The sequence below is a fragment of the Herpailurus yagouaroundi genome, unplaced genomic scaffold, assembly GCF_014898765.1.
Source record: "Herpailurus yagouaroundi ecotype Mexico unplaced genomic scaffold, PumYag 182, whole genome shotgun sequence".
NCBI classification, from domain to species: domain Eukaryota; kingdom Metazoa; phylum Chordata; class Mammalia; order Carnivora; family Felidae; genus Herpailurus; species Herpailurus yagouaroundi.
The window spans coordinates 31,030,877-31,102,965 of NW_024412413.1; the positions used below are offsets into that span (position 1 = coordinate 31,030,877).

At 38.4% G+C, this 72,089-nt stretch overlaps 3 long non-coding RNA genes across 3 annotated transcripts in view; all 3 read left to right on the plus strand.

Moving 5' to 3' along the window:
- Nucleotides 1-2,874, plus strand: part of LOC121041059 (uncharacterized) — a 6,548-nt gene extending 3,674 nt beyond the window's left edge. Inside the window, exon 2 of the long non-coding RNA XR_005795547.1 lies at nucleotides 2,523-2,874. This is a non-coding gene — a long non-coding RNA (uncharacterized LOC121041059). The remainder of the gene's footprint in view (nucleotides 1-2,522) is intronic.
- Nucleotides 2,875-22,919: 20,045 nt separating this feature from the next.
- Nucleotides 22,920-55,721, plus strand: LOC121041060 (uncharacterized). Its single transcript, XR_005795548.1, has 3 exons — nucleotides 22,920-23,025; nucleotides 50,330-50,385; nucleotides 55,514-55,721. It is a non-coding gene; the product is annotated as an uncharacterized LOC121041060 (long non-coding RNA).
- A 3,160-nt stretch (nucleotides 55,722-58,881) lies between these two features.
- Nucleotides 58,882-66,019, plus strand: LOC121041061 (uncharacterized). Its single transcript, XR_005795549.1, has 3 exons — nucleotides 58,882-58,945; nucleotides 61,360-61,486; nucleotides 65,480-66,019. It is a non-coding gene; the product is annotated as an uncharacterized LOC121041061 (long non-coding RNA).
- Nucleotides 66,020-72,089: the final 6,070 nt, after the last annotated feature.

The following is a 72,089-nucleotide window of genomic DNA, read 5'->3' on the forward strand; positions in this document are numbered from 1 at the left end:
CAAACATTTACCTCACTCATAGACAAACCCACTATTCATTAAGCATTCTTACCCTGTTACCCCTTCCCTACAGTCCTTGGAAACCTCCAGCCTGAATTCTGTCCTACGGATTTGTCTGTTTTGGATATTTCATATACATGGAATCATAGAAGATGTGATATTTTGTGTTTGGCTTCTTTTGTGCAGCATAATGTTTTGGAGGTTCATCCATGCCCCAGTGTGTATCATTACTTTATTCCTTTCCACGTGTATATACCACTAGTTGTTTATCCATCATCTATTGATGGACATTGGGGCTCTTTCGACCTTTTGGCAATTGTGAATCATGCTGCTGTGAACACGAGTGTCCATGTACTTGAATACTCACTCTTAATTCTTTGGGGTAAACACCTCATTAGCCTTGTCATTAGCCAAGTCATTAGCCTTGACTTTAAGATGAAGACGTGTATGAGAGTACCTGACAGTGGAGCGAACACTGTTATTTAATGCAAAATGAAACAAATTATTTCAACAGGAGGAAAAAAAATGATGAATACATCCAAGAATGGACATTTTATTATGTTTGTCTTTCAGAAGCCTTGCCCACCAGAGTGATTAATTAAAAAGGGTCAGAATGACCTGAGGTGCTTGTTTTAAATTTTTTTTTAACGTTTATTTATTTTTGAGACAGAGAGAGACAGAGCATGAACAGGGGAGGGGCAGAGAGGGAGGGAGACACAGAATCAGAAGCAGGCTCCGGGCTCTGAGCCATCAGCCCAGAGCCCAACGCGCGACTCGAACTCACAGACCGCGAGATCGTGACCTGGCTGAAGTCGGACGCTTAACCGACTGCGCCACCCAGGCGCCCCAAGGTGCTTGTTTTAAAATACAGCCTCTGCTTCATTGTCCCCACTCTCATTTAGCACCTTTGGGTGTGGGAAGAATCTGTTCCTTTACGAAGCTCTCTGTGATGTAGTGTGAGGGTCCCTGGAACTACACACTGAGAAGCACTTTCACCACTCGCTAGCTGCATGGTTTGGGCAAATCAGTTGCCCTTAGTAAACCTCAGGTAACTTATCTTTAGTATGAGAACAATATACCTCACTTTATAGATTTATTTTGAAGGTTAAATTAGAAAGCCGTGCTTTTCATAGTGCCAACAAATGTCAAGTGCTTGATAAAGGTCAGACTTCTCTTTTGTTCCTATCAGAAAAGCTGATTCTATTCACCTGGGATTGGGTGTGCTTTCACAACAGAACAGTCCCTGAGTAACAAAGGGGAGTTGAATGGAGTGTCGATCTAAGGCGTTGCTTAGTGTGATGGCAACGTTGTACATTTTCTCCTTGGTGGCAGTGAATGAGAATTTAGTGTTTCACTCCTAAAAGAATGATTATATTTTCTGTCTCAGGAGGCACTCCCCATCACTCTGAAGGTGATCTCAGAAGCTCTTCTGAGATGATTGGTAGAAATTATTTTTAAAAGCACAAATAGGGGCACCTGAGGCGCTAGTTGGTTAAGCATCCAACTCTTGGTCTCGGCTCAGGTCATGATCTTGAGGTTTATGGGTTTGAGAGACCTGTGTCGGGCTCCGCACAGTGTCTGCTTGGATTTCTCTGTCTCCCTCTCTCTCTGTGATTCCCTCGCTCCCGCTCGTGTTCTCTCTCTCAAAAATAAATGAATAAACATGTTTTAAAAAGTACAAATATTTTTTGTCTTTTACATATCAAACTTTCAGATCCCGGTTTTTAAAAATGTAATGTTCATGTAAAGGAAACGCAAAATTGTATTCCAGATGTTTTTAGTTTTTAAATAAGCCTTTGAATTCTTGCTGTATTAGAATATCTGTGTGCCTAAAAGAAATCATATTGTCACAGCTTAGCAAATATATTCTGACCCCAGTTTGGGAAAATTGTAGTTATAAATGATTAAGGGAAAAGCTTATCTGTGACTGAACTCACTTGGTAAACATTTATTTCCAATTCCAAAGAGAATTAATTTCAGTGTTTCAAAAAAATATACATATCTGTGGTGTGTGTGTGTGTGTGTGTGTGTGTGTATGTGGTTCTCCATGTATATTTGTGCCTTAAAGATCAGTGTCTTTATAAGTGGCAAATGAGAAAAGCTAACCATTAGTTTAGAAAGAAAGAAGTATACACAAGAGGCTGTAAAGAACATAGGACAATTAAATGAAATTTGATGTATTTTTCTAGAAGGGCAGGGCAAGAGACAAGTGGTTGCCTCCAGAGATGCAACCTTGGCATATACTGGAACACGTGTACTCCACCTTGAACACTAGTCACAATGCATTGCACATTTAGTTTATGCCAGTCACTACATTCTTCACCTTCTTCAGTCAGGACACCACCTAGTCACATAGGTTAGGTTATATTATCCTTAATTTACAGATGAAGAGACTGGGGCTTCGAGAGATTAACTAGAATGCCTGAAGTCCACAGTTCTTTAGGTGAAAAAGTTGATATTATCAGAGTCATTTTGACTCTTTACCAATGTGTCTTTTTTTTTTTTTTTTTTTTTCATGTCAGGGGAAAAAGGAAACAACTGGCCAGTTCCCCTTCTGATCTGGAAAAAGAATCCTTCTTGTGGTTGTCATCTCTACTCTTCCTCCATCAAAACTTTGCTCAAGAGAATCGTAGAAGTGGAGAGAGACTTGGAAATCATAAATTCCTGACTCAATTCCTTCATGCAGTTTAAACCTTCTTTGTAAGGGATGCTGCCACTTCTTCTAATAAAGCCAGATTTGAGGAGTTGACTACTTTGTAAAGCAATGCATCACAGATTTGCAGCTGCAATTGTGAGGAAATACTTTATACAAGTCTTTAAATGACCAGTTTTGCCCAATAAAAATTCAACAATGCTTGTTAGTTGTTTCACTCATTAATTGTTCCTTTCTTTGTTTAATCATTCAAAAATATTGATTAACCCAGTTTTTGTCTTATTTAGCTTTGGAATTATAGTCCTAGATAGGCATGAATGTGTTATTTTTTTCTGAAAAATCCAATGGGGCTAGTTTATATCAAATTTGTAGGTGATTAAAATTCTTTGTCTTTCTACAATATTGTTGCTGCCAGGTCTATTACATTCTTTACCCCTGAAGTTTAACTTTTCCCTTGAGCTACAGCATTGGATTTTTTAGTTTTGACCCTCTCTGAGCGTTTAAATTCAGATTATCGCCAAAGAAATCATTCCAATTTTCTGGTGTCTAAAAAATTGCTATCTACCTTCTGTATCTTACTTTTAATATTCATTAAAAATATTGGCTAGAAGAAGACAAGTTCAAAACGCTGAGGCTCCATACAGAAATCTCCCCATGATTTTGTTACCTAATGCATTACTTAATGTTTTTTGGGTGAATTTATTCAATAAAAACAAGCCCAAATATGCATCCCTAGCCCACAAGTCTTAATTTTGCCTATAAGTATTCATGAGAAGTGGCTAAATGCCTTGCTGAAATTCCTGTAAAGAAGAAATCTCACCTTCTGGTGTGATAGTTTCAAGGATTTCTTGTTGGCCAAGGATCTAGCCATTAGGCCTGAGCCAAAGAGATAGGGTCAAGTTTAGCGGCTAAAAGGTACAGCATCAGGGGAGATATAAGTAGCTGTCTTCCAAATGGAAATGAAGTTCAGCTCCCATGACTTTATTTTTGATCAATCTGTACTACCTTCAGCTATCCACCATTTCATGTTTGGAATATCCACAAACCATATTTTGGGCATAATCTTCTAGAATTGTCCTTGCAATAAATTACTTTTCCCAGGGAAAATTTTGCCACGTCTTTTCTACTCCCTCTGTGCAGCTCTATGATCCTCAATTTTATTATTAATGCTAAAGCAATCACTCATAAAATGCCAGCCTCCTAGAGGCTAATTTATCTGGGTCAGAAACTTGGACAGATTTTGAAGAGCACATTGCTGTTTATTATTTTATTAGTTCTTTTGAGTTAAAATTTACTCTTTGTTTTAAGAAGTATGATAAGGATTGATTTATGGGAGCTAAGTTTGTTAATTTGTTTTATCTCAATTTTATCTTGTTTTAATTTGTTTAATCTCTGTCATTTGCAAATAAGAGGACCTTTCATTTCTTTAGAAAAGTGAAGTGCACCCAAAAAACGTTCATGTGCATTATGAAGATTACATCTCGGGAGATCCGACCTGGCTCTTCCTTGCATGAACATTTGCCATGATCAGTATATGGACATTTTTTTAATGTAAAAGGTAAAAAAAATTATTGAGGGAACTCCTTCAAAAAGTTCAAATGACATCTCATTCTACAAATGTCCATTTAGGCTTGATATTTTTTCCCATGGTAAATTACTTATTCTCAAGTGATTGATCCCTTTCCCAAAAGGGGTATTTCTTTAACTTTTATTTCCTGGTAACATCAATTCTGGTCCCTTTATCAGCTTAGTCATTTCCTCACTTTGCCTTTCATTCATTCATTTAAGAAAAACTTATTGATCAATAACTATGGCGGGTATTGTTTATGTGTTATGAATACAGTGTTGAATAAGACAAGGAGGTTTAGGCCTCAGGGAATTTACATACACCCACATATGAGCAAGCTGTGAGGGACTGATAGTGTTGTTTGGGCAAGGCACAGAGTGGGGTGATAAAGATGGACTGGGGTGAGGGTGGGACTATTTCAGATGGAGTGGTCAGGAAAGATCTCTCTGAGGAAATAAAATACAATATAAGCTGAGATCTAAAGGGTAAACCCTGGAGCCATGTGAAAATGCAACCATTTCCATCAAAAGTCAGCCTTAGCAAATGAAGGTTATCATATAAGAAGTGTTTCACTAGTGGCAAGGGTTGGCAGGCCAAGGCCCAGTTCAGACCCAGCCAGCATGTCAATATCATTAAAAAGAGACCGTTCATCAAGGAGGAAGCTATTATGATAAGCCAATGTTTTAAAGTGCCATTTCAAGTGCCAGACTCTCAAAACTGGGAATCACATGGCTCAATGAGGTTTGAAGGCACGTACTGATACATGACCAAAAACATCAAGTCCCATTTAAGTGGTGTGGTCGTTCCCAATTATTATGGGAGTATCCACAGACTAATTATGGTAGGCATGTTTGTTTTAATAACAAATGCAGCCAACCCACTATCTAGCTATTGAGTAAAATAAATTCATCCTTTTTCTTCCAAAATAACAACCTGCTTGGCTGAAATTAACTGAAACTATTGTTATTCAATTGTGTACATAATGTCCTGAAGATCATTCTGATGAACCTTTTTTAGTTTCCTCTTCTGCTGGCTAGTTCTGTTCCATGTTCATGGGGATGCACATGAAGACACAAACACACATGGCCTAAGAAAGAAGTGTAGTTGATGAGACATTTTTATGCTAGTATATATATATAACTTCAGTGTATCAATCTAGTATTTTCTCAAATAAGCATGTCACTAATATATCAGTGTTTATGCAGAGGCAAGGCTAGCAGGTGTTCTCATCTAAGTCTTATAGACCTAAAGAAAAGGTGGATTTCAGGCTCTTGGAAAGAATGTGGTGGGTGGTGAGCAGAGCTCTAGATGCTCGGGAATATCCTAAATGCAGGGCAATTTTTCTAAGTAGCAACATGAATGACTGTCTTCATGGAGGATGTTTTCCAATGTACTTTTTCTCTTATTCCCTTTCACTTTGCAATCTTGACTCTTGCCATTAAAATATAAGTTTTATATACGTTTTTATAATATGAATTTCAAGACTTGCCAGTTGTCTATATCTAATAAAAGATGAAAATTCTTACAAAAATCTGATCACATTACCCCCTGATTAGAACCTTCCAATGGTTCTCTATTGTTTTTGAGGTGAAGTCCAAGCTGATCAGAATGACCGTGTAGGTCCAGTGCAATCTGGTCTCTGCCTCTCTTCCGAGTCTACTCTATTCCTCCAGGAAAAAGTCACATGACTGAGTCCCGCTTGCTGTGCCAATAACTTTACATGGATTTTCTCATTTACTCTTCAAAACCATGTCCCGAATCACCATGCTATTCTCACACTTCCGTGTGTTTGCCCAGGTGTTCTTTCCACCTGGAATTCCCAACATGCTTTGCCTGGAAAATTGCTTCTGGTCCTTGAAATTTCTGCTTACGAATCTCCTGTCTTGAGAAGCCCTCTTTACTTCCCCAGAAAGAGCTCGTCACTGCCTCCACTGCGGTGCTCCATCAAATGAACCATGAGATCATGACCTCGCCATTACAGTTCTGCTGTAATGTCACAGCATGTACGACTGTGTATAGTATGATTCCAGTGTCATGTGTATCTTCTCCACCAGGCTGTGACTTGATTAAGGATGCTGACCAGGATTTCCATCATTGTATGATCAGCCTAGGGCAGCGCCTGGTGTGTGCTAAAGGCTCATTATTTGACTGCCGGGTAGAATTAAATTGAAATGAGGTAGAGAGATAGATAGACAGGTAGATAGATGATAGATGTGCGTGTATATATATGTGTGTGTGTGTGTGTGTGTGTATGTATATATATGTGTGTGTATATATATATATATATATATAGAGAGAGAGAGAGAGAGAGAGAAAGAGATACATGTGTATATATACACACAAATACATCTTTCTATGGATGCCAATGTTCTATAGAGCAGAGTTTTGGATCTCTAAGACTAAAGACTCTTCTGTATTGGAACACAGAATATTTGGAAGAGGTGTAGAGGGCGTTGTTCTAATATGTACACAGGAAACTGCCATGGGCAGAATAAAATGCTTCTTCAAATATCTAGTGTTTGCTTGGCACAGCTTCTGTGGGGTTTAGCTTCGCTAAATCTTCCCCAGGCTGTGTTTTCCTGGTTGCCATGGAGCCAATTCACTTCTAAAGGAAAGCTGGGGCTGAGCCTAAAGGAAACAATTGAGGAATTGAGTGACTCTGCTTGGTCTCCAGGTGGACAGAGGAGAACAGCCAGTTCAGCTTGTAACTTGGAAAACTAAAGTTTGTTTTTGGTGTGCTTCCTCCTCCCTCTGCGGTTATTTTTTCTGCTTTAACCTCTTGGAATCAGTCTTTCCCAATGTAAGTCAGAGCCCAGTGTCTCATGATGTAGCTTGGTCTGGCTTGGTTGTGTAAGAAAGTAAAAGCATCTACAATTGTTCAGGCAAACTTGTAGTCATTTATGCCCAAGGCAAGGTGTGGGAAAACCAGAAAGTCAAAGGATTAAGAATCATTTAGAATAAACTGGAATGATAAGTAAATTCTTGGGCAGGCGGTAGGGAAAGGTGTTTAAAATATAAAGTGTGAGAGAAGTGAATACATTTGCAGGATCTAGTTTAGTGGGATTTAATAAGTTTTGCAAACTTTAGAGGATATACTGGGAACACATTATATAATCCAATCTCCTGGAAATCTTTAGATATAAAGAAAAAACTATTTTTTTTAAAGTAGGTTTTCTGCCCAGTGCAGAGCTTGGTGTGGGACTTGAACTCATGACCCTGAGATCAAGGCCAGACCTGAGATCAAGAGTCAGAAGTTTAACCTACTGAGCCACCCAGACACCCCGAGGAAACTATTCCTTTTTTTCTTCTTTTAAATTTATTTATTTATCTTGAGAGAGAGAGAGAGAGAGAGAGAGAGAGAGAGAGAGAAAGAGCTCGAGGAGGGGAGGGGCAGAGAAAGAGGAAGAGAGAGAATCCCAAGCATGTTCCACATTCAGCACAGAGCCCTATGTGGGGCTCCATTTCATGAACCGTGAGATCATGACCTGAGCCATTATCAAGAGTCAGACACTTAACCAACTGAACCACCTAAGCACCCCATGAAAAAGCTATTTTTAGTAATTAGGCAAATTTAACAGAATAAGGCTGAAGCTACTGAGAAGAAACTTCTAGAAAATGCTAGAAATGTTATTTCTGCCAATAGCTCAACTGGAAGGATTCCTCATAGTGTGTGGCTACAAAAGGTTATTTTTCTTCTTAAAATTCAAATTATGTTGTTTTGAACCTTAAAGATTTCAAGACTGTTTGCCTTACATTAGTGCCACTCACAAAGAGATCTTGATTATTTCTGGGTACCCCAGATGGGTGTCTCATTTGCTCACAAGTAAGTTGGTCAACTGCAGCCACCTCATTTGCCTTTTTAATTCTTCCTATTCTGATCTGGCTCTCACTTGTCCACATCTTCTGCCCACGAAGCTGAATGGGGATAGCTTTTTAAAAGCTGCTGTATCTTAGGCACCTGGGTGGCTCAGTCAGTTAAGTGTCTGACTCTTGATTTCAGCTCAGGTCATGATCTCACAGTTGTGAGATTGAGTCTCGAGTCAGGCTCTGTACTGGGCATTGAGGCTGCTTATGATTCTCTCTCTCCTTCTCCTTCTGCCCTTCTCCTGCTCTCTCTCGTGTGCTCTCTCTCTCTTTCAAAAATAAATTAATTTATAAGGTTTCCTTAAGGGGAAAAAAACTTGCTATATCTTGATGCACCAAAATGTTTCTGTTTGAAAGAAGTTTCTGAGCATATCAACACATGCAAATAGACCTTGGGGTAAATTAAGGAAGGCAGGGAAAGAAAAAGTGAGAAAGAAATGAAGGTATTGGATATATGTACTGGCCTCTAATGCAGCAGATACTGAATGGTTGTTTTCATAATTTATTGCAATCATGACATCATACACATATTAATGTGAACACTCCTTATCCAAGAAGAAAACTGATATCATACTTCTTTCTTTTTCTCCTTCCTTCCTTCCTTCTTCTCCCATCCCCTCCTTTCCTCCCCCCCTCTTCTTTTTTCCTTCCTTCCTTCCTTCCTTCCTTCCTTCCTTCCTTCCTCCTTCCATTGTTCTTTTACACAACAAATATTTATTGAATATTGACTATGTGGCAGGCACTGTGCTAAGTGCAGGGGGGATAGTTAACAAAATAGACAGTCTTGACCCTCACAGAACCTAGAGTCTAGAGTGGCACAAAAACCATTTGTAAACAAAGAATCATAAAAAAATTAATAACAATTTTAAGTATTATAAGGAGACGCTGATGGTATTATTATTATTATTATTATGTAAGAACACTTAACATAAGATCTACCTTTGTAACACATTTTTTAACACCAAGCAATATTGTTGACTACAGGCACAATATTGTACAGCAGATATCTAGAACTCACTCATAGTTTATAACTGAAACTTTATACTTGTTGAACAGCAATTCCCCATTTATCTCCTTTAAACCCTGGAAACCAAAATTCTACTGTTTCTATTAATTTGATTATTTTTGATATCTCATATGAATAGAATTACCCAATATTTGTCTTGTACCTGGCTTATTTCACTTGGCATGATGTCTTCCAGGTTTATCCATGTTGTCGCAAATGGCAGAATCCCCCCTTTTTTTAGGCTAAATAAATATTTCATTGTATGTGCACCCCACATTTTCTGTATTCATTTATCATGGACACTTAGGTTTTTTTTACATATCTTAGCCATTGTGAATAATGCTGTAAGGAACATGAGAGTGCAGATGTCTCTTTGAGATCCTGATTTCAATTCCTTTGGCTACATATCAGAGACCCAGAAGTAGGATTAGTAGTTTATTTTTAATTTTTGAGGGACATCCATACTGTTTTGCATAGCAACGGCATCATTTGACATTCGTACCAACGGAGTACAAAAGGGTTCTCTTTTCTCTACAACCTCATCAATACTTTTTGTTTTGTGATAATAGTCATCCTAATAGGTGAGAGGTGACAGCTCATTGTAGTTTTGATTTGAATTTCCCTCATAATTAGTGGTGTTGAGCATTGCTTCATACAGCTACTGGTCATTTGTATATCTTCTTTGGAGACATGTTTATTCAAGTTCTTTGCCCATTTTTTCAATCATACTCTTAAGAGTATATAACAAGAGGGACAGACCTTATATGGAAGTATATGTAGTGTTGCCATACTGAGAAAATAATAATACAGAGCATCCAGTTAAATTTGAAATTCAGATAGACAATGAATCTTTCAGTGTAAGTGTGCCTCACAGAATATCTGGGATATACTTACACTAAAAGCTTATTTGTTGATTATCTGAAATTCAAACTTCACTGGGTTTCTATATTTTATTTGACAATCCTATGTGTGGAGTAGGGGAGAGAGTAATTAAGGAAAATTACTTTTAGGAGGTGATTTCTGAACTTAGACCTAAAGAGTAATTGATATTGTCCAGGTTCAGAGGTGTGGGGAAGAAAATAGAGGGCAAGGGTATACCAGACAGACAAAAGGAATAGCATGTGTATTGAAGTGGGAAAGATCTGGTAATTTTAGTCACTGTGGGCATAATGTAATGAATAGAGGGAGATCTGGCATTTGTTCATGCCACAAGAGACCACAAGCCAGAGAAATCAGGGAATGAGGCTAAGTATACTGAATGGTAAACACATTGGGGATGGATATTAGAAACCTGGGCTCTGGTCCTGGGGCTACACTGAATAGCCTGCCATCCTTGGGCAAGTCAGTTCACCTTTCTGGATCTCAATTTACTACTCATGGGCCAAGTACATGTTAAGCTGCTAACAAATGAAATAGTGGAGCACAGATCTGAAGGGTCTACTCAGAAAGAAAACTCAAGGTTATCTAACATCAAACCCTCAAGGCAGAGATGACTCTGAGGCCTGGGCAAGGTGTTGGCCACAACAGTGAAAGGTGCAAAGAACTCTGAGGTTAGACAGTCTGAGATTCAAAGGCCAGTTCTGTCACTTTCCTGCTCTGTGGCCTTGGGTAGGCAAGTCAACCTTGCTATGAGCCTCCACATCTCTCATATGTAGGGCAAGATTAACAACATAGTCCTTCCTAAATAGTCATTAAGACTCATGATAGCATAAATAGAATGCTTGCCACAGAGCCTTATGCATAGTAGTTACTCATCCAATCATTTTTCGCTCAGTTAGGTGGACTGTTGATAATATTAAAGAATTCTGGAAACCTTTGGTGAAGGAGAAAAGAAGCAAATTATTGCCCTAGACACACATTATGTACATTATGTATTTGCCTATGGACATTCCTGCTTTTTGGAAATAGTTAACCTGTCAATCGGGAGGCTTAGGGAATGTGGATTCAAACAACAGACTCTCAAGCTATGAAGTATCAAAGTTCAAGAGACACAGTGGGAGAAACAAAAAAAGACTATGAGTTTTAATATTTCCTTTATTTTCTATTTTCTCATCCTCAATCAATTAATTAAGCAAACATTAATGAATACCTTTCATGAAGCTATTAAGCAGCTTATAATCTATCTAGGGGAAGACGGATAAATTTAAAAAAATTGAATAGGTACATGAATACATGTTTAATGATTGTCCCAGGGGACTGGACTTTATTAGTAGGAATTTCATCTGGTTAGGAAGAAGATAGCTCTGGAGAGACCTTGGAGCATCTCTCAGAACACACAATGGAGGCTCTCCCCGTTCTCCAACAATGGGACTAAGTCCCTTCCCTTGCTCCTGCCCAAAGTGTACAGCTAGTTAAGGCTGCAGCACTTTTTTTTTTAAATCTCATTTCTCAGTTCCCTCAAACACACTGAGAACAAATGGTAGGTACTTGCTGCGGTAGGTTAGTATTTGATAAATGTTGGTTGGATTGAATTATTTACCTAATGGCCCAGTGCCAGGTAAATGGCCAAATATTTAGTAGAATCTTTCATATGTTGAAAAAGCAATGGAAGTACATGCTCATTGAGCTGTTAATTTTTTCAGCAAAGATGGATGTGTGTGAATCCATCCATAGCTGACTCTAGTCCATGCTTTTGCAAAGCAATTGGCCATATTAGGAAAGAAGCTGGTTGCTTGGAATAGACATGCTAATCCTTTAACAAAGGTGATGCTTGTGACTCTAATTCCCAAATGTAGCCTGAAAAAAAGAACCTGGAATGAACAGATTATAAGCATTTACAATTTGGGGCCATATGAAACGTTTAGTTTAAAGTGTCCAGGGTGTAATGCCTCTCGAAAGTTATTTGTGTGTGTGTGTGTGTGTGTGTGTGTGTGTGTGTGGCGCCCCCCCCCCCCCCCCCCCCGCCTTTGGAAGATAAGAAAACCATCTGGTATAAAGAATTAAGTTTAAGAAGGTCAGCCTCCCACACCTTTGGCAGTTATGGTTTGGGCAAAGGAAACTGTTGTTCCAGAGGATGTCCCTCAGGCACCAATCTTCATAATCACCAAAGAAAGGTTCAATTGTGTTCAGAATGGCTGCTTTCCTCACAGGAAAAGGAGTAGCATGTTTTAGAATTATTGCCAACTGCAACAGTTGAGACGAAAGTATTAGGACTCCTACTTAGAATAGTCAACTGATATCCAGCCCTCCAGTGATCACAGATTTGGGTGCTAGGAGCTCAGGGGCAACTAAGAAAACCATGCCTTTTAGGAGGATACAGTCTACATGAAAAGAAAGGACCAATAGTGGTAGAAAATACATAAAACCCAACTACTCAACTAGTGTGAACATGTGCATCACTTATACACAATACTTTTTTTTTTCCAACTTAACCACTGAGTTTGTGTTATTACTCCTTTGTGGGGCTACTTCTTTTTTATTTAAAAAAATTTTTTTTGCAATTTCTTTGTAAATGTGTGAGAGCCACAGTGATGCTTATCATGAGCCTTATTTTCTGACCAGTTTAAGAGTGAAATGTACTTATGACCTGCTTTTTTGGTTCACATCAAGACTTCACAACCATAAAAGTTATGAGGATTCTCTTCTGACCCACTGAAAAACTCTAGAAATCATTGTTTCTGCCTATTGGATTGAAAATAGGTTCAGTTATAATAGAAGGCTACTTTTTTCCATACTTGTGAAAATCCTGAAGCAATGGACGCTCTTTGACCCAGTCATTCCATATATAGAAATTTATCCTAGAAAAAAAAAGTGAGGTTGTTATGAAGAAAATATGTATAGTTTTCTTGAAACAAAATACGGTGACTTACTTGTCCTGACTTTCTGAGGACTTTCCTCTTTTTAGCGATAATTCCTTTACTGCTGGGCAAGTCCTGACCAACTTTCTGGTGGCTACCCTACAGCAGAACCCTCCCTTTTGCTGACTATTTTGAGATGCTGCTTGAAAAAAGAGGAGATACAGTCATCAAATTGCCTTCTAAGGCATTAGGGTTTAGTTAACTTCAAGACTTTGGTTTTCAGAATGAACATTCTAAGGTCAGGGTAGAGATGAGTTCCTTGGAGGAATTAAAAGCAATTAGGAGAGGCTAAATGAGGAGAGAATTTTTAAAAAGTAATAGACCGGTGGCCTGTGGCCAGGGAATAAAGTTAAAGAATTTGAACCAAAGAGGGATGTTTGTAAAGTTGTTTGCTATCATGTGCATTTGACCTAAAGTTTGTGTTTCTTCTTCCCATTCTGGCTGATGTTTAAATCTGATTGATGAGCTAGAGATTAGATACAGGAAAAGATAGAATAAGTCAACAGGAAAAGAGAGCTCTGCCCACTGTCCCTAAAAAACCCGCTTTAAAATGCAGGAGACAAACATCTATATATAGCAATAGATATATATATATACAGCTATAAAAATAAAAAACAAAATAAAGAGAATTAACAACATATATAACTGATCTTAGACTAGCATTCAGAAGTTTTTAAGAAGTCTTGTAAATCAGTAAGAAGTCAAGAAAAATAATGGAAGTATAGGCATAATATGGATGGGCAATCATATGAAAGGAAATGTGGATGATAGTAAACATGAATAAAATTCAACTTCATCAAGAAACTAGAAATACAGGGGCGCCTGGGTGGCGCAGTCGGTTAAGCGTCCAACTTCAGCCAGGTCACGATCTCGCGGTCCGTGAGTTCGAGCCCCGCGTCAGGCTCTGGGCTGATGGCTCAGAGCCTGGAGCCTGTTTCCGATTCTGTGTCTCCCTCTCTCTCTGCCCCTCCCCCGTTCATGCTCTGTCTCTCTCTGTCCCCCCCAAAAAAAAAAACAAAAAAAAAAAACCAAAACCTAGAAATACAAATTGTCATACTGACATATCATTTATACCTAGTACATTGGTTTTTGTGTGGTGGTGGGGGATTGTTTCTTGGTTTGGTTTTTGTTGTTATTGTTGTTCATAATATACACCTTTGGCAAAGATATAGATCAATGGGAACTTATATTCTCATAGTGGAAGTATAAACTGATTCAACCATTGTGATCAACTTAACAGCATATATTATGTAATACTATAATATAACCCAGCAAATCCTCTCCCAGGTATATTCCAAGGATACTATAGTACACATTATTTAAGAATATAGGTATAAAGATTTGCATTGCAGCATTGTTTTTAATAGTGGGAAAAAATGGGAGGCAATGCATTGTTTATTGTTAAGTTATAAACATTTATACCCTTGTGATAATGTTTTGCTCCAATGGAGCAAACATTAATTAGCACAGCCTCTCATGTTCTCTCCACAGGAAGAGAAACAAATTATTGGTGAGTCTGACGTACGGAAATGAACTTGCATGGCTTGGCTCCTTTCTCTCTCTTTCTTGGGAGTATACCTCCATGCAAAAAGTACACATTATGCTTTGCTTCCTTCCAAAAGATTTATAGTCCTGCACTGCTTGTGTCGGGTAGATTGTGCTAGGTGATTGCTGCCTATGACTTAGGTTCTGGGTTTCAGAATTAGGAAGCCCATTTACCCTCAGATATAAGCCATATTCTCCATCCAGTTCAGTTTTATCAGTAAAAAGGTGATATTCTGACCTCAATCTGCTACCTTCTTTTATTTCTTAAATGGGTCAGTATAGATGTATGGTACTTATTGGGTCCTTTGAATATCAACACTGAGAAACACGAAATATAATTTGGGAGCAAAGAACATATGAATAAAGAGGTGCTTAGATGACCAGGGTAGATGGATCTTTGCTTTGAGGATATTATGCTAGGCTGTGGCCATCGGGGATTTTCACCTTAGTAGGTTTCTTCAGCTTACAGTGGCTTTGTACATACCATGCATATGATTGTTTTTAGGAAGGCAGGACTACACACATGAGGCCTAAAGCAAACATCATCTAGCCCTGCCCTCCATTGAGTAAAAACAACTGTTCAGCAGGCTGTATGCTTCAGCAAAGACAGGCCAGGGTGACATCTTAATCAAATGATGGGGGGACTTGGAAATGCAGATTGCCAGCTTCACCTGGGCCTACACCTGGACCAGGTATCAGAGATCATGGCTCTTCTAAACCATTCTTGAATAGACCGGATAATTTTAAATTGCATTGCACATGAATTATAGAACACTAGCAGAGATTTGAGCCTTACACTTTTAGCACTAAACCTAGCTAGGTAGCCCCAGATCACTGTTTCCAATTCTATTTTGCTTCCAAGACCATAAAGAACTTCAGAGGAGCTAATATTGGATATCTTGGATTTATCTGGAGTGTTCACAGATAAAGGAGCCACCCAGTGGTGTGCTAAAGCTAGCTTATGTAACTCAAAAGAGCTGATTGTTAAATTTTCAGTAATTTTGCCAGGCAATTGATGTCAGATTGGTAGCTTGAAATTGGCCATAGTGGGAGAATTTATGCTTCTGAAATCAGTAATCCCTACATATTAGAGTTCTTCATCCCTACCCCCAGCCAATTGTTACTTTTTCCACCATGTGTTTTCATATTCACTTTGGAGTTGGAAATTACATGTGTTTGGACCTGAATTGAGACTCAATCTGTGGTAGATGCTATTATTCTTAAACAAAAGAAGGATCAGAGTACCAATTATGAAAGAATATGACATTTGGGGGGAGGATCGAAGTAGAGAACTCAATGAAATGATTGTAGACCTAATAATTAGGAAGACAACAAAAGAATACCGTGCTTGGTATAATCTGTCTTTCATAGCCTTCCATAGACTGGACTGCATAGGGATTTAAGTTACTGAAGAAGTTTGAAACACAGAGTGTAGTAAACAATAAAAACACAATGAGCAGAAAGACAGGTTGACTAAAGAGAAATTGCTTCAGGAAAATAGTGGAGACTTTAGAGAATAGGAAAACTTTTCTAAAAGGGAAATGACAATTTTAAGGGTGGAACATATAAAATATATTAAAAGAAAGCGAGGATGCATTTCAAACTAAGTTTCTTGGAGGCCATTGGAAGAGGAGGGGGAAACACCACCTTGGCTGTTGCTCTGTCAGAAGCTTTGACTGGGACCCAGGAAAGAAAGGTAACATCTTAAGGAACAAACTGGAAAGGTTGCCCCAGGGGTGGCCAGAATCCAGGGCACGGTTAAGAGGCAATTTTTTTTTTTCAACGTTTATTTATTTTTGGGACAGAGAGAGACAGAGCATGAACGGGGGAGGGGCAGAGAGAGAGGGAGACACAGAATCGGAAACAGGCTCCAGGCTCTGAGCCATCAGCCCAGAGCCCGACGCGGGGCTCGAACTCACGGACCGCGAGATCGTGACCTGGCTGAAGTCGGACGCTTAACCGACTGCGCCACCCAGGCACCCCGAGAGGCAAATTTTTAATGTTGTTTAGAAAAAGCAACTTCCTATGGTCTTGTCCCTTAGATGGAGTCATTTGAAATATTACTTTGGAAAATTTAAATATTGGATCCCCTTAAAGATTGAAACAGCTCTCTTGAGTGGTGGCAGAAAAATCTGGACAGATTTCAGAGGAGAAAGCAAGGAAGATCAGCATTATATTCAAATAACTTTTGGGAGAGTTTCAAGGGGCCAGTTTCTGCATGTGGAGACACAGGAATTGCTTGTTCTAAGAGGGAACACGTGTGAGAAAATTAGAGAATTAAAACTCTAAAGGAAGGCACAGGAAAGGTAACAGTTTAAAGAAGCAATAGGCAGGCAATGATAGGTTGACTTCAGCCCTAGTTAAAGGTTGAGCTAAAGGAGACGTCTTTCAGCTGACATTATTCAACCAAGAAAGGTGAAAGTGAACAAGGTGTTGAACAGTGGATAATTTTGACAGGCTTAGAACAAACTGATTCTATATCTCTTATTAAGAAAAAAATGCAAAAACAAACTTGGAGGAATACGTTAGAACACCGAATGTCTGGGTCAGAAATTAGACGGTAAATTTAAGGAAAGAAGACATTCAGGGCTAGCAAAATTATAGTCCTTCATGAGGTAGACCTGGAAAGGGAATAATTAAGACACCAAAGAAACTGCTTACACACCCTGTCGAATCTTCTGCAAAAATGTAGAAGGAGAGTGAAATTAAGCATTATGGGATTATCTGTCATTGCAACACTCACCCCCTCACACACCACACACACACACACACACACACACACACATGCACATGCACAGCAGAAAGAAATACTACCGACAGCTAGAACATTTAAACAGAATAGACAGTCTCTTGTGGACCACATGAGTTACTAAACCTTGCTACTTCACCAGAGGCACAGATTTCAGAATAAGCAACTGTATTCAATACAGTATTATCAACTACAGTCATAATGCTGTACATTAGATCTCTAGAATCATTCATAACTGCAACTTTGTATGCTTTAACCATCTCTTCATCTCCCCCACCTCTCTGCCCTTGGAAACCACCAATCTACTTTCTGCTTCTATGTATTCAATGTTTTTAGATTCTCTATGTAAAATCATGCAGTTTTTTTTTTCTTTCTGACATAGGTATCTTTGTTTGTGTGTGTGTGCACGTGTGATGAGAGTACTTAAAATCTATCCTTTTAGAAAATTTGCCCTTGTGTCTCATGTGCTTTATAATGATTAATAATCCATGTGAATTGAATAACTTAACTTGGTCTGTGAGGTGTTTTGTTCGATGGCCTCTAGGATAGCTCTCCTGGTGGTGTACCTGTAGTCTTACAGTGTATTAAGATAATTTACCACATGATAAAATCAATTCTCAATGGTTTCAACACTCTTTTAGAGAATGGGTGTTACTTCCTGGATTTTTACACCTAAACATCCATTAGTAAATGAATTAAAGTGTGATTTATATCTATAATGATATCTATACAATTATTACAATGACTAAAATGTATTTGTATGTAACAATAGGGATAAATATAAAAACATGCAACATTGAATGTAAAAATTTTCATTCGTTTACATAAAACAAGAAAAAATTTCATTAGGATACATACAACAGGAACAACTTAATATAAATGTTAAAACATACCAGTGACTAATTGTTACTCATGATCCAGTTTACTCTCATTTCTTCTAATGAAAGAACAGCCCCTCACCCAAGATTCAGCAGATTATATGAGCATGTGGCCACATTGCCAGATATTTTCTAGCCTCCCTTGAGGCTAGGTATAGCCATGAGCTAAATTCTGCACAATGTGATGTGAGCAGAAAATGTGCACAACATCATCGCCACATCCTTAAACACGTAAGGCTGCTGGGCTCCCACCACTACCTCTCTTTTCCCCTTCTGATGGTTGAAATGTGGAATACCAACTTCAACTATGAAGACACCTAAGACAATGATTCAGCACCAGTAGTAGGGACCTAGGTCCTGGATGACCTTATGGGTAAGACCATCTGGCCTGGGTTGTTAAGTCTATCACTGGATTCCTCACTTAAGCCATGGTATTTTTGAACCATTGCACTTTGTGGTTGCTTTGTTATGGCAGCGTAATATGTATCCTAATTATTATAACACAAAGTGATGTATTTATTTTTAAATACTTACACGATAAAATATAAAATACAGTAAAGCCTTAGTTTGCTGTCATAATTTGTTCTGGAAACACGCTTGTAATTCAAAGCACTTGTATATCAAAGCAAATTTCCCCATAAGAAATCATTGAAACTCAGATTATTTGTTCCACAACCCAAAAATGTTTATATAAAGATCATTATGATGCTGTAACGTAATACAAAATAATAAATAAAATACAAAATATAAAGAAAAATAAACAAATTATCCTGCACTTACCTCTGAAAACCTTTGCAGCTGGTGTGAGGGAGACAAGAGAGAGGAGTGTACTGTATTCCAATCACTATTGGAATCACTGCTATTTATTGGCTCAATGGAATCCTTTTTCTGCATGGGGGCCATCGTATACTCTCACACAGATGTTGACTACAGTGCAGTATTAATAAACTCTTGTCATGTACTCTATTTCATGTAACTGGCAATAAGGCAGCAGAGGAAAGAGTCTATACCTGCAGGCAGCCTGACCTAGAATGAAGCAAGGCATTCCTAAGCTTACCCTTGTATGGAAAAGCAAAGGACTGTCCATACATGGTTTGAAGTGACAAAAAATACACTAGTGCCAGCTGTGGACACCTTCCAACATTCTGAAAAGTCACTGATTTCTGCTGAACACCATGGCCTGAGATCAAGCATCCAAGCACAGGAGACAATCACCCACAATCCCGCAATGAGATAGAGAGAGAACCATTAGCTTAGTTGTTATCAAGTGACATTTGGCATTAAGTACTATTTGTATTGCAAGACATCGCTAGCTTATCAAGTTAAATTTATTAGAAATGTTTGCTCGTCTGGCAGAACACTAGCAGAACAAGTTACTCACAATCCAAGGTTTCACTGCATTCATGAGGTGACACACGTCAACTTTAGGATCATGGGGAAGCACATGGGAAGCACAGACGAGAAAGGATGGTGTAATGCAAAGGAGGTGATTTATAATTAGTAATATGAATCCACAAAGTCATAGGAATCCAGGCTCACTCTTTCTTCTTTGCTCACTCCCTATGTGTCACTTCCTTCCTCAAAGTCTCAAGATGTTTGCTGGAATCCAGACATCACATTTTTATTCCAAACAGAAAGCAGTAGAAAGGGGGAAAAGAAGAAAGAGATCCATGCCAAATTAAGCTCAAGTGATGTTAATTTATGTAAATCCCACCCAAAAACATCTGCTTACCTCTCCTTGCAGTCTTCCACCCTCTATTTTATGCTCTATGCTGTAACCAAAGTAATCCTCTACTTTATGTAACAATAACTTCCCAGCCCTTAGGATTTTGTTCAGACCTTAAATCTGCATGTGATTTCCTTCATAATCTATTATCCTCTCCAGCTCCAGCTCCTGCCCTGCTTGCAGATGCTCTAAACGAATCCAATGCTTTTAATTCCTGAAAATCGCTGTGCTCTCTTGTTCTTCTGCCTTGACAACTATACTTCCTTCTGTTTGCAGCCTTTCTTCACATAGCTAACTCCTATTTTTTTTTTCCATTAAGACTACATCCTATATGCCCCTTCAACTCTGTAAAGTATTCCTGACCTTGGGTCTGAACCAGGTATGCTATGAATAAGATTCAAAGACAATTCTATGTATATATACATAATATATAACACTTAACACATTCATTAAAATTGCTTATTTAATTTTCTATCTCTTCTAATAGGTATCTAACTCAAGAGCAGATATTTTCTCGTATCTCTAGGGCTTAGCATGCATGAGTTGCTTAATAAATACAATAATTATATAACTTGCCTTCCAACCTGGAATGCTATTCATCATTCCATTGGGACAACAGATGTAAGATGGGCAAGCTGGAACATATGATCTTCCTATTAATAAATGTTTGCTTAATATATACACACCATTGGGTTGGTATGTATACATCATCAGAGTATATATACCATTGCATTGGAACTTGTACAAATTTGGCTCCTTTATTAGACTTTCAACTTCTTAATGACTTCAGCACCCAGAATAGCTCATGGCACACTGTAAGTGTTCCATGAATGTTGAGTAAATCGATCAGGATATGCTACCACCTACCACCTTGGTCAAGCATTTACCCTTTTTGTACTAGGGATATTGGTAAAGATTGAGGATTAAAAAAGGCAAAAAGAGTGCTTTCAGTGGCATGTGCAAGAAAATGCTTCAAGAGGTAGTATGGTGTTTTCTACCACCAACCTTTACTCATTTGATTGGCTTGCATGAGGAGGATTCTTTTCCCTCTTGTCACACCTTTGTGATATCTCACAGTCCTTCCATCATAAATAGTAGCTGACCCCTGAATAAAATGGAGGTTGGGGTGCTAACCCCCCCAACACAGTTAAAAAATCTATATATAACTTTCGAGTCCCCCCAAACTTAACTACTAATATCCTATTGACCAGAAGCCTTGTTGATGACATATCAGTTGATCAACACATATTTTGTAGGTTATATGTATTATAAACTATATTCTTACAATACAGTAAGCTGGAGAAAAGAAAAAAATGTTATTGCGAAAATCATAAGGAAGAGAAAAAACACCTACAATAATGTACTGTATTTATTGAAAACAAAAATACATGTAAGTGGACCCTCACAGTTCAAACCCATACAGTTCAAGGGTAGACTTTATTCATCCCCAGAGCCCCTGTGTTTGTTGGTTATACCAGAAAAAGTGGTCACTGTGGACAGAACTGTTGAGGGTGTATACACAAGAAAATGTGAAATGTGGAACATATTTGAGTAGAAGATCAGAAATGCCATAATTACTTCATTCCCACACATTTCTTGGCTACAAATTCAGTAGCCAGTTCACTTTCAAGAGAATATTTCTTAGTTCTCCTTCCTTTTATCTTTCAGTATAGTTTTTATATTACCTACCTCTAAGAATATTTTTTTTTCCTCTTCTGTAGGGGTTTTCTGCCCACAGGACAATTTTGTGTTAAAATTAAGAAATATTTTGATTGAATGATGAAAAGCAAATGCCTAGATCATTTGCCAAGATCTTTAAGTTCTGAATTGAAAACAATTACTCTCAGACATATTCGTTACCCAGTCACTGTTCTAAGTTTCTGAAACACAATTAAATTTATCTAAAAAGTATGAACTTGTTGGTACACAGTTTTTCTGAGACACACTCAGGCAAGAGTGTCAAAACTCAGTTGACACTGAGGAATGCAGGGCTCTGGTGACTGGGTTCCTGAGATGTTTAGGTATATGGATAGAAGGAAAGGAGTTTCATTCTGTTTTAGCATCTCAAGTGTCCATCTACTTATTAAATAGTAACTCCATAAGAAAAGTTTCAATGACATAAATGGACCAATATATATACATAACACCGACCCCTTTTCAGAAGATTCAAAACCAGACAGCAACTAAGACAAATCTCTACCAAAATTCTTTAGGAAGACGAGGGTGTAAGGTTCCCAGTGCTTGAGCACACTGGTTATAGTTAGTCTTTGCACAAAGAACCAAATTCTTCTGAACGACACCAAAGGAAACTGAGCTAATTATTTTATACTTCATATCCACAGACAAAGAAAATTTGACCTAAGAGAGGCTACGTATTAGACAGAGACCTGGATCTGCCACTCGATAGACAGGACAGCCCCAGTAATTAGTTCCACTTTTCCTTTTCATGACTTCATGTTTCCTCAATGATAAACCTAAACTAAATGATCTGTAATAAATATAATTTCAAGTATTTGATTCCATGGATTCAAGGCATGAGAAATGAAGTGACGAGTACAGCTTCTCACCACTAGTCGTCCTTCTTGTGCAAACAATGAGGATGTTGGATTGAAGTGCTTTTAGTTTATTGGTCATTTATCAAAAATAGAAAACATGCCATCAAAATCCTCAGTTTTGTTTTCCTATTATCATTATGTTTCCCCTAGGTCTTTTTTTGTACATGGATGTAGAGCTCTGTGTTATGAAGAAGAGGATATTTGAGAAAAGCTAGTGGTGGGGATTCAGTATATTAACTGTTTACCTTTTTTCTCAGAGTTTTCATTAATCTCCATGTGAAAGGCTCTGAGATCTTGTAGGGATTTGACATGGGAGACTCTACAGTTTGTAAAGAGAGACGTTTTACAAAATGCTGCCTTTGCTTGGGAACACATGTGCACCCCTTACATCAAGGAGAAAGGGCCAGAATTCTATTTGTATGTGTAGCTGTCTGTAGGAGCAGGGATCAGCCTTGCATTGATATGGTCACAAATCTCAATGCCTCACAATGGCTTTTGGAACAAATGAATGACATGTGTAATAAGGGGCTGTATCTAGGTTTCTGTTTTCAGGTAGTAAGAATTCTTCAACTGCCAGCAGTAAAAATGAAGTGTTCTTTCTGAAGTAGTTTCAAACCAAAGGAGATTCAAATACCTGCAAAATCACAGTGTAAATGTACCTACCACATGTAAATTTAGATGAAAGGTATTGAATGACAATGTATTCTCCTTTAGCTTTATGGTTGAAATATTAAATGTTTGTGATCACTTTACTATTATCACTTTAATTTTTGTACAATCCAAAAGTCAAATTAACAGCTCTCTCAATGTCTCAATGATGTCTTGATGTCATATGTAGGGGTATGAATAAGGGAATTATAGTAATGCTTATAATATTATAGGCATAGTAATATAGCTATTATATACACTATATTATATACATAGTATATATGGTTGTGTACATGGTATATAATATACTATATGCTATATTATATGTATAACATATATTATGTTATGTTACTACCATGTAGTAATTGTTATCGTACTAATATCTAGCATTTCCGGGGATTATTTTGTGCGAGGCACCACGCTAAGTGTTTTACTTAAGTTGATTTACTTGATACGCATGTGAATCTATGTGGGTTATTATTCCCTTTTTGCCCACCAAAAGGTGAAAAGGAGGAAACTAAGGACCATAGAGGAGCCCAAAAACACATAGCTAGTATACAGTAGAGACAGTACTTGTATGCATACCGAAATTCCAACTCCTGCACTTTATTGCTAACGACCAAAAGTTTATCAGTGGCCACAAATTTGGAAAAATTATTTAAAAATTAATATCATTTCTGTTTAGCTTTTTATTAGCCAGATATAACTTTTGTTGATTAGAAGTTTAAAAAATCATATTTGCTAAGACTGGATTCTTGTTAGAAAACATTTGTGAAAGTAAGGTTTAACTGTGAAATTGAAACACGCTCTATTTTCCTGAGGGTGCACTTAAGGTCACTTTTACTCGTGCAAGCTAACAATTACTCCCAGTAGGTCAGAGGCATATGGCTAATGAGTTATTCGCCACTGGTGGCAGCAATGATGGGGAATCTGGTTTTATAATCTAATCTTTCAGAGATCTCAGGCAAGTGGCAAGAAAAGACAGAGAATCTGTTTTGTTAAACTTTTTTAAAATGTTTATTTTTGAGAGAGAGACAGCGAGAGAGCATGCACACATGCAAATGGGGGAGAGGCAGAGAGAGAGACACAGAGAATCCGAAGCAGGCTCCAGGTTCCAAGTTGTCAGCACAGAGCCCTATGGGGCTCAAACCCACAAACCATGAGATCATGACCTGAGCCAAAGTTGGACACTTAACTGATGAAGCCACCCAGGCATCCCTTGTTAAACTTTTTTTTTTTTAATTTTTTTTTTCAACGTTTATTTATTTATTTGGGACAGAGAGAGACAGAGCATGAACGGGGGAGGGGCAGAGAGAGAGGGAGACACAGAATCGGAAACAGGCTCCAGGCTCTGAGCCATCAGCCCAGAGCCCGACGCGGGGCTCGAACTCACGGACCGCGAGATCGTGACCTGGCTGAAGTCGGACCCTTAACCGACTGCGCCACCCAGGCGCCCCTTGTTAAACTTTTTAAAAAAAGTTTATAGTTATTTATTTTGTGGGGGAGGGAGGAGGGGCAGAGATCGAGAGAGAGAGAGAGAGAGAGAGAGAGAGAGAGAGAGAATCCCAAGCAGGCTCCTCACTCAGCACAGAGCCCAATGCAGAACTCAATCCCACAAACTGTGAGATCATGGCCTGAGCCAAAATCAAGAGTCAAAGGCTTAACTGACTGAGCCACCCAGGCGCCCCTGTTAACCTTTTGAAAATTTGTTTGGCTGTTTGTCCCTTTGTGAACTTAAGTTATTTAAAGAAATATTTCAGTCCCTTTGGAAAGGAGAAGACACTTAGATGTGGACAAGTGTGTTTTTGTCTGTCTTTAGTTTTATTTGTCTTTAGTTCTGTCTTTAGTTTTGACCCACGGCTGAGGTTGTGCAATAAGTTCTCTGTGTTTCTAAGTGACTGTGTTTGAGAAAAGCCTGAACTTTTTCTTGACAGACTGTATCTTCCTCAAATGGCCACAACAGTTTCTCTCATCCAACATGTTCTTGGCACTCCTCCTTTTGAGAAGTGAGGTCTATGTTCTGCACCCTTAAATTTGAGCAGATTTGTATTATGGTATGACATCATATGATTTGTAAAGCTAGTTGATAAAAGGTGATATGATATGTTCCTAAAATGGGGCCCACCACCATGCTGTGAGAAAGCCCAAGCCACTCATGTAGAAAGACCCACATGAGAGGAACCAATGACCCAGCTCTCAGCCCTTGTTAAGCTCACAGCCAACCGTCGCTTATCAGCCATGTGAGAAGTGCATCCTCCAACCCTCAGCCAAGCTACCCCAACCAACACTGCCTGCCAAGTTCTGCCCAAATTGTAGATTTGTGATCCAGATAACTAACTGATAGTTATTGTCTCTAGCTGCTATGTTTTATACTGGGTTGTTAAGCAGCAATAAATAACTGAAGCGTCTCTAATCAAATGAATGTGAAGTATCCTCCTGTCTCTAGAGGATAGTAATCAATTAAATTCTAAAGTCTCAAAATAAAAGTTCTCTGTTCTGATTGGGTAATAGAGATCCACGAATGTTTATATAAATCTACTATTCCCCAAGCTCCACATTTTTATATTCTCATTATCTTATATTTTAAATAATAATCCAAATTCATATAAATAAGGTGAATCTTAGGACAAAAGTATATGGATTTAATCATTTTGCTTTATAAAATGATTTTGGGTAGTGTCTTTTCTGGACTTTATCAATGTGGAGTAGAAAACAAGCATATATTTTATTTCATATGACATTTGCATTTTTTAATTGAAGAAATTACTTAATCTGGACTCCTTAACATTCCAATACTGTTTTACCAATCAGATAAGCCCACATTATTTCCTACTGCTACCTCCATATAACATTGAAAATTTTTAATTTTTTTTTAAAGTTTATTTATTTAAAAAAAAAAATTTTTTTTTTCAACGTTTATTTATTTTTGGGACAGAGAGAGACAGAGCATGAATGGGGGAGGGGCAGAGAGGGAGGGAGACACAGAATCGGAAACAGGCTCCAGGCTCTGAGCCATCAGCCCAGAGCCCGACGCGGGGCTTGAACTCACGGAACGCGAGATCGTGACCTGGCTGAAGTCGGACGCTTAACCGACTGCGCCACCCAGGCGCCCCAAAAGTTTATTTATTTTTGAGAGAGAGAGAGAGCACTCCCGGGATGCTAGTGAGCATGGTGGGGGGAGGGGCAGAGAGAGGGAGACACAGAATCCGAAGCAGGCTCTGGGCTCTGAGCTATCACCACAGAGCTCAACGTGGGGCCAGAACTCACCAACTGTGAGATCATGACCTGAGCTGAAGTTGGACGCTCAACTGACTGAGCCACCTACGCACCCCTACACTGAAAATTAAAAAAAAAAAAAAAAAAAAAATGTAAAATCATGTGTTCAACTAAACTGAATTACACTTTTAACAAATGTTTTTTTTTTTTTAATTTTTTTAAACGTTTATTTATTTTTGAGACAGAGAGAGACAGAGAATGAACGGGGAAGGGGCAGAGAGAGAGGGAGACACAGAATTGGAAGCAGGCTCCAGGCTCTGAGCCATCAGCCCAGAGCCGATGCGGGGCTCGAACTCATGGACCACGAGATCGTGACCCGAGCTGAAGTTGGACGCTTAACCGACTGAGCCACCCAGGGGCCCCAACAAATGTTTTTATATAAATAATTATATTCTGTAGTCTGTCAGCTTAAATAAAATTTCCAAAATCTGTAGTTGATTAAGTATTTTGTCAAAAATTCTTTAAGTAGTATTATACCAGGGTAATTCAAGGAAAATCTTGGATCCATAGATAATTTTTAAGTAATGTAGAATACTAAAACATTGGCCACCAAACATTGTTTTAATACATATATTATTTTGCCATATTTTTATTTTTACATGTCATGGTCATATTGATACATTTTTGCTTTAAAGAAGGTATGAAAGGAATTGGTGTAGGGACACCTGGGTGGCTCAGTTGGTTAAGCGTCAGATTCTTGGTTTCTGTTTAGGTCATTATCTCATGGTTTGTGAGTTCAAGCCCCACATTGGGCTCTGCACTGACAGTGTGGAGCCTGCTTGGGACTCTCTCTTCTTCCCTTATCCTATTACACACTCTCTCTCTCAAAAGAGAAAGGAAGAAAGAAAGAAAGAAAGGAAGGAAGGAAGGAAGGAAGGAAGGAAGGAAGGAAGGAGGAAGGAAGGAAGGAAGGAAGGAAGGAAGGAAGGGAGGAAGGAAGGGAGGAAGGAAGGAAAGAAGGAAGGGAGGAGGAAGGAAGGAAGGAAGGAAAGAAAGAAAGAAAGAAAGAAAGAAAGAAAGAAAGAAAGAAGGAAAGAAAGAAAGGAATTGGTGTGGCCATAGGGAGTGGTATTATGCTATTCCAAGAGAAACTTTTATTCCTCTCCATTCATGAGGCTTGTTAATATGCTAAAATGCTTGTTTATGACACACAGTTATCAATTACCTATCTCCCAGGTCTTTCGGTGGCAAAGTAGTTCATCTGGCTAAAACTATAACTAATATGGACAATTGTAAAGGAAAACCTCACTCTTTGTTCTGTGTTTCTCCTATTACTTCACACTCCACCACACTCACACCACTTGTGACACCAGGTATATGGGCTCTTTTTCCCCTACACCGTAGCAATTCTCTGTGATATCAGCTGGGCATCCTACAATTTGATTCAATTTTGACACTAACTGGAGTTGGGATAGACACGAATTCAGCCCCACAGGACTGCCCCACTGGTGCAAGTAGGAGGTCCCCAGGTTACCCACAACTTATGTCTGACTTGGTTACAAATCAGAGTTTCCCATGACCTCCTTCTCCCTGGATTTGATTATTTGCTAGAACAGCTCACAGAAGGCAGGAAAACACTTATGTTTACCAGTTTATTATACAGTAAAGCACATGGTAAGAGATACAGATGAACAGCCAGATGAAGAGATACATACATAGGGTGAGGTCTGGAGGGGTCCCAAGTGCAGGAGCAGGAGCTGGGGTGCTCCACTTTTCTAATATGTAGATGTTAGAAGCTCTCCAAACTCCATCTCTAGGGATTTTTATGGAGGCTTCATCACATAGGCATTACAGATCATTAACTCAACTTCCAGCTTCTCTCTGGAGAATGGGGGGTAGGGCTGAAAGTTTCAGGCTTGGTCTTTCTGGCATTCCTTTAGGAGCCCACCAAGAGTCACCTCATTAGAGTAAATGACACTCCTATCATACAGGATATTCCAAGGAATCTAGGAGCTCTGTGTCAGGAACCAGGGTCAAAGACCAAATATTAGAACAAAAAATGCCTTAGTGCTCTTACCAGTTAGGAAATTACAGGGGTTTTAGAAATTCTGTGCTAGGAACCAGTGGCAGAGACCTATATATATTTTTTCTTTTATTTCACAGTGATCAAGATGATGTTAGAAACCATAATGACAAAGGAGCACAGCTGTGTATCAATGTAATGGATGTGCCTTGGTTTATCAAGAGTAAAAGAGCATAGTTTTGACTCAAAGTAAAGTCAGGTTATTCAGAATATGAAAGAGGACAGTAAAAGACAAAATTTGCATGGATATAGGAAGTTATAGAAGGCTTGTAGAAAGTAAATTTTACTTCCTTGGTTTATAATCTCTAAAAATAATGAACCTGAAAAAAAGTAATAGAAATGCTAAATTTCAGCAAAATTTATTTAACTTTGAAGGAGTTATCCAAAAAATAATTTATAAAAATGGAGCTTGTGTATCTTTTACTGCTAAACATTATATTCATGCAACACTAAAATTTGGTTTTCTCGCTTTGAAAATTATGAGTGTGACTTGGCATATTTTACTCTTTGCAGATGTAATAAAAGTTTTTCCTTTACCTTTCATGCAATTTCCTCCATAGATATTCTGTATCTTGCTATTATTAAAAAGCAAAGAGCTCTTTACTTAAAAGAGCTAATGTTGCTTACAGTTGTGTACTTAAAGTATATTATTGTTATTCTTTTTTTAAATTTTTTAAATGTTTATTTACTTTTGAGATAGAGACAGAGCATGAGTGGAGGAGGGGTAGAGAGAGAGGGAGACACAGAATCTGAAGCAGGCTCTAGGCTCTGAGCTGTCAGCACAGAGCTCGACACGGGGCTCGACATGGGGCTCGAACTCACGAGCTGTGAGATCATGGCCTGAGCCGAAGTCGGAAGCTTAACCGACTGAGCCACCCAGGCACCCCTATTATTGTTATTCTTTATGACAAATAGCCAAATGTTCCATGATTTATGTTTTACATATCCATGATCCTAACTTAACCAAGTGACCAAATCTATTTTTTTCCATGATTATTTTCATTTTATTTATTTGAGAGAGAGAGAGAGTGCAGGGGAGAGGGGCAAAGGGAGAGAAAGAGAGAGAAAAAGAGAGAAAGAGAGAGAGAGAGTTCAAGCAGGCTCCATGCCCAGCACGGAGCCTGACATGGGGTTCAATCCCATGACCCTGGTATCATGACCTGAGCTGAAATCAAGACTTGGTTGCTCAACAAGCACCCAGATGCCCTGACCAAATCTATTTTAGTAACTCCTTTGTTTTGTCTTCCAAGACAAGACCCTAAATACAGGGCAGGGCAGGGGAAATTCAATATATCTTTTACACTTGAAATTATATTGAGTCCTCCCAGGGAGTATAAGAGCAATCACTAAATTCATTCTTTTACCTTATAAAAAGAGGGATGCTAGAAATGATTAGCTTTGTTCAGTACATTCAATATTTCTTAAGTAGTTCAGTGCTACAGTTAAGAGCTATAAATTGTCTTAGGAGGGAAGAATTATCAACACAAAAGAGAAGCCCAATCCCAGGCTCCTCTATGTCTCTCTCAGGCCGGGAGCATGAACAAATACTGGGACCTTGATGAGAGAGGAATTCATCCATAGGTATAGGTACTGCAAATGAAACTTATAGAGATAAATTTCTCAGGGTTGGTTTTGTAGCCTCTGGATCAAGGGCAAACAACATAGAGGCTTTTCAAAGTACAATCCTAGATTCCTTATACATATTGTCCCATGAAAGGTAATTCTCTGGCATTAGTAATTTTTTATTTTTAAATTAAAAAAAAACTATTATTGAAGTATAGTTGACATACAGTGTTGTATTAGTTTCAGGCGTACAACATAGTGATTTGACAATTCAGTAATTTCTTAACACTATATGGCTTTATACATTCAAGGAGGCTAACATCATGTGTTATATCTATGTAAATGGGATAGCCAGAACACAATAAGACCGTCATTTTGTGTGTGTGTGTGTGTGTGTGTGTGTGTGTGTGTGTGTGTTGTATTCATGGCTAATTATGAATGATCTTTGGAGATTATTCATGATCATAAAGGTGTCTGCTAAGAAAAATGATTCCAAACTTGAAAATAAGAAAAATAGGGGGAAGCATGTCTGTCTTTTCAATACTATAAGAGAACATTCTTTAACAGGCCTACCCCCAAATCATTTACCTAATATTTAGGCAATTGTTAGACTTGCTATTCACTTTTGATTAAATGTCCAGATTTTGTGAATTTACATGTTCACTTAGTAAATAGAAAAATCATATAATTTGTCTTCAAAACCAGGATGCTATTAATCATTCCACAACAGTGTCCGGTGGTGAAGCAAATGATTTCTGAGTCACAAAATAGAAAATCCCAAAGATTATCACCCTGGAGGATATTAATTAATTTTGTATCTAACTTAGCAAGTATATTTAAAATTTTTTAATGTTTTTATTTATTTTTTGAAAGAGAGAGACAGAGTTACAGAGTGCAAGTGGGAGAGGGGCAGAGAGAGAAGGAGACACAGAATCTGAAGCAGGCTCCAGGCTCTGAGCTGTCAGCACAGAGCCCAATGTAGGGCTCGAACTCACGAGCCGTGACATCATGACCTAAGCCAAAGTCAGACACCCAGCTGACTGAGCCACCCAGGCGTCCTGCAATTGTATTTAAATGAGTAAAAATACCCACTTCAAGTGCTCTTCAAACCATTTTCACCATCTGCTGTTTCCTTAATTAAAGTGTTGAATATATAAACATCATTTTTTTTAATGTTTTGAAATTATGCTTTGACAGACATTTCACAAAGTGTATCCTGGGGTATTCCAATCCCAAGAGGTGTTTTATGGGGAAAATGACTCCATGTACACCCTCTTGCCTCTGAGGACATTTCACACACACACACACACACACACACACACACACACACACACACCTGCATTTCCTAAATGTACTTGACCCTGGCAGCCCTCTCCTTTCTATTTTTCCCTTTGGTTATTATGTATCCGTCATGTCTTATTGGCATTTTCTCCAAAATGCATGCTGAATCGATCTACCTGTCTCCAATCCCAATAACCCCATCTTACTTACAGTCACTATTCTCTCTTGCCTACGTTCAGCAATGGTCTGAAACACGGGTCTCTGCTTCTGCTTCTCTTCCACACATTTTTCACAGTGGTAAGTGATCTTGCAAAAATAAAATCATGTCACGTTTTTACTTCTTTAAAGCTTTCCACTTGCTTCCCACTGCACTCAAACTAAAATCCAGGCGTCCTCCCTGCCACACCCTACATGAGGTGCCTGTGCTCGTCCCTCTCTGTCACCCTCTGTACTCTCTGTCCACCAGCCTCCCTCCTCTTCCTAGGGCTCTCTGTGCTTCTTCCCCTGAAGGGTTTTGCTTTCTATGATGGTCTCCCTCCAGATTTTACAGGATGGTTTCTTAGTTTAAACGTCATGTCCTCAGAGAGGCCTCCCTGACCACCTAGTTCAAAATAGACCCTCCATTTATACAAACAAGCAAAGTAAAAGAAAAGCTTGATTTAAGGGTGCTGAAAATATGTTGTGCTCTAAGCGTCTCATGTTCTTTACTGTAGGATCACCTGGAAATCCACCATTCAATCTTTTGAAGACTACTTTTGTCCTCTTGAAATACATGAATTCCTAGAAGGATTAAGGTGAAGATGGGTGGGAAAAAACTCGTGGCTGGGAACAGGAGCTGGGCCTGTAGACAGGCTTCATGTGGCCTAAACAAGCTAAATACTTGAATTATTGCCAACATTTAAACATTCAGAGGTTTTCAAGTGACTATCTCTGTGTTGAGAGCAAGCCGACTTTCTTCCTTAGTGACCATGCTGAGAAAGGACAGCACTGGTTGATTCGTGACACTCTTAGAAGTTCCCTGCCTGCACTTTGCCACCCCTCATGTTAGGCTGCCATTATTGCATATGTAATAATGGATTCACTGAGAGCATTGTGTGCCTAGCAACTTGGGCAAGACTTCTGAGCTTTCTTATAGGTAGGGAGATGGTAATAAAAATAATAGGGTTACAGTTAATTACAGATGTACAATCTGAGTCTTAGAAAGGAATTTAGAGACTATCTAGTTACCCTCCCTCTCAATGGAAGTACTATTTAATCTTTATGATCATGTTTTGAAGACAGTAATATTATTCCCTCCTGGATGAGGAAAGGGGTCCTCAGAGATCACAAAGCTAGCGAGTGGCAGAGTCTGGCCCCTAACTCACAGGAATGCGTTCCTAGTCCAGAGTCCTTTCCACCATATTCCACTGCTTCCCTACATGAATGTGGGTTTTGTGTGGAGGCAGTGGGAGAAGGTGGCAACAGCCAATATGTATCTCTGCTCAGTTCTCAGGGCTCTAGATCCTTTCTCCAGACTTTGACTCCAGGCACACTTCTTGACCCTCTGTGTCACTAGTTTAAGAACCAAGTAATGTGCCTGCCCTTGATTTAAATTGGGATCTTCTGGCTCATGTTTCTCTCTTGTTACTGTTATTTTTCGTTCTGCTCACTCTATGTCTTTTTTTCCCAGATATTGTTTTAGTCAATATAGATTTTTCATTGATTGTTCCAACTTCATTGAGATGTAATTGACATATAACATTGTATAGGTTTAAGATATACAAATATTGATTTGATATGCATATAATGCAAAATGATTTTCACAGTAGCATTAGTTTATGCCTCCATTCCCTATCATAATTATCATTTCTTCATTGTGGTGAGAACACTTAAGGTCTATTCTCTTAGTAACTTTCAAGTATACAATATTTTTATTTTTTAAATTTAAATTCAAGTTAGTTACCATACAGTGTAGTCTTGGCTTCAGGAGTAGAACCCAGTGATTCATCTCTTGCATATGACACCCAGAGCATATCTCAACAAGTGCCCTCCTTCATGTCCATCACCCATTTAGCCCACACCCCCACCAACTTCCCCTTCAGCAGCCCTCGGTGGGTTCAAGTATATTGTATTTTTAAAGTATTTTTTAAAAATGTCAGTACTTCTATGTAGTTAGCTAATATACAGTGCAATAGTAATTTCAGGAGTAGAACTTAGTGAATCATTACTTACACACAATACCCAGTGCTCATCACAGTTAGGGCCCTCCTAATGCCCATCACCCATCTAGCCCATCCCCTACCCACCTCCCTCCATCAACCCTCAGTTTGCTCTCAACAAATATAAGAGTTTCTTGTGGTTGCTTCCCTCTCTTCTCCCCTCCCCCAACTTCCCATATGTTCACTTGTTTTGTTTCTTAAATTCCACATATGAGTGAAATCATATGTATTTGTCTTTCTCTGATTGACTTACTTCACTTAGCATAATATTCTCGAGCTCCATCCACATCGTTGCAAATGATATTTCATTCTTTCTGATGGCTGCGTAATATTCCGCTGTATATGTACACCACCTCTTCTTTATCCATTCACCAGTTTATGGGCATTTGAGCTTTTTCTACAGTTTGGCTATTGTTGATAATCTGCTATAAACATCGAGGGTGCATGTAGCTCTTCAAATCTGTATTTTTGTGTCTTTGGGTAAATACAAAATAGTGCAATTGCTGGATTGAGGGTAGTTCTATATTTAGTTTTTTGAGGAATCTTCATACTGTTCTCCAGAGTGGCCGCACCAGTTTGCACTCCCACCAACAGTGGACAAATATTCCCTTTTCTACATATTCTTTCCAACACTTGTTATTTCTTATCTTTTTGATGACAACCATTCTAACAGCTGTGAAGTAATATCTCCTTGTGTTTTGATGTGTATTTCCCTGGTTATTAGTGGTGTGGGGTATCTTTTCCTGTACCTGTTGGCCATTTGTAGGTCTTTGGAAAAATGCCTATTCAGGTCCTCAGCCCTCTTTTTAATTGAATCCTTTTTTCCCTCTTAAGGTGCATGAGTTCCTTAAATATTTTGGGAATTAACTGCTTATCTTCACAAAAATTGTATAAGTTAGATTTTTTTATTATGCTTTTTTTTACAAATGAGGAAACAGAGGTGCAGAGGTGTTAATTAACTTGCCCAAGGCCACAAAATAAGTACATGGTAGAGCAGGTCTTTGATCCCAGGTAGTGTGAATAGCACACCCACGCTCTTAACCACAGCACTGCATGTGGAATCAATGTGAGAAAATGATTCTAGGTATGAGGAAAAAAGGAACTCAATCCATTGTACCCTACAGTCCAGATTACTTAAAACAGTATATAAGAAGTAATGGGGAAAAAATGGGTAGCTATAGAATTTCTACACAAAGGAAAATCTTGGGTGGAAATCTGGTGAAGTAGTTGCTAAGGATTTCTTCTTGATGTCTCACTTACATAGTGAGCACTCCATTTTAACTCAATATATTATATTTGAGGTGGCATGGCAGCAGTGGAAGGGGCAGGCAAGAGCCAATGAATAGGCATGAGTAAGGGCTCCCAAAGCTAGCTCTTTCATTGTCAAATCTGGAAGATTTAGCTGGGGCAAGAGCATGCATGGCCTTAGATGTTGAACTAGCTAAAGTAAATATGACTAATCTGGGGTTTGGGTGCAGAATAAATCGGTATAAAAGGATGATGAAGGGTCATGAGGGGAAGAGAGGGGAGTTGGGGATTAACTGTAGTAGACTAATAGGTATTAAGAGCTCAGCTAGAGTAGGGGCCACAAGTATACAAAGGAAGAGACAGTAGAAAGCTGTACCTTATGACCGACATGGGCATGAGGAAGTGGAACAAAGTTGACTCTAACATTTTGAAACTAAGGGACTAGAAGTTTGATAGAATGATTAACAGAAATGGAAGCACATGACACCATGCTGATTTGTCTCAGGGTCTCTCATGAAGTTGTCATCAAGATGCCAGCCATGGCTACAGTCTCTGAAAACTTGACTTGAGACTTCCAACCTCACTCATGGTTATTGGCAACAGGCTTTAGTTCCTCACTGGCTGTTGCTTAGAAGATCATTACCAAGAGGCCCCTCTTGGAGGCTGGCTACCACTGGGTACATGGAAGTACAAAGAAAGAAGTCTTACTCACCTATTTGGGGTGGGGAAGTAGGCTATGGTAATACATTACATTGTTTTTCTTAAAAATATCCGTGGTAAATGCTTTTAAAATCAGTAGCTTTTGGTGAGGCATCAGGGCATTAGTGCCTGAAGGATAGAAAGAAGTCTCTCAAAATATGATGAGTTTTCCAAAATAAAATGTTGTATTACTGGACAGCCCAACAAGAGCTACAACTTAAAGTTATTGCAATCTGGCTTTTAGGCTCTTTGACACACTTGTCATAGATTATCTGATCAAATGTCTTAGTGAGAAGAGCCATTCTGAAATATTTTATTTATGTTTAGTAGAATACAAATGATATATTTATTTATATTATTTCCTATTTTAATGTTATTTATTATATTATTTATCATATATATCTTATATCTTACCACCTTTTTTTTCCTACTCTCCAGTCCAGTATTTCCAAAAGAGTGGCCAAAAAAACATCCCATTAGCATGATGACCCAAATGAATGGAATTGACAAAGTTACTATTTTGGGATGGTGGAACACACACATCAGTATATTAAATATTCTGAAAAGTCCTACAGTAAACAAAGTGACCTCAGTTTATTTGGCTACAATTTTTTTTTAACATAATACATAATACCTTAATATTCAGCTGAATTAGTGTTCCTTAGGAAACTCTTTGGAAAAAAAAAAGATGACCTAATCCTTCCCCTCTCTTCAACTTTTTTTTTTTTTTAATTGGGTGTATGGTTGATACTCAGTGTTACATTACATTGGTTTCAGGTATAAGACAGTGACTCTTCCTTGATTTTTGTTCCCGTTATGTTGCTGAAAACTACCACGGTAGCCTTCCCCCGGGTCATCTGCTTTTATCCTTCCTGCCCAATCCATTTTTTTAATGTTTATTTATTTTTAAGAGAGAGAGAGAGAGGGAGGGAGAGAGCACAGGCAGAAGAAGGGTAGAGAGAGAGGGGGAGTCACAGAATCCGAAGCAGGCTCCAGGCTCTGAGCTGTCAGCACAGAGCCCGACACGGGGCTTGAACTCAGGAACCGTAAGATCACGACCTGAGCCGGAGTTGGACGCTTAACCAACTCAGCCACCTAGGCACCCTGCCCAATCCAGTTTTAAATAATCAACATGGTTGTTCTCCTAAAACAAAATCTCATCATAACTCTCTCCCTTTTAAAACCGTCTGATAGCACTTAGGACCAGGTGCAAACTCTTTAACCTGGCTTGAAAGATCTGTCTGTTGCTTCCCAGTCTGGAATCCTACTGTCTTTCTGTGCAAGTTCTGCAACAGCTATATGAATTCCCAGAGCCCCTCAGGTGTAGCATGTTCTCTCACCCTGCCATGGTTTTTTTCCTAAAAAGTCTCTTCCTCTTGTCTTTACTTGGAAAGATTATTAGCTTTTAGCATTCTTTTTTTTTTCAATATACGAAATTTATTGTCAAATTGGTTTCCATACAACACCCAGTTAGCATTCTTTTTTATTTTTATTTTTTTAATAATTTTTAAATTTAATTTGAGAGAGAGAGAAGGGGAGAAGCAGAGAGAGGGAGGGAGAGAGAGAATCCCACACAGACTCCATGCTGTCAGCATGGAGCCTGATGCAGGGCTCAATCTCATGAACCATGAGATCATGACCTGAGTTGAAACCGAGCTGCAAGCTTAACTGACTGAGCCACCCAGGCGCCCCTAGTTTTTAGAATTCTTATATAGTTATCTGAAGTCTTTTTGCACTGCCCTTGCTGGAGAGATCAAAGGTTTTAAACTTTTGCTGAAACTACTGAGAAAGAGGCACACTTTTTTTTCAGGAGTTGCTAAGTTGGTGAAGTGCACGTCTATGGCTACTGGGATCCAATACACAGAGAGGGTGTATGTAAGCAGGGAGAGGACAGTGAGAAAGGAAGAGGTTAGAGATAGCGACTTGCCTGTGATGTCATCTTAGTACCTGCTCTCAATCTCATTTGGGATTTTCTTTTTTTTTTTTAAATTTTTTTTTCAACGTTTATTTATTTTTGGGACAGAGAGAGACAGAGCATGAACGGGGGAGGGGCAGAGAGAGAGGGAGACACAGAATCGGAAACAGGCTCCAGGCTCTGAGCCATCAGCCCAGAGCCTGACGCGGGGCTCGAACTCACGGACCGCGAGATCGTGACCTGGCTGAAGTCAGACGCTTAACCAACTGCGCCACCCAGGCGCCCCTCATTTGGGATTTTCAATTGTGTGAGCGAATTACTATTTTTGCCCTTAAGTTAGTTTGAATGTGGTTTCCGTCACTTGGCATTAATTAAAAAGACTTAATAACAAAGGAATTGTTTGTATACACACCTTATTGCCAAGTAATTTTTAAAAAATACTTTTCAACCATAGCTCGTGGCATATTATACCAGGTACACCGGTCTTATTTCACATTGTATGAATCAATGAGCTTCCATCATAAATCAAGTATGTGATTCCCAAGGTCAAAAGACTACTGATACTAAGAATACCATCAAGCATCAAGGTTTTTTCTTTCTTTTTTTTTTTCCTGGAGTAGACAAATTGATTATAAACTTTATTAAGAAAAATAAACAAGTGAGAACAGCCAGGAAAACAGTGGGGAAGAAAGGGAGAGGGGGGCATCTCTAGATATTAAAACTTACACAAAGCTTCTATAATTACAAGTGCTATATTGGCACATAGAAAAACAGACTGACTGACGGAATAGAATAGAAAATCCAGAAATATAACTAAATTAATTCCTAAATGTAGTTTACAATAAAGAGGATGTACTAGTTTCCTATTGCTGCTGTAATGAATTACACACATTTAGTGACTTAAAACAACACAAATTTAGTAGTCTTGCAGTTTGTTCTATAGGTCAGAAATCTAAAATGGTTCTCAGTGAGTTAAAGTCAAGGTGTCTGCGTGGACGCATTCCTTTTGTAGGTTTTAGGAGAAAATCCACTTCCTTCTCCAGCTTCAACAGAGCTCTTGTATTCCATAGCTTATGGCTCCTGGCTCCTTCCTTTACCTTCAAAGTCAGCAATGTAGTATCTTCAAATCTTTCTCTGACTCTGACTTCCTCTTCAGCCTCCCTCTTCCACTTTAAAGGATGCTGTGATTAGAGGAGCCGACCTGGATAAGAGTAATCTCCTTATTTTAAGGTCAGCTGATTAGCAAACTTGGTTCTATCTGCGAGTTAATTACTCCTTGCCTTGTAAACAAATTCACAGGTTCCAGGCATTGGGACATGGACATCTTTCTGGGGGGGAAGGCATTATTCTACCTACCACAGATGGAATCTCAAATAATGGGAGAAGATGAATTTGTAAAATAAATGATAACAAGGTAGGTTATGGAAAAAGATATATCTGAATTAATTCCCCAAACCATACACTAGGATAAATTCCACCTGTATGAGATTTAAATATAAAAATATGAAACCATACATGTACCAGAGGTAATATGTGTGAATTCCTTTATAAATAGAAGTGGATAAATATAAGTGGGTAAAGTCCTAAATATGACTATACATCCAAAAGCAATAGGGTAGATAAAAGTGTATTTTTGTACACATGTATTACATATGTATATATGAATGCCTGTATATATGTCTATATATATATATATACACACACACACACATATATATATATATAGAATTTTTTGAGATGCAAGAAAACTGACAAACTTAAAAAAATACTTTCAGTTTATCTCACAACCATTCCTAATATATAAAGACCTAGACAATTAAAAAACCCAACAATTATATAGAAAAAAATGAGCTAGAAAAATGGATAGTTAAAAAATGTAAAAGGTTTTTAAAATATGGAATGATGATCATACTTGGTCATAATAAGAGAATTTTAAAATATGGAATGATGATCATACTTGGTCATAATAAGAGAAATGCATATTAAAATTCACTAAGAGGGGGGGCCTGGGTGGCTCAGTCAGTTAAGCATCCGACTTTGGCTCAGGTCATGATCTCAAGATTTGTGAGTTCGAGCCCTGAATTGGGCTCTGTGCTGACAGCTCAGAGCGTGGTGCTTGCTTCAGATTCCGTGTCTCCCTTTCTCTCTGCTCTTCCCCTGCTCACTCTCTGTCTCTTCATCTCTCAAAAGTGAATAGACAATAAAAACTTTTTTAAAAGCTCACTAAGATAAAATTTCTCACCTGTTTTATGGGCAAAAATCCAAAAGTTTATCAACATGCTCTCTGGGCATGGCTGTAGGAAAATAGGTACTCTTATACACTGCCAATGTGAATGCAAAATGGTACAATGTTTATGGAAGGAAGTTGGAAACATCTAGAAATTACATATGCCTTTACCCTTTGACCCAGAAATTCCACTTCTAGGAATCAATCTCAAAGTTACACTAGCACAAACTGAAAAAGCATCTGCTCAAAACTGTTGAAAGACTTTTTATCTTATCAAAATACTAGAAATACCTCAAGTATGCCTCAAAAGAGGAGAGGTTGAGTAGACTATATCATAACCATCCAGTGAGGGCATTAGTCAGCCATTAAAAAGAATGGAAAAAATCTCCAAGCACTACCATGGATATGTCTAAAATATATTGTGACGTGAAAAAGCAAGGAGGAGAAAATGTGTATGGTATACATTTATCTTAATATACTATCTAGATAAAACAATGAAGACAAAACCCATAACATTAAAAAAAAAAAAGGTTACCTCTAAGGGGAGAAAATAGGGTGGAGAGGACAGAGATACAAACTGGACTTCTTTAATATACCTTATTGGTATATTTGATTTTGGAACTATGTAAGTATTTTACATAATTAAACATTTTGGTTGATTAAAAAAATCTATTCACTGGAAAGACAAAAAAACTCTAACAGCCCCACATACATATATTCAGTTTGTGGTGTAGCCATACAACGAAGAAGTATTTCATTCCACATGACTTTAAAACCCAGGAATTTGAGTGTATGTACCTAATGGGGTATGCCCTATGGACAAAAGAACGTGTAATCAATGAAAAATTTTTAAAAATCTTACGCTGTTATCAGTAATAATTGTTAGGCATAGTGTTGGCATTTTATTCTAAGAATATTATATGTTAATAATCAGTAGTTATGTGATGACTGAATTCAACTATCCCTGTGTCCTTTAAAGTCAGATTGTTATCCTCAGAATAGGAGACAGGAAATAAAAATATAAGATAGGAGAGATTAAAAGCCCTACAGTCTCTAATTTAAATAGGAAGATACAGTAGGTATCTTAGTCCATTCAGGCTGCTATAATAGAATACCATAGACTGGGTGGCTTAAACAATGGAAATTTATTTCTCATACTTCTGGAGTCTGGGAAGTCCAAGGTCAATATACTGGCAGATCTGGTGTCTGATGAAAGCCTAGTTCCTTATTTGCAGATAGCTGCCTTCTTTTTTATTATTTTTATTTATGTTTTTAATTTAAATTTTAGTTAACATATTGGTTTATATTGTAATATTGGTTTAAGGAGTAGAATTCAGCAATTCATCACTTACATACAACACCCAGTGCTCATCACAAATGCTCTCCTAAGACCCATCACCCATCTAGCCCATTCCCTACCCACCTCCCTCCATCAAAACTCAGTTTTTTCTGTATCATTAAGAGTGTCTTGTAGTTTGTTTCCCTCTGTTTTGCTTCTAAATTCCACATATGAATGGAGTCATATGGTATTGTCTCTGATTGACTTATTTCGCTTGGCATAATACACGCTAGCTCCATCCATGTCATAGCAAATGGCAAGATTTCATTCTTTTTGATGGCTGAGTGTGTGTGTGTGTGTGTGTGTGTGTGTGTGTGTGTTCACCACATATTCTTCATCATTCGTCAATCAACAGACATTTGAGCTCGCTCCATAGTTTGGCTATTGTTAAAATTGCTGCTATAAACATTGGAGTGTATGTATCCCTTTGAATCTGTATTTTTGTATCCTTTGGGTAAATATCTAATAGTGCAATTGCTGGGTCATAGGGTAGTTCTATTTTCAGTTTTTTGAGGAACCTCCATAGTGTTCTCCAGAGTAGATGCACCAGTTTGCATTCCCACGAACAGTGCAAGAGGGTTCTTCTTTCTCTGCAACCTCACCAACACCTGTTGTTTCTTGTGCTGTTAATTTTAGCCATTCTGACAGGTGTGAGGTGGTATCTCATTGTGCTTTTGATTTGTATTTTCCTGATGATGAATGAAGTTGAGCATTTTTTCATGTGTCAGTTGGCCATCTGGATGTCTTCTTTGGAGAAGTGTCTATTCATGTTTTTTGCCCATTTATTCACTGGATTCTTTGTTTTTTGGGTGTTGAGTTTGAAAAGTTCTTTATAGATTTTGGATACTAACCCTTTATCTGATATGTCATTTGAAAATAACTTCTCCCATTCGATTGGTTGCCTTTTAGTTTTGTTGATTGTTTCCTTTGCTGTGGAGAAGCTTTTTATCTTGATGAAATCCCAATAGTACATTTTTGCTTTTGTTCCCCTTGCCTCTGGCAATCCGTCTAGTAAGAAGTTGCAAAAGCCAAAGTCAGAGAAGTTCCTGCCTGTTTTCTCTTCTAGGATTTTTATGGTTTCCTGTCTCACATTTAGTTCTTTCATCCATTTTGAATTTATTTTTGTGTATTGTGTAAGAAAGTGGTCCAGTTTCATTCTTCTGCATGTCACTGTCCAATTTCCTCAGCACCATTTGTTGAAGAGACTGTCTTTTTCCCATTGGATATTCTTTCCTGTTTTGTCAAAGATTAGTTGATCATACAGTTGTGGGCAGATGGCTGTCTTCTTAGTTATATATTTATGCGGTGAAGACAGGCTAGAGAGCTCTCTGGGGAACTACTAAGGGAACTAATACCATTCTTATGACCTAATCACATCTCAAAGTGGTACCCTGCCTAAAACCATCACCTTGGGTGTTAGGATCTCCACATATGAATTTTGAGGGACATAAGCATTCAATCCATAACCATAGCAATCTTGATGTAATTTATCTAAAAACTAAATCCTAGCTTTGTGTGATATTATAATTTATAATAAGAATATATATTTGGTCTTTGTCTACTGTTCCTGGCACAGAGTTCCTACAACCCTTGGAATTTCTGAAGTGGTAAGAGAGAGAAAGGTGTCATTTGTTGTTATAAAGGTGACTTTTAGACCTTAACTAGGGATGGTGGCTATTTGCCAGGGGAACCAACTTTGTGACTAGAGAGTTGGGACTTTTTATTTATTTATTTTTTTTAATTTTTTTTTTCAACATTTATTTATTTTTGCGACAGAGAGAGACAGAGCATGAACGGGGGAGGGGCAGAGAGAGAGGGAGACACAGAGTCGGAAACAGGCTCCAGGCTCTGAGCCATCAGCCCAGAGCCTGACGCGGGGCTCGAACTCCCGGACCGAGAGATGGTGACCTGGCTGAAGTCGGACGCTTAACCGACTGCGCCACCCAGGCGCCCCAAGTTGGGACTTTTTAAAATTTTTTGTTTTTAATCTTTATTTTTAAGAGAGAGAGAGACAGAGTGAGAGCAGGGGAGGAACAGAGAGAGAGGGAGACACAGAATCCAAAGCAGGCTCCAGGCTCTGAGATGTCAGCACAGAGACCAACGCGGGGCTCAAACCCACGAACCATGAGATCATGACCTGAGCCAAAATCGGACGCCTAACCGACTGAGCCACCCAGGCACCCCGAGAGTTGGGACTTTCAATCCCACCCCCTCACCCCAATCCGAACCTCCATGGAGGGGAGTGAGGTTGGAAGTTGAAACAATTGTCAATGGCCAATGATTTATTGTGCCTATGTAATAAAGCCTCTATAAATTCCCCAAAGGACAAGATTTAGAGAGCTTCTGGGTTGGTGAACCTGTGCAGACTTGGAAGAATGGTGTACTTGGAGGGGGCATGGAAGCTCCAAACCCTTTCCTGTACCTTGCTCTATGTATCTCTTCCATTTAGTTGTTCCCACATTATACCTGTATATAATAAACCAGTGACCTAGTAAGCAAAATGCTTCTCTGAGTTCTCTGAGCTACTTTAGCAAATTAATCAAATGCAAGGAGGGGTTGTTGGACCCTGTAATCTTTAGCAGGTCAGTCAGGAGTACAGGTGATGACTTGGGCTTATGAGTGGTATCTGAAGTATTTGTGTTGAGGTGCAGTCTTGTAGTGTAGACTCTGATGCTATCTCTAGTCAGATAGTGTCAGAACTGAGTTGAATTATAGACACCCAGATGGTATCTAAAAATTAATTGCTTGTTAGATGTATAGGGGAACCCACCCCTTACCCCCCTGGTGATATTGTGTGCAGAACTTTTACTTAGTCTAATGGAAAGGCCTAAAAACTATGACTAACCAAAGAGCAATGATGCCCCTTTCACTCAGTCTTTTTTCTTGAAATAGCGTTTCCCACTAAAATAAACCAAAGTACTTGGAACAAAAAATATACCACATGAGTTTGAAACATTTTACCATATTAATAAGCAAGGAGGTTATCAAACACTATGAGGGTCATGTTAAAAGGATTCAGGAATTAACATAAAGAGGATCCTACTGGCAACAGATGGTACAATTCTAATAATACTAGAAAAAAATGTATAGTCGTTTGAGCAGTGTTTCATATATGCTAGTATGTAAACTGTTATTTTCAAAGTTTCTTTATATTTACTGATTTTTGTCTGATTATTCTTTATTTTAAATTTATTTTAGAGACATAGAGAACGTGAGTAGGGGAGAGGGGCAGAGGCAAAGAGAAAGAATCCCAAGCAGGCTCCACACCCAGCGTGGAGCCCAAAGCGGGGCTTGATCCCACGGCCCTGGGATTATGACATGAGCCAAAGTCAAGAGTCAGATGCTCAACTGACTGAGCCACTCAGGCACCCTGCCTGATTATTTTGTTAGTTAACTGTGCAAGTAACCATACATAACAGTAAATCAGTAAATCAGTAAGAAATCAGAAAATCAGTAAATCAGAAAAAAAAAAGATGAAATGAGTTGATCATCAGTAAGGATGCAAACTACAATAACTTTAATACCAAATACATTTAAATCAATGGGTTCTTAATAATACTTAGAAATAATACTTAACAAAAAATAAGTCAATAGCCACCAACAAAATGTATTGGTCCTAGAATGCTAGGAAACCTACTCTCATTTTTAGAACTGGTTAGAAATAGGAGAATAGAGTGGGTTCAAGCATTTACTGTGCCTTTCCTATTTCATACCTTTGGGTAACCAAGTGGTAGATGAGGGGAAATTTCCCTTTATAGAAATATTCTAGGAAACAAATGAAGGAATGATAGAATTGTGGTGTTATCTTTTTCACTGTCCCTTGTACCCCATTGATCCCCATCAGTGATCCAGACTTTGAGCATCATCGGCAGCTTATAAAATTAAAAGAAAGACTGTGTACATCCTTTTGTTTTAGTTTATTTATTTAGAAGGAGGGTCAGAGAGAATCCCAAGCAGGCTCTGCACTGTCAGCACAGAGTCCACAAACGATCCCAGCTGAAATGAATAATCAGTCACTTAACCAACTGAGCCACCCAGGTGCCTGAAGACCGTGTACCCCCTGATGGAAAAATACATCACCTATAGAAAAGTGTAAAAAAAATTAAATCTAAATTTGACAGAGAACACGGGAAACTACTAACTATACCACAGGGATACAATTAGCAAAATCCAGACTGAGGAAAAGTCTAAAGTCAAATCCCTCAATTTTTCCAACAAGTAAATATTGAGAGACTAAAATGGAGGAGGCTATCAATGAAAATAGATTGAAAAGATTTATCAACCAAATGTAATGTGCCAAACTGGTAAATAAAGGGAAAGAATCAAGCATTAATTTTGTTTTCTATTCAAACTGCGACAGCCCTTTCCCAGCCCCTAGCCACAGTGCCTGCCATCTGATCATCCTTTTCTCTTTAAAAAAAATTTTTTTAGTGTTTATTTATTTTTGAAAGACAGAGATACAGAGTGTGAGTGGGAGAGGGGCAGAGACAGAGGGAGACACAGAATCTGAAGCAGGCTCCAGGCTCTGAGCTGTCAGCACAGAGCCTGATGCAGGACTTGAACTCACAAACTGAGAGATCATGACTTGAGCTGAAGTTGGATACTTAACCGACTGAGCCACGAGGCACCCTTGATCATCCTTTTTTCAATCTGTGTTTTTGAACATTGTAGGTACTTTATTTTTTAATTAAAAAACACTTTTTGTTTATTTAATTTGAGAGAGTGAGAGAGTACACATGCTGTGCTAGTGGGGAGGGGCAGAGAGAGGGAGAGAGATAATCCCAAGGAGGGTCCTTTGTCAGTGCAGAGCCCAACAAGGGGCTCCATTTCACCAATGGTGAGCTCATGACCTGAGCACCAAAGCAAGAGTCAGATACTTAACTGACTGAGCCACCCAGGAACCCGTTAATGTGGTTACTTTATTATTCCTATTTTACATATGAGAAAACAGAGGCTTAGAGAAGTTGAACGCGTTTTTCATGGTCCAGCAGCCAATGTTTAGCTGGAGGCTTATACCTGGGGACAAGATTCCCTGTTCAAGGCTGTTACTTTCTTCAACCACTTACTTTACCGGAAATGTAAAGGAAGAGATGACCTTTTTGGTTACATGTTCTCTTACACTGTAAATATAGTTAAGTAAGGGGCTCCATAGACTTTGGAATGAAGAGCACGAATAGGAATTACATTGAAATTTGTACCCCTTTTATAGCTGAGGGATCGTGCCTTTGCATCTAGACTGGAGTTTTGCTTTAAATGGATTGCCGTTTCAGGATTGCTTCAGGGACCAATAGTGGTATAGATAAATGTTTTAGTCTAAGAATATTAACCTGAATATAAAAAAAAATGTGCTATCTAGGGACATAATGTACTTTTGCACAGAAAGTAAGAAAGAAAAAAAATTAAAAACTAGAGCAGAGAGGTATAAAGGTGAAGAGGAAAATAGGTTATGGAAATGAGAAGTCGGCTGGGAAATAAGCTTAATGAATAATTAGTGAGAGGGGCTGGGGGTACATTTAAGGTTGGACTCACTTTGCAAACTGCATACTTTATAAAACTTAGAAGGACATCAAGTACTTTGTAAAAAATATTGATGACAGCAATTCAAACATTACTCATATGTCATAGAAGCCTGGGAGGCTACTACATGGATGTGGTGATGATGTTTATCTTATATCTACTTAGCATATGACCTTTATGTTTTGCATTCAATTAGGGCTCATTGAGGACCATCTGTGTAATGCTGGTAATTATCTCACACTGCGTAGAATTTCGCAGTGTTGTACCAATATTCTGTCACTGAATATGACTATTATTATAAAACAGGAATGAGTTGGAAACTTTAATCTCCAAAAGCCATTCTTCAATCTGTGAACAACCTAGCCCCTGAAGGAAGTTTGGCAAATGGATTTTTAAGTTGTGTTTCACAGTATCTAGATGAAGTTTGGGTATTGTTTTTTTGTTTTGTTTCATAAAATTGAATATTAAATCTTATACTCACTGCACGAAGTATAGAATAACAAAGTAATAATGACAGTATTTTTAGCATGAAAAATGCGAGCTCAGTAAACTTTAAAGGACTATGGACTCAAAGTTCAAACAATTTCAATTTAAATCTTCCTTGGGGCGCCTGGGTGGCGCAGTCGGTTGAGCGTCCGACTTCAGCCAGGTCAGGATCTCGCGGTCCGTGAGTTCGAGCCCCGCGTCAGGCTCTGGGCTGATGGCTTGGAGCCTGGAGCCTGTTTCTGATTCTGTGTCTCCCTCTCTCTCTGCCCCTCCCCCGTTCATGCTCTGTCTCTCTCTGTCCCAAAAATAAATAAAAACGTTGAAAAAAAAATTTAAAAAAAAAATAAATCTTCCTTTGTCACATGGCTCACATGAATCTAGTTCCCTCAGTCCACCCCTCTGTCATAAATTCTGGTATTTTCTCATATCTTCCATTAACAGTCAGACTTCAAAGCACAGAGATCACAGAATTGTGTTTCCTTTACCCCTATCTACTTCTTTTCCAATAATTCTGCATTCATTGAAGTCTGGTATGCTCATTACCACAAAGAAACTTGAGTTATTCTTTAGTTCTCCATAAATAACAAAAACAAAAACTGATAACATTCTGTAATATTTTTATTAGTTGTGGATGAGATACTGGTTTGTGTAACTGGTTGATAAAACTACTGATCCCAGGGATTAACAAAGTGCACTGAATATGTCAGTTGCTCAATTAATGAAGTTTAGGACTTGATCAAACATGTGCCCCATTCTCAGAACACATGAAGTTTAACCCAAGCAGCCATTATTTTCATTTTGGCTCTGAATTAAGGCTTGATTAACTTGCCTGGCTTGTTCTGCAGAATAACAGGGCCCCACCCTGCAGTCCTGCCGCCCCTTATAGTATGGGATTTCCTCTCTACAAGGCCAAAAAGTCATTGCATTTGCTATTGTGATGACTTATTACATTAAGAACTCTCCACCCTGTAAACAAGATAATTTAAAACACATTGACGTAAATTAAAAACAAAAATAATCTCATATAAATAGGAGAAACAATAATTTATCAGTCTGTTAAAAAGATCTCTGTTTATTTGTGAACCTGAACTTGAATTTTATACATAGCCTTTACTTTTGTTGTTGTTGTTCTCAAGTTTATTTAGACATTTAATGTATAAACCTCTTTGACTTTCATAAACGGTTGTACTGATGACTATATTTTCTTCCTTCCTACCTGTGTTATAAACAATATAAATATTTAACAATTCATCTATGCTTTAATTATCCAATCTGAGCTATCCAATATGCTAGACATTAGTTATATGTGACTAATGAATACTTGAAATGTGGCTAGTGTGAATCGAAATGTGGTGTAAATGTAAAATACACACTGAATTTCAGATGTAATACAACAAAAAAGATGATAAAATATCATCAATATTTTTGTGTTGGTTATTACATATTTGAATGACAATATTTGGAATATGTTAAGTTAAATAACATGTATCACTAAATTAATTTTGTTTCTGTTTACTTTTTGAAATATTACTACTAGAAGATTTTGAATTAAATATGTGGCTCACTATGTATTTCTATTGGAAAGAACTTTTATAAAGAATACAGATCATTATTAATGTATGCTATAACTGGAGTAGAGAGTTAATGAACAAAAGAGAACTTGTGTAATCATCTACAGGAAACCTTATGGCATTGGCAGGCATAAAAACACGATAAGGATCCAAGTATTCTTTCCTCTAGGAAACTGATGCATTCAGTGATAATCTTAGGTGCATTTCTGATGTCATACATATTCCAATCAGGGAAAGCAGAGTGATTATTTTTGTAAGGATCCAGACAAATTCTTATCCCAAACTGGGGGTACTTAGCATTCTTCCTCCACCTGGAGCACTCTGGCTGGTCTCTCATTTGCTCCCCAACACATTGTGTGTTGTGTTTAGTTTGCCTTTCATTATTGTTATTGGTGTCTTAATAAAAGTGCAACAGTTTGAAGGTAGAGGCCAAGACTCATTCATCTTCATATCCACCACAGTGCCTGGTACACAATAAGTATTTAATAAATGATTGAGAAAGAAGAGAAGAAAGGAGAGAGGGAAAAAAGGAAAAGCACTCACTGGTAACATTTCAAAGGCTGGGTGGGGGACGAGTGAGAGGTGTGATGGATGAGGAGAGGCTATGGGAGTATTTCCAAATTCCTATTCCATTTGAACATGTCCATGTCCTTTATCTCAGTCCTTGCTCCCAACAATCTCCGTCCACCCCAACCAACTCCTTGTTTGAATGAACAAATGTTTTAAAAAATTTTATCATCACTAAACTGTTCTCTGGGCAAAGGGTTTTCTAGATACTGATTCCAAATGAAACTTCCTAGATGCACATTGGAAAATGTAACTAAGTGAAGCACATTTATCAATCCTTTGAGGATACAAATGGGTATTATTGTTGTTGTTTTACATGTTTGTTTGGTTTTGATCTTTGTACCAGCATACATTCTTTTCTACTGCACTTGTGATATTTACTAAAATTAATTCACACTGAGCCCTGATGAAAGCTTCAAGAGATTTCAAAGGATTGGTATACTACAGGCCACCTTCTCTTACTAAAATACAATCAAATTACCAATCAATAAAAAAATAATTAGAAGTCTCCTAAATATTTGAACATTAGGAAACTCATTTTAAATTAGACATGAGACAAAAAAATGAAAGCAGGAAGTAGAAATATTTAGAACTGAATGGTTACAAACATACTGTATATCAAAACTTGTAAAATACAGTTAAAGTAGTACTTAAATAAACTATTATAACTTGAATTTCTTTAATTAGGAAAAGAGAAGAAAGTGTGAAAAAAAATGAACTAAGCATCTATTTTGGTTAGTTTGTCTATGGTAACCACCAATCATGAAACTTAGTGTTCTACAATGATAAAAATTTCTTCCTTTCTCACATTATATGTAGCTTGGTGTCAGCTACTGCTTGGCCCCAGTGTTGCTCTGGCCTCTGGCTCTGCTCCATGTGTCTTCTCATTCCAAGATCCAGGCTGACAAGACCCTCTTTGGGGACCAGTTTGTTATTGTTTTTATGGCTAAGGTGAGGAACCAGAAAGCTGGTGGGAACTCATTTGTACCTCAAAGCTTTTACTCAGAACTGGCATGTTGTCAAAGCAAGCCCATGCCCAAGCCAAAAGTCAATGGATTGAAAAGCATTACAAGAAAATATGTTACTGACTGCTATCTTGATAAAAAATATTTAGTTTCCTTCCTTCTGCAGTCCAACTATATTCACCCCCACCTCTAAAGAAGAAATCCTGAATGTCTCATTCAGTCTCAGCAAAAAATCAAGACCTAGTGTCTGATGATAGTCTTTCTATTGGGTGGAGATTTGGAGATCTTTCAAATGAAACGCACTTACCTCAAATATATAATCCTGGGGCAGTGACTGATAGCTCAACAAGCATTCCCAATGGAAGGAAATGTTACTTGATTAGGCCTTTATTTTGCTCAGTCCAATGTTTTCCTAGGTGCTGAAATTGTTTCTCTGAAAAAGCCTTCTTTTCTATTATCCTCCTAGACCACATCTCATAAGAGCACTGGAATAATATGCATCTTGAGAAGCTGAGTATCTTGGTAAGCTTATATTTTTCTTTGTAGGCAAGTGGGGATCCCAAAACTGTTTTATCCTTTAATAGTAAGCCTTTTTTTAATCCAGCCTATTGGCACTTTTGGTAAAATATCTCTTTAAAATGTGGGTTTTAAAATTTTATTTAATTTTAATCAGCCACATGTGCAAATAGCCATACTGCTGGTCTTTTGAAATGTGGCTTTCTTTCTAGATTTACAGATAACCTAATAGGCTTTAAGGAGACTATAAGTATCTCTTTTTTGCTAAGCCATTTTATTCCCACTATATGATATTCTAGAGTTTTTAACAAAGATTATGAATGTCAATGCTCATTTTGGGGCATGGATCTTCATCTGAGCCTTAATGATGTCTTTGTTGCTCAAAGCATTTCTGTTTATCTTTTACTAATTAGAAACAGGTCTGTTTTTCAACTTTGCAATTCCTATAATTCCTGGTTGCTCTCATTTCTGTTTTTCCCCTGCTTGTAAAGCCATCCAGTGCTCTTCTGAGTTCACCTAACAATCCTGGGGGCGAATAATAACCAAGTCATACTAGTAACATTCTATGTTGAAACCTCTTTTCCCAAAGCCACTCATTCTTAAGGAGATTTTCTGTTAAGTTATTGCAGATGAGAGTCTGCTAAATGCTTTGCTACTACACACTGTGTCTCACTACTTTTCCATCCTCCAATGATCGTTCCTTTATGACTTGTCTTTTGGTCCCAAAGTTAACACACAGATTTCTGTTGTTGTTGTTGTTGTTGTTGTTACAGGAGCACCTCACTTTAAGATACCAGTATCTGTTTTAGTCAACTTTGCTATAGTAACAAATAAGCTCAAAATCTTAGTGCTTATAACAAAAATTCGTTTTTTGCTCATGTTGCACAGAATGTTGGGTCACCCACAGTTCAGCTAGATGCTTTAAATAAGACAGGCTCTGCTCTGCTGTCTTCCCATTCTGTGACTGAAAGTTCGGCTTCTGTGCCAACAATTCTCAATGCCTCTTAAAGCTTCCACCCAGAATGGGAAGTAAAAGAACTGGCACCCTGTCCCTTCTGCTCATGTTCCATTTTCTAAAGCAAGTATAGAGTTTAGACTACAATAAGTGGACAAGGAATTACAATCCTTTTATAGGGAAGGGTGACAGGAATGGTGGCAAATAATAACAGAATTTACCACACAATTCCATCTTAAATGATTTGAAACACAGGATAAGCCACCCTCATAAAAATGGAAAGAAAAATGTAAAAAATAGAAAAGAAACATCAAAAATATATTAAGTAGGGGCGCCTGGGTGGCTCAGTCGGTTAAGCGTCCAACTTCAGCTTAGGTCATGATCTCACAGTTCGTGAGTTCAAGCATCGCATCGGGCTCTGTGTTGACAGCTCAGAGCCTGGAGCCTGCTTCAGATTCTGTGTCCCCCTCTCTCTCTGCCCCCTGCCCTGCTCACACTCTGTCTCTGTCTCTCAAAAAGTGAACAAACGTTAGCAAAAAAAAATTTTTTAAGAATATATTAAGTAAACCAAATCCTTAAAAAAATAATAAGAAAACTGAGAAACCTCTGGAAAGCTTGGTCAAAGAAAATGAAAGAGGCTAGAAATAGAAAAGGAGGCTATAACCAGAGATATAGCAAAGATTTTATCAAACATTCAAGGAACAAAGGCTTTGATCCCATACGAAATACAGTAGAGAATATAATATGGAAAAAGAAATCTTCCCCTAAATAAATTCTAGAAAGCTAAGTTAACCTTGGGTACCAAACCTGGCAAGAACAGAAAGAGAAAGACAATATTTAGAACCATCTTATTCGTGAACATGATGTAAAAATTCTATGCATAATACTAGCAAAAAATACTAGGAATATATTAAAAGGCAAATATATTGTGAACAATTTTATTCTAGCAATGCAAGCCTTGTTTACCATAAGCAAGTCAGTGATAGTAGTTTTTAATATAAAAGGCTTAAATTAAAAATATTAGTTTATTATCTCAATAGAGAGACAAAAAGCTTTTGATGAAATTGAACACTGGTTGATAAAAACACTCAGTAAGGAATAATAAACTCTAATGAATAAATAGCATTTAGACAAAATACTCAGAAAATATTTCAATAGTAGAATATTAAAAATTTTCCTTTTCAGATAATAAAAGACAAGTCTGCCTTGAAGCACCCCTTCTGTTCAATTCTTTGATAAGGCAAAAAGGCAGGAAAAGAAGTGAGACGTGTAAGAATTGCAAAGAAAGAAAAAAATATATTAATCGTAACATAGAGTTTATCAATGTTTCTGGATACAAAACCAAATTTAAAAATTACTTTTCTAAGCATAAGCAATAAAGAAGAAGAAAATGTAATAGTAATAATAGTATGCCACGTATAACACCCTCAAGAAATATTAAATATCGAAGAATAGGTATAACATGTGCCAGACCATAATAGAAAAAATACAATTTTATTGAAAGATATTTTTAAAAACTTGCATAGAGAGATATATAACTTATGAATTCAAAACGTCAATACTATATGAATTTCAAAATCTCAGTGGATATTTTTGTGAAACTTGGCAAATTAATTTAAATTTCAGATTGAAAAGAAAAGCCTGAGAAAAAGCCAGAATTCTCCTGAAGAAAAGGATCAATGATTGATCTTCCATTATCAGTTTTCAAGACTGATAAATTCTTAATAATTAAGATAGTGTACATTGGTACAGAGACAGACAAATGAACCATTTGGACAAAAAAAAAAGTATACAGAAACATACCTCTGACAGTATGGAACATTGTTTTATGGTATGGATTGTACTGAGATCCTTGGGGAAAGAATATGTTTTTTATTAAGCAGGGCTAGATAATTGGTTTTCCATATAGAAAAAAAAAAAAGGATTTCTTACCCCACAGCTTACAAAAAGTCTTCTCCTTCCAAATTGGCATTAAATTGATAGGGTAAGTTCACTTAATTTTAGATGAATTAAGGATCTAAATGTAAAAGTCAAACAATAAAACATTGAGAAGACCATATAAGATACTCTGACTTAAGAAATATATATTAAATAAGATATTCAAATTATCCCTACTCAATTGAATACAAAGTTGACTATATTATAATTAGAAGTTATGCTCAGTGAAACATGCCATAAGAAAAGAAAAACCACAGATTTGAAAATGTATTTGCACAACGCAAAATGCAAAATGGATGTATACCAAAAATATAAATAACTCCTACAGACCACCAACCCCAAAAACAATCCAAAAGAAATGAAAAATGGACAAAAGACTTGAGAAGACTTGATGTTACAGAAGAGGAATTATAAATGACCAGTAACTTAAATAATATTTATCCTCATTAGCAACATGGAAAATGCAATTTAAATACTATCTCTAATGAGATAGTATTTCATGTCTAGCAACTAAGAAAAAATGTTGGGTATTGGTGAAGCCATGGAACAACCAGAGCATTTATGCACTGTTTGTGAAAGTATTAATGGGTATAACAACTTTGGGGAAAAGGAAACATTTTTTAGTAGGATGAAAATGTACAGACCCTATGATAGAGCAATTTCACTGTTCACTGTTTGGTATATAATCTAGAAAAATATTTGCATATATTCACTAGGAGATACTATTTATAAATACCAAAAAAACCAAGCAAATAACAGCAAGAACTCAAATCTAGAAACTAACAAAATACCCATTATTAGTAGACATGGTAAACACATTCTGACATCTTCCTGTTACAAAGTACTATGTACTTGAGAAAAAAATTAATAAATTACAATTATTCACAACAATTTGGATATACTTAGGAACATAACATTTAATGAAAAAATAAATTTAGAGATGCCAGCATAGGGGTGACTGTGTGGCTCAGTCAGTTAAGCGTCCAACTTCGGCTCAGGTCATGATCTGGTGGTTTGTGAGTTCGAGCCCCATGTCAGGCTCTGTGCTGACAGCTTCAAGCACAGAGCCTGCTTCGGATTCGGTGTCTCCCTCTCTCTCTGCCCCTCCCCAACTTGGGAGCATGCGCATACGTGCATGCACACTTTCTTTCTCTCTCTCTCCCAAAAATAAATAAACATTAAAAAAATTAATTAGAGATGCCAGTGTACATGGTAAAACTCTGATAAAACAAAATTCAACATCACGCTCCCCCCATGGGAGAATGGGTAAGGTGAAAGGCAAATGGGAGACAACCGTGACAAAAATAAGGTGTAGTTCTTCTTATTGAATTGGTGGTGGGTAAATTGGAGTTCTTTCCATTTCTTATGTACATATAAATACTTTGTAACTACTCAGTACTCCATCATGAGATAACAATGAAGTATGCACAATACTGAAGAGTTAGCCACGCTTCAAGGGACACCAGTATGTTGATGTAGATGATAGACTTTTTTCAGGCCAATGGAGACCCAGAGGACAACATGTGGACAAGAGCTCTGCCCTGACACTGTGAATATAATGAGCTTCTCCTTTAGTATGCCATCTGGGGGAAGAACAAGTCCAGGAAGACCCCTCCTTTTGAGAAGGCAGACACAGCCCTGATACAGAATTTGAGCTTTGTACTGGCAAAATATTTTCATAAAGAAAACTATTCTGAGCTGAAAGAGGCTGAATTATCTTCGGTTGACAAATTTCCTCCCATCCCACTATTATCAATAAGAATAGGAATTCCAGAGGTGAATAATATAAAATAAAATGGTATTTTGAGACAGCTAAATCATTGGGTATACTCAGTATTGCCCCCATTAAAAGTACTGCAGGAGTAAGCTCAAGGTGATATTGCAGCCGGTAAGGAAACTGTCCCCAATCCAGACTTGAGAAACAGGACATCAGAGAGGGCTTCCTGAGATCATTGGCAAAATGACACCAAACAGAATAGTCAAGGAAGTTTTCTAGTCAGAAGAAGAAGCGCATGTAAGAACCACCCTCCTATCTTCCATCTACCCCAGTAATCATTGATAGATGTATGTGGTGCCCTACTTCTCTATGAATTAGAGTGATCATCTCTTACTAAAGGCATATTAGGCCCAGGAGAGCTCTGGGCATCTATTTTCTAGTTTCACACAGCCCTGTGAGCTTCTTACCTCATAGCTCTTACCACTATCTATTACAACATTTTCCTTATTTGTCTTCCCCTCTAGGGTGAGAGCTCCTGGAACATTTCTATTACTTTGCCTGTAATGCCCAGCTGGAGGTTGGCACAGAGTGTCAAACAATGTTTAATAAATGTTGAAAGAATAAAAAACAGGACAGAATGATCAAAGGGAAAGGGTGTACCAGTGAGCCGAATACATCCAAAAGGAAAGAAATCTAAGAATGTGCAAGAAACCAGTTCAGAAGCAAACTGGAAATAAGATATGTTTTAATTCAAAGTCCTTTTAGTCTCCATTGACCTCTTGCTATTTAATCCATCAAAGAGCTGTGCTATCCTTTAGTAAATCATTACCAAATGTTATTGGTTTATTGGTTCTGGGAATCAAGACAGGCTTATCTAAAACTTAATCAATATTACATTGAAGTTTGATAATGTGATCTGATTCTAGAGAGGTGATCCAAAAAGGTGATGAATTTTCTATATAGGCTAGCATATATAATTGTATTAAATTGTACTGTTAAATTGGTGATTCTTATAACTGAATTAAAATTATTGTTACCACATTAAGCAGTTCCTATTGTTGCGGGTGGCACAACTCTAACAAATCTAAATGAAAAAGCACAACACAATAAAATTTTGGATTACCTTCTGGGCTTGTAAAGAGTGATATAATGTAACTCCAGGGGTTTGCAGCAGGTACTATTATAGCAGCTTATTACTGGGCTCTAGTTTTGAATGGACCTTGGGTTTTCCTTTTAAGTAGGAGCCTGTATTATAGGACAAAAGAGCTTTATCTCTTGTGACGGGAAGGCTAAGAATAACTGTTCTTTATGAGTCATGCAAACACATTCCAAAAAGGGCTTTCTTCTATTCAACATCTGTAACAGCTCTTCCTGTCCTTTCCCACCACCTCAGCCCAGGTAGAGCCGACAGGCAATGGATAATGGGCAGCGGTTATTTTTACTCTATTGAATCCCAATAAAGGAACAAAAAAATAATTCACAAGAACAAATAGTATTTCAGTTCTCTGTCTTCAGAGACAAAATGTGGCCAAGAGTGACCTTTGGGGGACCGGAACTATAGAAGAATTTTTTTTTAGCTCATAGTTGGTGCCAATTTCTCACCAATAGAGAGTAATCTAGCTCCCTGGTTGAATACTCATTTTAGCATCTTTTGTGGAGATGATCACTTGATGTTTGGAGAAAATGTTTTGCCCCAGGTAGCCAGTCTTACCCAGGAAGCTCCCTAATGCCATTTTTTCTTCAGAAATGAATCTAATTTGTATTATTTTAGAAAGCTGACATGCCACATGAAGATACTGTTTTCATATATTTAAAAATCAGAAAGGAGCTTTATTTCTTTTTTTAACAAAATCTTAGACTTATCTATTAAAAATTGACCAGACAGACTACTCTTCAACTCCAAATTCAAAGCCAGGGCAGAGGGTAATAATTTTTTTGATGACGCTTTTGGGTGAAGAGTTCTCCTGCCCTTCAGCTGGGGGAGGGAGGAGGCTGGCTCTGATGGGGTCTTAGGTACTCATCTTTGACATAAAACTGCAGAGTACTGAGGAAGGGATATCTGATTTCACACTTCCCAAAAGCCACTGTGTTTGCTCATGTTTGACTTCCTGCACTAGAGGCGGAGTGGACACAATACTGTGTAGCTATATAGTTCAGAAGAAAGGTTTGCCTCTCTCTCTCTCTCTCTCTCTCTCCTTGCTAAAATTCTGAAAGTAAAAAGCAGAGGGACACCTGGATGGCTCAGTTGGTTAAGCATAGGACTCTTAGTTTCGGCTGAGGTCATGATCTCGTAGTTTTGAGAGTTTGAGCCCCACATCGGGCCCCAAGCTGTTAGCATAAAGCCTGCTTGGGAGTCTCTCTCTCCCTCTCTCTGCCCCTCCCCTACTTGTGCTCTCTCTCTCCCTCTCTTTCTCAAAATAAATAAATAAACTTTTAAAAACAGGAGAGAGATGGTATGTATTTATGTGGATTATAAATAAAAACCAGTATACTAGAAGGGACCAGCTGTGAGTGTTTTTCACTTAACTTAGGAAAAAAGAGATGGTCTCACAACAAAGTTTTCTCTGTGAAATGGCAATTGTGCAGAATCATGAGTTCTCTCATAAAGTAGTCAATGATATTTGTTGAATGAATGAACACCCTTCTAAGAAGAGAAACAAATATTCAAATATTCTCCAGCTGGATATTTATGTTCCCTAGTGGCTTGACCTCAAAGTGAAACAAACAAACAAACAAACAAAAAAAAACCCACCTGGCTGGGATATTATAGTTTCTTATATCAATGCAGCAAACCAGCACACTTCGGGCAGCTACTGTGCGGAATAAATAACAACAGCTGCTTAATGAATCCTCAAATTACAGATTTTTTTCCCCTTACATCGCAGCACGGTGGAGCTAATGAAGGGCAAAATTTACACAAATAATTAAAATGATGCCAGCTTGTACAAGAAAGAGGAGGGGCCCTGACTAGTCAAGACTCAAAAGACCAGCAGCTGCAGATGCCGATTTGAAAAGACACAACCTTTCTCGCTCTTGAGGGGCGGGCTTCTTGCCTGACAGCAACGCTTTCAGGGAATGAAAACCCTCTCAGGCCCAGAGAGTGAGCCAAACATCGGTAGGGCCCTTCCGTGGCAGTTGTACTGGTTGCCATGATTTTCTAACTGGTTCCAGTTCTTTTTGTTGTGTTCTGGTGCTGCAAAGCAACAGAAGGAAGGAGAATATGCCTGCAGGGCTTTTGATGGCGCACAGAGTTTTTTCTCAGAATGTATTTCTGTTGCCATCTGCACCAAAATAACATTTTTTAAACATTAGTTTGAATGCCTTCAATTCACACAAACAATTCACATAAATAGTTCAATGTCCCTCATTTTCCACCTCCTCCAACCGCCCCACGTTCCCCAACTAAACACATATTCTCTTTGAATACTTTATTATTTTTACTTATCCATGTGCCTGCCTCCTTCCCTTCTCATCCTGATGTCCAGCAGAGGGAATCGAAAAAAAAAAATTTTTTTTTGCCAGTTATAGGACTGCCAAATTATTTTTAGGCACAGTTTAGGTAGACAGGACCACCTTATAATGATCTCAATTTCCACAAGAACTATGAAATTTGAAAATTGATTGAAAAGTATATTTTTGTCATTATTCTTTTCACCCCATTAGTTCCCATTATAAAGTTGGAAAATACTGCTTTTGGAGAAAATAATCAGTCCTGGAAGGTAATTTTTTAAAGGTCATGAAAGAAGTACTTTTAAAACCGGAAGCATGAAATTCCCCGTTGTCACGGGAGGTATTACCTTGTCTGAAAATTCTTATTGACATAGTTAATAAGATGTTCTCTAGTGTGCTCAGTTAAGTACTTTGTTAAATCAGCTATTTGTTTCCTTTTATAGCAGCTGGAAGAGATGGCATTTCAAATGCAAACAATTTTCCAGGCCCTGGGAAAGTTATGAAAAGTAAGTTTAGGTTGATTGAGATTTTTCTTGCTTCTGGACATAGGCCTATATTGCTATGGTCTTCCCACTGAAGGAATAGCTTTTCCTGTGACTTTTTGTGACCACTGCCATTTTAGGCTGACCCTTACATTGATCTGTACAGTCATGCAGTCCTAAGTGGTGAGCTCACCTAAATGGTGACCATGATAATGAGGGTTGGGTGCAGACTATACCCCTCCATCATCATGAATCTCTGTGCAACATCTACTTGTTGAACATCCACTGATCTCTACTGAGGCACCAAAATAATATGCGAAAGGGGTGCTCACCTTCAATGTCTAGCTTGACTAAAATATGATAAGCATTTATAACAGTTTCAGTTGCAAGTGACAGAAAAATGCAAAGTAGCTTACACTAGAAATAAATCTATTGATAAATGAATGAAATCTATAGGAACAGGACTGGCATCAGTCTTGGTTGGATTTAGGTCCTCAAACAATATCAGGTGTGTTGAATTAGTTGTACTCTTTTCTATGGGTTGACTTTCTTCCTAGACTGACAAGATGGCAAGATGGTCCAGAAGCTCTCCATATCACATCCTCTTGGGTGGCAAGGAGACAATATTTCTTACTGATAATTCCTGCCCAAATCTGGGAATCCTTTCTGATAGAAACAACTCTGCAGGATTCAGCGCTCTGATTAACCAGGCTGGGTAAGAGTCCCAGAAAGGGAGTTCAGTGGCTTGATTGGCCAGAAATGAATCACATGTTTCACCATTTTCCTCAGAGTTAGAAGCCAGTCTCCTGGACTGAGCTCTGGAAAAAGTTATTCTCCAAAGGAAATTCATATCTCTTCAGAAAAGAGAGAAATGAATAAAAAATATACACTATCAGTATTATACTGGCTATTTAAAAGGCATATTTAAGTATTTACGATGTTCTCAACGTAGTGTTAAGCATGTATATGCCTCACTTCATTTAATTTGTTTCTTTCATCAACTTTATGAGGTGGTTACAACTATGATCTACATTTTATATATTTAAGAAGTCAACAGTTTCAAAATTTTTTTTTAATTTTTTTTTTTAACGTTTATTTATTTTTGAGACAGAGAGAGACAGAGCATGAACGGGGGAGGGGCAGAGAGAGAGGGAGACACAGAATCGGAAACAGGCTCCAGGCTCTGAGCCATCAGCCCAGAGCCCGATGCGGGGCTCGAACTCACGGACCGCGAGATCGTGACCTGGCTGAAGTCGGACGCTTAACCGACTGCGCCACCCAGGCGCCCCAACAGTTTCAAAATTTAAGTAACCTGCCTGAGGTCACACTGTTACAAGTAGGTGAGGCCGGGATCTGAACTGCAATGACTGATTTTGGAGCCTGCACCGTGAAGCACTGGGACATGCCATCACTGAGAAAGACAGTGACAACTATAACATCTAATGCTTGTTGGTACTTACTATGCAAAGGCCTTTATGTCAATTAGGAGCAAAGTGCTGCACCCAAGCAGTATACAGCAGCTTATCTTCCTAGAAAGGCTTTACACAAATTCAGAAATGGACACAAGAGTTTACACTCCCCCTAGAGTAAAGTAAGCCTAGGGAAGCAGTTTGCAGTGGGGGAGGGGAGCTTGGGGGAGAGGAAGTGCTATGCCTTGAGGAAGCTGTTTTCAGTAGCAGAAAGATATAAGCATCTTTATAGGCTGAAGAGAAGCCAAGAGAGGCAACACTTGATAACGCAAAACGATAAACCAAAAACAAAACCAAACAGGAAATCGTTTATGCAGCAGAGTCTTAGGAGAGGTGGGAGGGAAGGAGATTCCAAGCTTTGATGGAGGTGTTTAGGTTTGGGTAGAAGGGACGACACCTTCTATAAGATAGAGTGCAAGAATGGAAGAGAGGGACAAAGGGAAATCATAGCTTCCTTGTAAAAGAAAATTCATTTCATTACAGCTTACCCAGCGCTTCACATGAAATAAATAGAATTCTACCTTTAATTCTGCTTTTATTCCATCTTCCATTGGGTCAAGACTCTTTTAATAGTGCCAAATCACCCACTTTGGGGTTAGTTTTATACAGCATTTTGAAGGCATTTAGCATATTCCTTTATGGAACTCCTGCCAAATTTGCTTGCTTGTTTATTTACTAACTTTGATTAAGCAGGTTACAGGTGCTTTCCCTCTGTCATTCTGGTGTTTTTATGGCGAATGTCCACAAAAGGACTAGTCACATAATTTATTATGGAAAAACATATAACTTGTTATTCACAAAACTTATGTATATAAATTAATGTAAATAGGCAAGGAATATGTTTCCATGAGAGAGATAAGGCTAAGCTAAGTAATTAGCTACAGTTTGCAATGTAGACAAATTGGCAGCTGGAAGGGACAACCCATTACTTTATAATTAATTGACTTAGATCTTTTTAAAATTAATTAGTTGGGAAGTACAGCTGGGCAGAGACTGATGTACAAGGAGCCTTCCGTACTCCCATCAGAAATCAAGGTCAAACAACTGTTTATGGCGATTTCACCTTTCAACTACTGTTCAGCAGTAATTCAATCAGGTAATTATTGCTGAGATATTCCTTAAGTGTCTTCTCCAGGTTCTACTGGGTCTTTCAGTAAATCCACAGGTAACTGTATTTTCTAAATATTGACTTATCCTAATTATAGATCTATTGTTCTGTAGACATTAAAGAAATGCATCCTGTATTGAGTGCTTACGACATGCCAGGGCCCATGATGAGTCACTTATATACTTTATTTCAGTTTTCCTCATAGGATCCCTATGAATTAGGTGTTCAAAGAGGTGGTATAGTGTAATGGTGAAAGGTGAGATTCAAAAGCCTGACCACCTAGGTTTAGATCTGGCCATTCCATTAACTGCTGTGTGATGCTGGACAAATTACTGAACCTCTCTGTCTCTCAGTATCCTCATCTGTAAGATGGTGATAAGAGTACCTTCCTCATGAGTGTATATGTATTAAATTCGTTAATCTGCATAAAGTGTTTACAGTGAAACCGGCCTTCACATAGTGCTGTCGTTATTTTTCCCATCACGCTCTGCCAGTAATGATAATAGGCACATTTCTGAGTACTTACCTTCCTCTAAATAGTGTACCTGTATTAACTGACTTAATCCTCCTGAGAATCCCATCAGGTAGACATGACATAAATCAAATGAATCCTCATTTTACAGATAAGAGAACTGAGGCACAGGGAAGACTAATAACTTTCCCAACATTACCTAATCACTTAGTAGAAGAGCCAGGGTTTACTTTCAAAATCCGTCTTCAAAACTCATGCTTTTAACTACTCTGCCATAGTGTCATATTCTTCCAGAATTATCTGGAAGACATACCTAATGGAATGCAGTTCCCAGAAGGAGCAATGTTCATTTATGACTGTCATTATAGGTGCCCTTGGCCTGGAATGCTCTGCTTCCCTTGCCCACTGTTGAACACCCTGTTCCACCTTAAATTGTCAACAACAAAATCTTCAGAGATTCTTTTCTTAAGGAGAAGCCATCTGTGATGGAGTTTTCTGCATCTTCCCCTGTGGACCCACAGAATCCTATGCTTATCTCTTTTATAACATTCTTATACTATGTCAGTCTGTTAGTCAAATAATCAATAGATATATTTATAAGTTCATCAATGACTGATCAATGAGTCCCTTTTCTCAAGGAGCATATGTCCTAGTGGAGAATGATAAATTTTAAACCTGCTGAAAAATTTAAAGATTAAGATAATTTCAGATGTTATGATGGGTTAGTGTAGAAAGGGGCTGGCTGTGCTGGTCCAACTCGGTTGGAGATGAGAAATAATGGCCAGTAGCCAGGCACATACAAGTCAGTGTGGAGAGCATTTCAAACAGAAGGACCAGCAAGTGCAAAAGCCCTTTTGTGGGATCAGTTTTGCTATTTGAAGAACAAAATGTGCAACTAAGAATAACATTAAGATATGCATAGTCATTATTTATTTACATGTTTACCTTCCTACCTAAACTGTGAATGCTTTCTGGTTTAGCATTCTGTTTAGCAGATTTCCTGGACAATGGTCTTTTTTTGGCTAATTGGCTGAATAACATCATTGACACAAGTGAACTGTTATTTAAGGTAACTAATTTCTTTTTTTTTTCTCTTCCTCCTGCCTTTTTTAATACTTGCTACTCTTCTGAAATGATTGCCAAAATTCTCTCTCTCTTTTTTTACTAGTCCCCTCTACACATTTCTGTTTTCTTTTGGTTCTAGCCTCCCCTACATCTATTTCTCCTATCTTTTGATTCCCCACCACCCCTTTTTTCCCCTTGATCCCTTTTGTTGTCTCAGGTAATCCCCTCTAGGCTACAGGGGTCTGGAAGGAGGTATACTCTTTGGATGGGGATAAAGCTGCTCATACATATCTTAGCTTCTTTACTCTGAATCCTCTTTTATAGACCTTGAAGAATTCCTTATATTTCGGGGTCAACACCAAAGCTCAAAACATAACCTCGTCCTGAGATCCTCTTTTGGTAAATGAATGCAAGCTGGTTTTCTTTTAAGCCATTGTTCTGGATGCAGCCTTTAGAAGAGGAGAGAATAAGGTGAACCACCTTGATGCTTCCAGCTCACCTGGGGAGAAGTTTTGATTGCTCTTAGAAGCTTGATTGCTCTTAGAGACTGAGGTTAAAGAAGTTTAAAAAGCAAAAAGGAGAGGCCAATTTTAATAGTTAACTATAAAGGATTCCTAGAGTTCCTTTTCTTCCATCTGATAGAGAAAAGAAGCAACTCCTGTGCCTTTGTCTTGCAGGAAAGCTTTCTTCTGCTCCCCAGGAGTTTATACAGCTATTCAGGAGTAAAAGATAACCAAGGATGAACTCGGACCTCCCCTGGGGCCTTAAAGGCCATCTCTTTAGTTGCTAATCAGCTGAACCCACATATCTTAGATATATAAATTTTAATCAGCTTCCCTCCCATTTCTCCCCTTGTCTTCCAGGGACTGGGTTCCACCTACAAAGAGTATTGGAATCGATTTTGAAAATATAGGAGATCAGCTTCTTCTTGCCTGTGATTGTTCTTGAGATGCCATCTAAGATGACCTACTTCCCCTCACCTTCTTCCCAGGCACTGTGGGGATTTCTGTCTGGCCACTGTCATTTCCTAGCTGCAAACACAATGCAACCCCATGACCTTGCGTTGCAAAAGAAAACCTGGTGCTTTTTTAAAAGCTACATTTTAGTGTTTGCTTTAGCTACTAATTGAAATGGCCTAGAATACCTTTAATTATTCTAAGATCTTATACACCAAAGGATCTTGGTGTACAAATGTCTTACGTAGTAGGGTGCTTTCCAGGAATCAAAAGATGGAGAAACAATACTGTACAGATTCTACTCTTGGGCTCTGGACTCAGACTGGGTCAAATGCCTGCATCAACGCTTAGAGCAGTGCCATGTTTAGAGTTATTTAATATCTCTGTAGCTCAGTTTTCTTATATTTACAGAACAACAGTTTCTAGGGTTTGGAGAAGGAGTCAATAAGATAATGCATGTAAAGCACTGAGCATAGTGTCAAACCCAATATAAACATTCAATAGAAGTGATGATTATTTTGGTCATTGGGATAAAGGAGTAGAAAGGGAAGAGATAGGCTCTGAATCAGAGTATATGAATTCTAGTGGCCTCGACTACTCATCCTCAGCTGGATGTCCTTGCTTGTGTTCTCGGCCTCTATACCTGCCATAACCATAGCTGTATAGGCAGCTCCATGAATGGTCCCAAGAGGCACAGAAATTCTAATTGGTGAGATTAGCCATGGTTTTTTTTATTTGCCAATATCAGTAAAATGGTGAATTAAAAAGAAAGCATTCAGAATTACAAGATCATCGATGGGGGCATTACGAGAAAATAAGAAAGAAACCATCAAATCCAATTGAATTGAAAAAGGTGCAATGCATCTAGTATTGTATGGGGCTGTCTTGGGAGACTGGGGGAGGGCAGGAGGAGGGGAAGGAGACCTAATCACTTCCCTCAAAATTACAATACAGGAGTAGTCATTAAAAACAAAAATTAGCACGTCATCTGCTGAAGGGCATATATTTACTGAGAGGAAATGGTGCACCTTACTCTTATGTTCCCTAGACCTTCTGGTGTGCTGTAGAGTGCAGGCACAATGCCTAGTAACATTTACTGTATGGTTGGAGAGAATATGCAATTTTTAATGTGGAGGAAAAGGTAAGTGGCATCACACCCAGACAATGAGATAATTATAGCAAAATAGTCCAAAGCATTGACTCTGGAGACAGAACGCCTAAATTCAAGTCCAGACTCCCTTGCTTATTAGCCGTCTGATCTTATACAATTCATCTTAACCTTTCTATGTGCTTTAATTTTCTCATCTCTCAAGTAGGAACAAGAATAGTCCTCCCCTACAGAGTTGTCAACATTAAGTGAGAAAATGCACATAGCCCCCAGCTCAAGAACTCAATGAACGGTAGTTTTTATGATTATTAGCAAAGAGTACTTTTGGTTTCATTGGATCTTTCTTTGTAAAAACTCATTTCTGTTTTACCTGTTCACAGGTATGAGTGAGATCAGTTTGTCTTCACCAAATCACTTTTAGGTGCCAAGTTACCCACTGAGACAGCAGAGTTAAGACTGACATATTGGACGGGGCTCTTGAAGTTTTCCAACAGAAGTCAATTTTTTTGTTTGTTTGCTTCGAAAGCAGAAGCGGATGTGTTTTGCAAACATTTGACTCATTCCTCACACGAACCTCAGTATTGATGTCCTCACTCCACATAATGTGCAGCCATGAGGAGATGAGAGGTAAGAAGTGTTCATGTCTACTAGTTAAATAGATAACCAGACATTATAAACTGAGAGGCCATTTCTACCTCCACCGGCTGGCTGGGCAAGTCACCTGACCTCACAGAGACGGCTTTATCCAACTTTAAAATGAGGATAATGGGATTCCTCTACCCACACAGGGATGTTGGGTAGCTTAGTTATTTGATGTTTGCAATATGCTGGGAGATAAAAGGCAGTATGGAAATATAAAATATATTAAAGAAGAACAAAGTGAGACGTTAAAAGTGATGGCCAATGCAATAGAATGAAGAGATTGGGCAACAGAACCTGGAAGATAATAAAGTTGTTGTAACACTAAATCATAATATTGATACTAGGGTTTTGAAGGGCTCATTCAAAATAGCTCTTTTGATATACAATAGTGAATTTCTGACTATTGCAACACTTTCCTTCTATTCCAAATGAACACTGGCTTAAAAGAAATAAAAGGTGCTTATCTCAGTCAAGGTTAAATCTTTCCTATATTCTTCCGTGAATTAATATGACCTTGTAATACTAACCCTTGGTGTTGAGCATATCCTCCTAATAATACTTATTTTGTTTTTATGGCATTTGTCTTAGATGAAAGGTCAGAGACCGTCTATCCAGGAAAATAAGCTAGATAAAAAATTTTCAATAAATAACTTACAAAGTCATTGTTTCTCATCTCTCAATTCAGTTCAGAAACCAGCTTGACCTTTTTTCTGCTAACGGCAATAAAAGCTGACTGGATCAAAGTGACCTTTTTTCTTCTTCTTCTTTTCTGTTCCTATTTCTGAGCCATCTGGTTTGACAGCCGCACGAGCTGAAATACTTTCTTTTGCAGTCTTTAGAAATGCCCCCTAGAGGCAAATAACCATTTGGCAGAACCAGCAAATACAAAGTATAAAAGAATATTTCCTGCTTGTTCTTTTTAAGGTCGTGTGTGGAGGAGTCAGGGCAGGGGGTGAGAATACCCTCTGCCTGCTTGGCAGGTTTATAGAGCCATTTCAGGTGGGAGATACATTTTCAGGCCCAAAGGAATTTGATCTCATTTCTTTTCTACGGCCAATAATGTAATAGCACCTTGGTATTCAACCATAATGTGTCAGCAACCTCGGATAATTTTAAAAGTTTGCAGAAATCACCCTTCATGCTAAAATACATGTGTGAATACTGACCTAAAGTTATTGCTGAAATCCTAGTCCATGCTTCTTGATAATCACCTTTACCAAAGTCCTTTGGTGATTAAGGACATCCTGAAAAATAGGACTTTTGAGTGGCTGGGGGCTGAGATCTGAGTAGCAAATACAAATCACCTCACTCACTCAAAAATGCAGCTTTGGTTGCTTGGGGCATGATTATCTTGTCTTGATGGCATTGTATAGATCACACATTGTTGTATTTTGTACATTATGTACTGACCATGTCTCATTAATCTTTCACATCAATATCTCAGCGTTACAGAGATCAGGCTAAACCAAAGATTAATCAAACAGGAGATATTTGAGCTTTTGCTTCCTTGGGTTTTGCACAGAAAAATTGGGGATTAGTTGGAAAAAGCAAGCCAACTAGCCTTTCATCAAAATTACTCTGGGTCAGTATCAGAAAAAGACACTGGAGAGACAGGGAAAAACATACTAGAAAGGAGGGGTTTCTGGTTTGCCATTCCCTTGGAACAGTGTACAATATATTAAAGTTGTTTTTAAATTTGCTTCAGTAAAAGTGCCTGCCAAGTTCATGTACGAGATCTCAAGTTTGCCATGAGGAGTTAAGTTATTTCCAATTTTTTCAAACAATAAGCTATAAATAGCACAGACAATGACAGGATTGTGTTGATTTCCTCCTGACGTATGCTGGCTAAGGGTTTTGGTCAGAATCCTGAGGTGGACAGCAGGAATTCTGTCTGAGCTACAGGGTGATCCATCGCTTTTCTGAGACTAGCCAAGGAGGCAGCTTTCAGGAAGCAGTCCTTCTCTCCAGGCACTTGCTGTGGGCGTTCTGAATTATTTACTGTGTGAGAGGGCTCCTGGCTTTTTTTTAAAAAAAAATTTTTTTTTTTAACGTTTATTTATTTTTGAGACAGAGAGAGACAGAGCATGAACGGGGGAGGGGCAGAGAGAGAGGGAGACACAGAATCGGAAGCAGGCTCCAGGCTCTGAGCCATCAGCCCAGAGCCTGACGTGGGGCTCGAACTCACGGACCGCGAGATCGTGACCTGAGCCGAAGTCGGTCGCTTAACCGACTGAGCCACCCAGGCGCCCCGAGGGCTCCTGGCTTTGAGCACGGGGAATGTGCTTCTTCAGGCTGCAAAGGCTTAAAATAGGTGCCTTCTCACTATTTATGTACAACTAAATTATCCATCCCTCCTCCTCTCCCCCAGACATGTTTTTTTTTTTCCTCCTGGTGGCAAGGGACAATAACACTTAATTTCTACTTATTAGGAGTTGCTCTCAGGATGGTTCACTTTCCCAGGGGAGGGCTTGTGTAATGGGCGATGCAGAATCACATTCATAAATTCATCGTGATTTATCTCAGTGCTATTACAAATGGTAGGTGCCCAGAAATTAGTATGGCATTTAAGCACAGCCACATAACTGGAAGATTGCTTCTGGGCATGCTGCATGGCTCGTGATTTTTCCATGTTCCTAAAGCGTGCGCCTTAATGATTCATTAATTAGAAGTTTTTATCTGAACCAGCTGTCCTATCATTAACTGGTGCATGTTTCACCCAGCGAACTGAAGGCAACTGGTGTTTTACTCTGATTCCTTGGGTGAATACTGCATGATATGGACCCTGATTGCCTTCTTTTCCTCATGACTATTCAGCCAATCCTTTCGTCTGGCCGTGTCAATGATGGTAGGCCTGCATGGCCTCAGCATAATGGGAGATCTTTTTTTTTTTTTTTTATTTTTTTTTTTTTTGAAAGTTTATTTATTTTTGGGACAGAGAGAGACAGAGCATGAACGGGCGAGGGGCAGAGAGAGAGGGAGGCACAGAATCGGAAACAGGCTCCAGGCTCTGAGCCATCAGCCCAGAGCCCGACGCGGGGCTCGAACTCACGGACCGCGAGATCGTGACCTGGCTGAAGTCGGACGCTTAACCGACTGCGCCACCCAGGCGCCCCATTTGGGAGATCTTAACTGACCTCAAGGGAATCTGGGAGGAAAAAGAATGATATCATGAGACCAAAGGAAATTATGTCTACTTCCATTTGCCTTGCACAGAGTAGGAGTTTAGTGAATACTTGGTTTTTGTATGGTTTTATTATTATTTTGTCATCAGATTGGAAAGTGGTGAGAGGTCATGGGGAAAAAAGTCTGGGAAAGTTAGTATTTTTCCCTAATTCTGGAAGGAAAAGCTTCAACTCATTTGCTATCAATTCAACAACTCAGGCCAAGGTAGATCCATCTTTGCCCTACCTGAAACCCCTATGTTTAGCTTGGTTTAAAGGCGCTTATTGAACATCTATCACATGCTGTGCCAAGACTTGTGCTGTGTGCTAGGAATGGAAAGATGATCCCTTGAGGATCCCATTGTCTTAAGGAGAGTCAGTCATGAAAATATACAATCTAAATATGCCAGGTGTGCTTCCATTAGTGCTTCCTAGAGTTGCTGAGGATATAGTTTGCTCTTGGATATGAAGAGAAATTAGCTGGGCAAAAATAGCTTTTGCCATGTGTGCTGTTTGGCCTACTTTTCAGACATTATTGGATTGACAGTGTTTCAGAGTTAAGTTTGATTTTTACTTCTCAGTGTTCCATTTGGGCAGCTTCCTTGAGCATGCAGATAAAGGACATCCTTAAGTAAACTTATGTTTACTGACTGCTACACCTCATTCTGTTGAAAGGTAGACTCAAGTACTCTCCGAAAGGAAGAATACCCATGGGTTTAGGGCAGTCTTTGGGGTCCCACCTGGACCTTGTCTAACATGCTTTCTAGGTATTCAAAGTCAACCATGGTCTGTATCAGGGGTTGCCAAATTTTTTCCATAAAGGTCAGATAGTAAGTAAATATTTAAGGTTTTTCAGGCTGGGCAGTCACTATTACAACTACTCAACACTGCTTTTGTAGCCTGAAAGCAGTTATAGGACACATGTAAACGATGGATGTGACTGTGTTCTAGAGTAACTTTACAAAAATAGGAGAATGCTGGATTTGGCCCTTGGGCCCTAGTTTGTTGAGACTATAGCATTAAACAAATATATCTGGCTATTACTTAGTAAAAAAATATTTAAAAATTTTAAGTAAAAATCTGAACTTCAGATATTGAACATTAAAACTAGGGATCTAAACTCATTTTTAAGTTCTTAGTGCCTAGTTTATGTAAAAAACTATGTAAGGTTTGAGGATAAAAAAATAAATGAAAGTTGGTGCTTAATCTCAAGGAGTTTATAATTTATCAGGAAGACCTATTTTGCAGATGTAGAAACACAGACCCTCAGAAATGACTTGCTCTTGGTTAAATAGTAGCAAAGCCAGGACTCCGCATCAGGCCTCTGTGAGCTCAGGCATCTTTCCTCAACAGAGCATTTTGTTTGATGGGTGAAGATCTTTGGGTCAGAATGAAGTCTGAGGAGGAAGAGAGGATGTATGATTCATCGAGGTTCCCATACTCTTGAATCTTTGCATCAGTCATCTTTTAGAAATAACTAAAGGAAGAGATGGAAGCTATTTTCTTAAGAGTGCTCAGTCACATCACAGCTCATGCTAACCACAGAATTGCCTGACTTTCCTTGATGCTAAGAGCTCACTGTACGTTCACCTAACAGACTTCAAAACAGTTTTGTTCTCATTTGGCCAAAGGATCTCATATATTCCTCAGGTCTTTGTAATGCTCATGGGTAGAAAAACAGTTATCATTGCTAAACTGAAGATGTCATTGAATTATTCTATAAATGAAATACAGCTAACAAATCCAACAGTCATTTTGCAATCTCATTCCTAGTGATATCTCTGCAGCATTTGATAGTGTTGTCCACCAGCCTCTTTTTGGGAAATTCCATGACATGGAACTCTCTTCTCCTAAAACGAAAAATTTCCCAAAGAACACTCCTAAACCCTCTACATTTTGCATTATTTATCCTCTCCTTCAGGCCTTCCTGCTTTTGGGGCTTTAACTCTTACTTCTAATAAAGAAAAAGGAAAGGAGAAAGAGAAAATATTTATTTGGCACTAAAATGTTCTAAGGATCTAGAGATAGAAAACACAGATCCTTCCTTCAAGGATTTCATAGTCTTATAGAGAGAGAGAAAAAAAGAAAAGATAATAACTCTATAAATTGTAGATGCTAGTAAAGCTGTGTACTAGGGGGTAAAACGTGAATACTTGGAATGTGGAAAGGTGACTGTGAAGGCTCCTCAGAAGAAGGAAGAATCTGAATATAAATTATCAGGGTGAAGAAGTTTGACCCCTCAAGACTGAATTTGCTGCTTCTGAGTTTCTCCCCAGACTGTGACAACTTGGACTAGCTTGCTACTACCCATTTCCCTATTGCTTCCCTGACTAGAGCAAAAGCATCTGGAGGTCAGGGATGAGCCATGTTCATTCATCATAGTGTTTTCAGCATGAGGACAGTGCCTGGCACCTGATAGGGGCTCAGTAATTGTTACTGAAAGACAGAGATTATTATTCCTACTTTATCCCTGAGAAACTGAGTGTTAATAATTGAAAACGAATGTATGCATCATTCATCATCAGGGAAATGCAAATCTAAACTAAAATAAGATATCATCTCACACCTGTCATAATGGCTAAAGCCAAAAACACAAGAAACAACAGGTATCAGCAAGGATGTGGAGAAAAAGGGACCCTCTTGCACTGTTGGTGGGAATGCAAGCTGGGGCAGCCTCCGCTTGGAGGTTCTTCAGAAAGTTAAAAATAGAACTTATGTATGATCCAGTAATCATACTACTGGGTATTTAACCCCCAAATACAAAAATACTAATCCAAAGGGATACATGCACCCCTGTTTATTGCAGCATTATTTACAGCAGCCAAGTTATGGAAGCAGCTCAACAGGCATTGATAGATGAATGGATAAGTGGATTATGTATAATGGAATGTTATTCAGCCATAAAAAAGAATGAAATCTTGCCATTTGCAATAACATGGATTGAGCTAGAGAAAATATAATTCTAAGCAAAATAAGTCAGAGAAAGACAAATACCATATGATTTCACTCATATGTGGAATTTAAGAAACAAAACAAATGAGCAAAGGGGAAAAAAGATAAAGAAAGAACACACTTAAGTTTGGGAACAAACTGATAGTTACTAGAGGGCAGGGAGGTTAGGGAACAGGTTAAATAGGTGATGGGGATTAAGGAGTACACTTGTCATGATGAGCACTGAGTGGTGTAT